The sequence below is a fragment of the Bufo bufo genome, chromosome 2, assembly GCF_905171765.1.
Source record: "Bufo bufo chromosome 2, aBufBuf1.1, whole genome shotgun sequence".
Classification (NCBI taxonomy): domain Eukaryota; kingdom Metazoa; phylum Chordata; class Amphibia; order Anura; family Bufonidae; genus Bufo; species Bufo bufo.
Window position 1 is genome coordinate 541,208,424 of NC_053390.1, and position 70,050 is coordinate 541,278,473.

Below are 70,050 nucleotides of genomic sequence, written 5' to 3' on the forward strand. Positions count from 1 at the left end.
ATCCTTTCTAAACAGACTGTAACCCTGTACATTAACTGCCCAGTCATAGCTATCATCCAGCCATGTCTCAGTATTCCCACATATCTTCACATCCTATAACATAATTACCCTCCCCATTCCCTAGTTTAAACATTTCTCCAACCTTCTAGCCATCTTCTCCCCCAGCACAGCTGCCCCTTCCCCACTGAGGTGCAGCCCATCCCTATGATAGAGCCTGTAGCCGACAGAGAAGTCGGCCCAGTTCTCCAAGAACCGAAACCCCTCCTTCCTACACCAGTTCTTGAGCCACTTGTTAAACTCCCTAATCTCTTGCTGCCTTTCTTGTGTGGCTCGTTGTACAGGCAATATTTCAGAAAATACTACCTTTGAGGTCCTTGCACTAAGCTTTTGACCTAAATCCCTAAAATCATGAAAGGACTCTCCACCTACCTCTAACTTTGTCATTGGTTCCAATATGGACCATGACTGCTGGATCTTCTCCAGCCCCTCCCAGTAATCTGTCAACCCGATCCGCGATGTGTCGAACTCGAGCGCCAGGAAGACAACACACCGTTCGACGATCCCGGTCTTTGTGACAGATCGCCCTGTCTGTACCCCTAATAATTGAGTTTCCCACTACCAGCACCTGTCTGGCCTGCCCTGTTCTCCTGGTCCCCTGCTTACTGGAGCTGACATTCCCCTGACTGGCAGAGGAAGTCTCTGGCTGCAGCAGTGCTCTTCCTGAACTGACATCCCCCTCATCTGCCAACCTTGAAAACTTGTTGGGGTGTGTCAGATCAGGGCTAGCCTCCCTGGCACTCTTCCCTCTACCCCGCTTTCTAACTGTTACCCAGCTAGCTACCTCACTTTCCTGAGCCTCCTCGCTACCACCCTCCCCCACATCTGTGCCATAGAGTGCTTGCTCAGTGAGCAGTAATACACGTCATCATGTGTATTATCTCTGTACAGCATGCACATTAACTCTAGGCTGTAACTTCCTAAACATATTATCACACTATTGTGACATTACTGTGTGCATTATGCTTGTTGTTGGGCCATCACTTTGTGCATTATTCCTATGTGTTAGAGATATAAAATAACCATTACCTTTTCATGTTCTGAACTTACTGTTGAGGGTGGCCATGATGGATTGGTTCCCCATTCCAAGTTCTGCTTGGAATGGTTTCTTGTTATGCCCCTGAGTACATGTCCACTTTTAATTGCATCATAGACTCTGCTGATGCTAACAGGTTATCTGAGAAATTATCATCAGGCGTTATCTGTGTCACTAAGTCGGCTTGTTTGCTGCTGTACATTGTGTGAATGGTTGTGGTTAGGCCCAATTTGAACTCCTGGACCATCTAGTAGTTGCTCTGGTGCTGTGGAGAGCTAGTATGAACCATAAAATTCCTGCATGCATAGTTGCATAATAGATTGAAGCTCTAAATCCCCTTCTTTGATGAGGAAAGAAGGCTCTTCAGGGTCTTGTATAGCACATAGTGTCACAGAAAAATAAACTGAATCTGCCCTCACCTACAAAGTAGAACCTAATCCTTCCACTTCACCGGTTGCCCATCCGCCACAGAATACAATTCAAACTTCTCACCTACAAACACTCCACAGTGCTGCACCTCCATACATCTCCTCCCTCATTTCTTTCTACCACCCTACTCATGCTCTCTGTTCTGCCAGTGATCTAAGATTAACATCCTCCATAATTCGTACCTCTCACTCTCTCTGAAATGCTTTGCCCTGGAATATTAGGTCAACTCCCAACTTCTCTACCTTCAAAAATTCATCTTTTCAGTAACTCCCGTGCGTGATGATGTCACACACCACGTGAGATGTCGCGTGGGATCTTCAATCATGCTCAAATGGATAAGGTGAGTGTTTTTTTAACGGATTAACCCATGAAAGCCCTCACTATTATTCTCAGATGCCGCGATAAGCGATGAACACTGCATCTGAGGGGTTCAATGACAAGGGGGGTGGCCAATCACCCTTCCCCATCATTGCACCCGTTACTTACAAAAAAAATAGATTTGTGATAAAGTAATTCATCACGTAGCGAATCAAATTGTTCAAAAATTCGCTCAACACTAATTATTATTCTGGCACAGGGCAGAACAGAACATGTAGTACTGCACTGTGCAGTAGAGAGGTTCTGCTAGACAACCAATACAGGTGTTTTACTGGAGAAGTGGTCATGTTGGTTGGTGGAATATACATTTGAGGCATTGTATGTTGAGTCTAGTTTCAACATATGATATGTAATGAAAATATTGTATCCTAAGGCCAATGTATCCTGAGGGACCACTTGTAGTAACATCTTAGCCTTGACATTTTTGCAAAATTAAAGGATAACTTGTCAAGCTTTTGGTTTCTTTATTAAATTATACCTCTCCACATAAATTAGTTTTGCATTAAGGTTAAGATTTAACAGTTAAACTTAATCTATCTCCATTTCTAATTTAAGTAGACTGATGGCAATTTAATTGAAAGATCATGAATATATAGACAAATAGATGAAATTTAAAATGTATATAACTATGCCAACCATATTGTAGCTCCAGCGCTATGACAAGTGAAGATTTCCATTCTGTTATCCATGTGATTTATGACCTGTCCTCGTTTTCTGCCTAGGGGAGAACTGATTTATAACCTTGAGTACTTATGGCTGTATATAGATAGTCAACAGTTTACTCATTTTCAGGTATTCATTAAAGGCATTGTTTCACTCCAGCAAATGCCATTTATCATGTAGAGGAAGTTAATACAAGGCACTTACTAATATATTGTGATTGTCCATATTGTCTCCTTTGTTGACTGGATTCATTTTTCACATTATATACTAATTGTTTCCAGGGAAGGGGTGATGGGAGCTTCTGCACATGCATACCTATGTGCGCTCCCATGCTCCTGGCCAGCAGAGAGGCCGTCGCTTTTTCTTATAGTTTGCAAGCACGGCCACCACTGCTGGATTGCAGGGTGGTCGTAACCCCTGGAAACGAGAAGTGTGTAATGGAATGGATAAATTAATCAAGCCAGCAAAGGAAGCAATATGGATAATAACAATACATTAGTAAGTGTCTTGTATTAACTTTATCTACATGATAAATGCCTTTTGCTGAAGAGAGACAACCCTTTCAATTGTTTTTTTTAGTACACTATAGTATAGATTCCACTGACCTGAGTATTTATTTTGCGCTGTATTTTCTTTAACTTTAAGTAGCAAGGAAGAGAGCAATGATACAGTGGATGAGTTATACATTAGCTAATGCTTGCATTATGTGGCATTAGACCATTTTGTTATTACATTTTAATGGTGTTTGTCTAATAGCTGATCATACTATAATTATGGATTTAACCATAAGTATTGTTAAAACCACTGTTGGTTTGGGGAGCGTAAAACTCCATTTTAAGACTGATCTCAGTTTCTGATTACTTCTACAATCATCCTCAGGAGCTTTGTAGCTCAAGGTGAAATGATGACTGAAATATTCAGTAAAGTTTGTGAAAAATAGATGTTTTATTTAATTTTTTTGGCACATGATTAAAATTACAGGGAAAAAAACAACCAAAACTCCCATAAACTTATATGCTACAAAAATGATCTGCTTAATCACTATATGTTCACAAGGTTTCCATATATTTTTTGCTTTATTTACCATACTTAAAAAGTATAAATCATGTTGCAAATGTCCAAATAATGGACCCCAAAGATGAATAATAAAAGTGTTCTCTTACTAATTATTTAAAGGGCTTTCATTTCACATTTCTTATGTTCTCCTTATATGGAGAACGGTGTACCCCTACTGCATGCTGTCCTTTTCAGTCAATGGTCTACACAAGGGACCTATGCATGGCTTCTTTGTTAACACTGTCACACTTAATTCGCAACCAAAACTGAATGCAAGTCAACCTTTACTATGTTTACTTCTATAAGGTTTTGTTACGAGTACTCTAATAGAACTTGGCGTAAATGTACATAGACGTAACCAAGTAAGGGCTCTTTCACACCTGCGTTATTGTCTTCCGGCATAGAGTTCCGTCGTCGGGGCTCTATGCCGGAAGAATCCTGATCAGGATTATCCTAATGCATTCTGAATGGAGAGAAATCCGTTCAGGATGCATCAGGATGTCTTCAGTTCCGGAACGGAACGTTTTTTGGCCGGAGAAAATACCGCAGCATGCTGCGCTTTTTGCTCCGGCCAAAAATCCTGAACACTTGCTGCAAGGCCGGGTCCGGAATTAATGCCCATTGGAAGTCATTGATCCGGATCCGGCCTTAAGCTAAACGTCGTTTCGGCGCATTGCCGGACCCGACATTTAGCTTTTTCTGAATGGTTACCATGGCTGCCGGGATGCTAAAGTCCTGGCAGCCATGGTAAGTGTAGTGGGGAGCGGGGGAGCAGTGTACTTACCGTCCGTGCGGCTCCCCGGGCGCTCCAGAGTGACGTCAGGGCGCCCCAAGCGCATGGATCACGTGATCGCATGGATCACGTCATCCATGCTCATGGGGCGCTCTGACGTCATTCTGGAGCGCCCGGGGAGCCGCACGGACTGTAAGTATACCGCTCCCCACTACTACTATGGCAACCAGGACTTTAATAGCGTCCTGGGTGCCATAGTAACACTGAAAGCATTTGGAAGACGGTTCCGTCTTCAAATGCTTTCAGTACACTTGCGTTTTTCCGGATCCGGCGGGCACCTCCGGATCCCAACAACGCAAGTGTGAAAGAGGCCTAAACAATATAAATGTTTTCATGGCTCCCTGTGAGAACTTCTATGTTTTATGGGAATCTATCATTGGCTGCAGAAATAACCCAGTGGTCCCTAGAACACACAGGATTATGAACACCCAGAGAAAGACTCTGTCAATGACCATAGCAACGTACTTCCAGTCATCTTCTTCCTGAAATAAAGACATAGAGGAATCATAAGTGTAGTTTTCACAAAATAATGCTGGACGTAAAAAATAACAATACTTTTTAGTAATTTTAGTGCTAATCATGACAGTATAGTGTAATTCCACATTTTGCAACCTAACCTATAAGAGCAGAATAGACACTTTACTACAACTGTTTGACATATTTGAAACTATAGAATGGAAAGGGCATGGGAATGCTATTCATAACTGATACCAACCCGATGGGATCCTTCACCTTGGTAGCCAAAACAGCCATACAAACGTATCACTGGTGACAAACTATATTGGGTCCTATAGTTTTAAAAATACTGTAGTTTGCATAGGTTTATCATGATCATCAGCCCTTACTTGTTGGCATGAAGTAACAGGGGTCGGAGTCTTAAACTTAGAGTTTTGGTGGAGTTCATTTTCAATCAGAAATGTAGCTCAAATGGTGCTTTCTATAGTATACATTAAAGGAATTCTCTACTCTAGTCCATCCCTTTGCATATTTCCTGTTAGGAAACAAAGGGGGTTATTTCCAAAACTACTTTAAATAACATCCATAATTGTAACCTTGGAAATATCTTTGGTCTCTATATTTGAAAAAGATTATCAGAATCTTATTACTATTCACCTAAATATGAATGATATAGTTGTGTTCAAAATTATTCAACCCCCACTGAAATTGAGTGTTTTGGCCAGTTTGACATTGATTTTGATCATTTCAGTCATCTTGTTTACAATTAAATCAAAGAGGCACTTGTAAGTCAGACAAATATAACATAACATTTATAATGAAATAACCACAAATGTCTTTTCTGTGCTCACATCATTATCAGTTTTATTCAACCCCCAAGTGACATTCAATCTTAGTACTTAGTACAACATCCTTTTCCAGTTATAACAGCTTTTAAACGTGAAGCATAGCTTGACACAAGTGTCTTTCAGCGATCTACGGGTATCTTCGCCCATTCTTCATGGGCAAAAGCCTCCAGTTCAGTCACATTCTTAGGCTTGCGCGCTGCAACTGCTTTCTTTAAGTCCCACCAGAGGTTCTCAATAGGATTTAAGTCTGATGACTGCGATGGCCACTTCAAAATGTTCCAGCCTTTAATCTGCAACCATGCTCTAGTGGACTTGGAGGTATGCTTGGGATCATTGTCCTGTTGAAAGGTCCTACGTCTCCCAAGCCTCAGGTTTGTGATGGACTGCATCACATTTTCATCCAATATCTCCTGGTACTGAAGAGAATTCATGGTACCTTGCACACGCTGAAGATTCCCTGTACCTGTAGAAGCAAAACAGCCCCAAAGCATGATTGACCCCCCGCCATGCTTCACAGTAGGCAAGGTGTTCTTTTCTTCATAGGCCTTGTTCTTCCTCCTCCAAACATAGCGTTGATCCATGGGCCCAAAGAGTTCTAATTTTGTTTCATCAGTCCACAGAACACTATCCCAAAACTTTTGTGGTTTGTCCACATGACTTTTGGCATACTGCAGTCGACTCTTCTTATTCTTTGGAGACAGCAAGGGGGTGCGCCTGGGAGTTCTGGCATGGAGGTCTTCATTACGCAGTGTGCGCCTTATTGTCTGAGCTGAAACTTCAGTACCCACATCTGACAAATCTTTTTTCAGTTCCTCAGCAGTCACACGGGGACTTTTCTCCACTTTGCGCTTCAGGTAGCGCACAGCAGTCGAAGTCAGCATCTTCTTTCTGCCACGACCAGGTAGCGTTTCAACAGTGCCCTTTGCCTTGAATTTGCGAATGATGCTTCCTATGGTGACTCTTGGTATGTTTATCATCTTTGCAATCTTCTTATAGCCATTGCCCTTCCTGTGAAGAGAAATCACCTCTTCTCTTGTCTTCCTGGACCATTCTCTTGACTTCACCATGTTTGTAAACACACCAGTAAATGTCTAGAAGGAGCTGAGTATCACAGTCCTTTTAAATCTGCCTAATTGGTGCTTATTATGCTTGATTGCTGCTCCTTGACATCCACAGGTGTTTTCAATACCTGATCGAAAACACTTGAATGAACCTCTGTTCTTAAGAGTGGTAGTCTTTAAGGGGTTGAATAATTGTGTCAATGAAGAAATCACAAAAAAAACATTTAATACTGTATTACAAAAACAATTGATGTCATTTTAGTTGCATTTGGTTCTTTAAAAAGTCCTTGTAAGATTTTATTCTGAACACAATTACAAATGTACACTAAATTCCCTAAAACCCTTTACAGCATTGGGGGTTGAATAATTTTGAACACAACTGTAAATGCCAAGATAAATCAAATGGCACCATGTTCCTACTAAAAAATCTTACAAGAGAATCAGAGTAAAGCACTAGGCTATGCTTAAAGAAGTTGTCCAGTTTAGTAAGGGCACATGTTCTTAAAAACTCTGTTAGGGAACTCTGAGTTAATAGAGGGAAACCCCTCATTCAAAGCCTCCATTAATTAACTGGAGTAGAGAGTAGATATAGAGAGTGTCTCCATATATGGAGTACCCAGTATGTCCGTACATTCCTTGGAGAGCCAATTGATCTCAATAAGCACCATGCAGTACTTCTTTCCGGTGTGTTAATGTTGCAGGGGGATTAAACACTTACTGACAGATTCTCCTGCAGTTTACAACAGCCAGACACCATGTGATCAGCTTATCGTAAGGAAATTCTCTAACAAACATTGGTCAACAGTTGCCAGAAAGTTGCCAACCCCTTTAAATAACTACATAGTTAATTACTGTTAACTTATTCATGAACTATACCTCTTTTCTCTCATTATGATCTTTGATGTTTTCTGCCATGAACTGAATGCTCTCAACAACATCTCTCATTTCTGCAGGAGACTGCTGAATTACATTACGGGATTCATGGTGCTGTCTTCTCCTGCTCCTGGCACTTTGTTCCTTTGATTTCATGCAATGATAACGTGTTTCATCTTCAAATACTTCTAAATCTCTGCATTGGGAGTCTACAAGTTTAGCTGTCTTGCCATATGTTCTCTTCTTTGTTCTTTTAGAGCACGGTCGATCTTTCTTCTCTATAGTCTTTCTCATCATAAGTAGTTTAGGTAGACATTTTAAAAATACATCTCTTACCCACCTGGGCATTTTGTGTGTTGTTGGGGTCCGATAATGGATATTGAGCACAAATACTGTTACCACAATAGATAAGGTTACGAATATCATGGTGAATAACAGGTACTCCCCAACAAGTGGGATTACAAGAGAAGTTGATGGTATTGTCTCAGTGATAACCAGGAGGAACACAGTCAAGGAAAGTAGCACTGAGATGCAAAGGGTGACCTTCTCCCCACAATCAGATGGAAGATAGAAGACTAACACAGTTAAAAATGAAATAAAGAGGCATGGCATAATTAAATTTATGGTGTAGAACATAGGGAGTCTTCTGATGTAAAATGAGTAAGTTATATCTGTGTAGATCTCTTCACAACAGTTATATTTGATATCATGTTTGTACCCAGCAGCATCTATTATTTCCCATTCACTGTTCTCCCAAAAATCTTTCATGTCAACTTTTGACCCAATGATAGAAAGATCAATTTTTGCCTTATCATATGACCATGACCCAAATTTCATTGAACAGTTCTGATGGTCAAATGGAAAAAAAGTTATATCCATGGGGCATGAACTCTTGAAAATTGCTGGTGGAGACCAATTTATCAAACCATTGTATTTAAGTAAAGCCTTTGTTTTTCCTTCAACCTGAAAGTCTCCGACAGCACTGTAGAGAAAGAATTACAGATAAATTAATAAATGGTCACATAATCAATAATAGACAGAGCAATACAGATTACCTACTTATTATACAAAACAATGTCAGGTTTCCAAATTTTGTCTGCGGGCACACGCATAAATTCAATCCCATCATAATCCACAGGATTCCACTTCAGCTTATAGTCATTCCAGATCTACAAAAATGATGAACACACTTTATTTACTAGAAATTTAATGAAAGGGTGAAAAAAAAGAGGACATTCTTTTAAAAATCTGATATAAAACTATACCGGTGGTTATATTATATTTGTAAACCAGCACTGGAAATAAAATACTGTACTCATTTGAGTCTGAGATGACTGGCATACAGAAGTACTTATCTCAAGTACACACATGAAAGCAAGTATGTATCCAGCGTTTGTACTGTACATGAGGCCATTATCGGGGTCACTTTCAATGTCAATGAGGCCTGTTACATATGCACCATTTGGGCTTAGGGCATGATGGCTTGTAGTTCATATCAGTGTTTTACAGCTCTTAAGTACCTTCAGTTGATAATGATATGATAATATCAAATATAGATAACAGCTGTATCAGTTACTGATCTGCTGTGAAAAAGTATAGGAATCTGGAAATCATGACTTCTTGAAGGAAACTGAGGACTAAAATAACAGGGAGGCATTTATCAAGACCAGTGTTTACACGTTGGTCTTAATCTCTCCCCTGCTTGCTTTAGATGCACCTTAATAATTAAGAGGTGCATACGTCTTAATATTTGTAGCGCATCTTTTGTGCCACAAAGAGGAGATCTACACCAGCAAGGGAGCTGGAGTAGATCTCAGCTATAATCTATTCCAGTTTCCTGGTGTAGATTTCATGCATGCGATGGACCGCCTAGTCCAGCCCTTCATCACTTGAAAAGTGACAAGCAGTGAGTAAACCCCCCCGAAGTTGCAAAATTTTGCGCAACAGCAGAGTGCGCCACAGATTTTTACTTTTTGGCTCCAGTTTACTGGCATAGAGGGGATGATAAATGTCCCCCAACAGTCTTTCTCACGAGTATTGAACTGGTTCAGTAAAAATTGGTTGAAAAACAACTGAAATACCTAGGTAAAACAATATATAATTAAAATTACTTTTTAAAGAGTTTATAATAGGTATAGAAAAGTGAGGGGGCACACACACAAGGGAAACACTGAATGAATGAATAAATGGTATTTAATATTCTAAAAACAAACCCCTAAAATATACATAAAACGTACATCTATATAATGTAACAGCCTAATACACACTATCCCAATACTGATGGCAATATCTATTGTGCAATATCTTGTGCACCGGCCTGCACACTACTGTGGGTACAATGTGGTCACACAAAGTTCATACAAACAATGTCCCAATTTTGGTTGTAATAACTATGACAACCTATAATGCTGTGTGGGAAATGTGGCAACACAAAATGTCCCAATAGTGGTAGTGGTATTGGAAATCCAGAAGATAGGCAGAAGATATCCAGAAGATAGCACCAATGAATCAATGAACTATGTCCAGGTGAGATGGAGCACTAATGGTGACTGGAAGCAAATGTCCAGTGTTCAGAGATGCGTACAGGTGAAGCACATATGAGCTAGCCTCCAAGTTACTTACAAAGTCCAGCCGCTTGTACTCTCCCGGTCTCACCCCTCCTTGCTGCCTGGCCGCAGCGCTGGTCTCCCAGGTAGCCCAGCACGGCCGGCTGTGGCGTCCCACGTGACCTGGTGATCTGGGGTTCCGGGCGGACGCTTAGATGACGTCACTGCTGTGCGGCGGTAATTTCAAATTTGGAGGTAGATCTCTTGCGCTTACAGCTTGATATCCAGTTGCTTTATTCTTGTCTTGAATCCACGCTCACTCTGTAATGCCAGACGCGTTTCAGGGTCTAACGCCCCTTCCTCAGTAACTTGGAGGCTAGCTCATATGTGCTTCACCTGTACGCATCTCTGAACACTGGACATTGGCTTCCAGTCACCATTAGTGCTCCATCTCACCTGGACATAGTTCATTGATTCATTGGTGCTATCTTCTGGATATCTTCTGCCTATCTTCTGGATATCCAATACCACTACCACTATTGGGACATTTTGTGTTGCCACATTTCCCACACAGCATTATAGGTTGTCATAGTTATTACAACCAAAATTGGGACATTGTTTGTATGAACTTTGTGTGACCACATTGTACCCACAGTAGTGTGCAGGCCGGTGCACAAGATATTGCACAATAGATATTGCCATCAGTATTGGGATAGTGTGTATTAGGCTGTTACATTATATAGATGTACGTTTTATGTATATTTTAGGGGTTTGTTTTTAGAATATTAAATACCATTTATTCATTCATTCAGTGTTTCCCTTGTGTGTGTGCCCCCTCACTCTTCTATACGCTTTACAATCCTTTTAGGTCCTGAGGGTAGGACCGGAGGGTGAGCACCTATCCATACGAGATAGGGGTGAGCCGCTGTATTTCACTTACGATTTTATAATAGGTATTTTTCATGAAAATCATGTGGGTTTTACAACTAAAGTAAGTGATGGCAAAACTCTAGAACACATCATCACTTCCTGATAAGCGATTGGTAGAATAAAGGGTCCACAGTGTAACTTGTATTGTAACACTGTGCGCCTGACTGGGGTCCACTGTGGTTTCCTGCACCTTGGGTGACCTTAAGCACCACTGTTCAGCGAAAATGTCTTCATTTGCTGCATTGACAGGGGCTCCACAGGTCAGACCATAACACTAGTGATATGCCATAGGATTAGAAGATGGAAATACCCCTTTAATGGAATTGGAACTTGTCTTTAATTTGCTGCATTAGCAGGGCGTCCAGAGGTCAGACCACAACAATTTTGGCATAAATCTAGTGATATGACTTGAGATGAGAAAATGTTTAATGTGGATATTACTGTCTCTGCTATTCTGCTATGTGTATAGATAAAAGTACATATGCAGGTAGACCAACTTAACGAAACCATAATACAACCACATTTTAGGCACCAGTATAACAGCCACAACCCCAGACCCCCCCCCCCCCTTCTCCCCCAGTTCTACTAAACCAAATGTAAAAGGTTAGGTTGAAATGAAACTTGGGAGCCCTGATATTCATGAGCTGTGGTTGCTCCCCCACCCTCCTGCACATGACTGACAGCTCTTTTCTTAAGAAAGTTGCCAATAATCAGGGGAGAGCTGGGAGCTCCTGAATATCAGGACTCCCTAGCTTTTGCAGTATATTGAGGTTACTCCAGGGCTCGACTCATGCTGGAGCTGCTCAATACTGATGTTATAAAAACAAGAGTCATCTAATGTAAGTGTCCCAGCATTTTTCTCATGGTCGCTGTCATCAGTTTAGGCTACACTCAGAAAGGTTGGGGGGGGGTTAGGAATGGTGACGGATTCTCTTTAATTTACCAAACCAGAGGCTGAACTGTTAAGATGACTTTCTCTGGAGGGCCCAATGTATCCAAGCCCAACATTGCTAATACTTACATGCCGAAGCCACAAGTTGGTCTCCAGGATTTGATTGACTTCATCCTTATTATTAAAAAAATATTTCAACGTTAGACAACAGTTTCAAGTCACCAGTAGATATTTTTATAAAATAAGAAAAAATTCTTCCAAAACCACTTTAGTTCTTAAATCTTGCATAAACCGGCTCACCTAGCTCATCATGCCCACTTTCCTATCCACTCTATTGACAGCCATGGTATGTCTAGTTTAAGGTGGTATTGTACTATACTGTTAGATATATTATTTCTGTGATTTATGAATAACATTTATAACAAAGGCAGAACATGGTTAAATCATTTTGTTATTATATTTATGCTGGAATCTTTAGCAAATTAGAATGAAACACTGATCCTGCAATTATATTCATACATAAGAAAGGATAAACTTGACCTTAGGATGAAAATCTTTAAAATAAATCATCAAGCACAGATGGTGAACACAGCCAACAATATCTTATCCTGTACATCTTACTCACTAACATCTTTTTTCTTTCTCAGGCCTACCTCATCCTCGGTTTCGGCACACCACAACCGACTGCACTCATTCCCTGCTTTCCCAGGGCTCTTCACTGTACTACCGTAAGCCCCTTACACAAGTATTAAGGCAATTTGCCTGGATTTGTGGGAGGGGCTGAGGTCCGCCTCCAGCCTATTTAGGGCACTCCCCTTACCTGGCTCCTGCATCATTTGAGGTCTGAGCTTTTGACCCTCCCACCACTCCACTCATTTACAACTCATTTCTTCCATATCTTTTCCTTGGGTAGGCCCTCTTCTTTCTCAGGCCTACCTCATCCTCGGTTTCGGCACACCACAACCGACTGCACTCATTCCCTGCTTTCCCAGGGCTCTTCACTGTACTACCGTAAGCCCCTTACACAAATAAAACATTATTAATCACAGCGATATGCCTAGCATGGCAATCATAGACATCATTATAGAAGAAATTCTACACAACATCCTAAGTACACCCCCGCGATAATATGTAATAATAACTATATCATCCCCCCCCCCCCATTGGCTGCCGTCCACTCCATTCATTGATGTATAGAATAGTATCGGTATTAATTATAGCTATGTAGTTCTGCGTGCAACTCTCCGTTTCCTTTCAATGTCCTCATATACTCTAATTTGTTGAAGATATGAACTCCACTCCCTTGTTGAGGGCGGGGAGACAGAGCCCCAATACTTTATCAATATAGCGTTAGCCACCATCAATCCCCGCATCCAAATCCATCTGACCTGGGGCGGAACTTCCACTTCTGACCCATAATCTCCAAAGATCACTATCAAAAGCCCCGGGTTATAGTTCATTGAACACTCCTTTTGTAGGGTAGAGAAAACCTCATCCCAATATTTTCTTATTTTGCTGCAGCTCCAAAGCAAATGGACATAGTTTGCATTAACATATCCACATTTAGAGCAGCAACAATCCCGGTCTTTATTTTGGGGAAATTTTCCTTGGGTTTTAGGCGTATAATACAATCTATGGAGGATCTTAAATTGAATTAACCTATGCGCACTGGAAACTGTCGCCTTTCTCACATTCCTATAAATAGTAGGCCACTGTAGTGGGGGGCAATTCAGCTCTTGCTCCCACTTGCCTGTGCTTTTGAAGGGAGTTACAGTTGCCAGTGTCATTCGGAGTTTAGCATAAAGTCTAGATAACTTCACCTTTTCATACTTCTGAGCGTCACAAAAATCAAAAAATATATTCTCTCGTGGGAAAATACGACCCCTATTCCTAGAGGCTTCAAATATATGTTTCAAACGTGAATACATAAATAAATCTAATGGTGAACTATCGGTAAAACCAAATTCCAAAAGTGATTTAAAACGACCCAGATAAAAAAGATCAGACACCCTACTCACTAACATCTTTAAGTGGCACTTCCATCATAAAGTAGTATTTTTTAAACTCAATAGGCATAGAGAAACATATTTAGGAATTTTTATTTTTTCTTTTTATTTCAGCAGTACTATGCTTTTGAAAATGAAATACAAAATTGTGTCCTTCTGCAGCAGTCAATACAGAGAGAGATGAAACTCGTATATTGTTATTTTACAACTGCTTTGAGGGTAATATGTTATCTGCTAGTCCAATAGTAGATTACTAGAATTAGGATAACAGCATGACAGCTGTATTGTACTCTTAATAGTCCTAGATAAGGATGCCCATAGAAGGGCATTGCACTTATTAGTGTAATGTGTGATTCTCTACTTGAGTCACTCATCTCCCTTCCCTCTCTGGAATGATCTGACAGAGAAAGTCAAGCAAGGCAGTTTACCATGCTAAAAGTCCAAACAAAAGAGGAAGTTAACAAGCCAGGTAGAATATATCCAGAAAATCACCCACCTGGTTTTCATAAAACAAACTACATAGAATATTTACATACACTCACCTAAAGAATTATTAGGAACACCTGTTCTATTTCTCATTAATGCAATTCTCTAGTCAACCAATCACATGGCAGTTGCTTCAATGCATTTAGGGGGGTGGTCCTGGTCAAGACAATCTCCTGAACTCCAAACTGAATGTCAGAATGGGAAAGAAAGGTGATTTAAGCCATTTTGAGCGTGGCATGGTTGTTGGTGCCAGACGGGCCGGTCTGAGTATTTTACAATCTGCTCAGTTACTGGGATTTTCACGCACAACCATTTCTAGGGTTTACAAACAATGGTGTGAAAAGGGAAAAACATCCAGTATGCGGCAGTCCTGTGGGCAAAAATACCTTGTGGATGCTAGAGGTCAGAGGAGAATGGGCCGACTGATTCAAGCTGATAGAAGAGCAACGTTGACTGAAATAACCACTCGTTACAACCGAGCTATGCAGCAAAGCATTTGTGAAGCCACAACACGCACAACCTTGAGGCGGATGGGCTACAACAGCAGAAGACCCCACCGGGTACCACTCATCTCCACTACAAATAGGAAAAAGAGGCTACAATTTGCACGAGCTCACCAAAATTGGACTGTTGAAGACTGGAAAAATGTTGCCTGGTCTGATGAGTCTCAATTTCTGTTGAGACATTCAAATGGTAGAGTCCGAATTTGGCATAAACAGAATGAGAACATATATCCATCCTCTGATGGCTACTTCCAGCAGGATAATGCACCATGTCACAAAGCTCGAATCATTTCAAATTGGTTTCTTGAACATGACAATGAGTTCACTGTACTAAAATGGCCCCCACAGTCACCAGAGCTCAACCCAATAGAGCATCTTTGGGATGTGGTGGAACGGGAGCTTCGTGCCCTGGATGTGCATCCCTCAAATTTCCATTAACTGCAAGATGCTATCCTATCAATATGGGCCAACATTTCTAAAGAATGCTATCAGCACCTTGTTGAATCAATGCCATGTAGAATTAAGGCAGTTCTGAAGGCAAAAGGGGGTCCAACACCGTATTAGTATGGTGTTCCTAATAATTCTTTAGGTGAGTGTATAATATGTGGTAAAAACATTTTGATATAGTGTCCCTTTAACTTTCTCCAATAAGAAATCAATGTTGCATTTTCATGCCAATGTGAAGTTTTGGTTTACCCATTACATGCTTTTCAGGTTTATCTAACTTCAAGTGTTTGGCTGGGGACAGACACTGACATGTACACTGGTGTGACATAATGTGATATTACTGGAGAAATGCCCAGGTATACTGTAGGAACATGGATTTGCCAATAGTACCTCTTATCCAGTTGTCCTATGAGACCGCTACTCGAAAGAGATTCACCAAGTCAAGTTTACTTCCATCATAGACGCAATAGCGTGTTTTGTCAGAAGAGTGAGCAGCAAACCACAGCTTTACAGACCCTACTTCAGCTGAGGGAATGCAGATCGGACACCTATCACCTAAGTAACATTCAGGCCAGACTAACTCCAAGCCTGCATTACACAGTGGACACCTATCTGCACAAGTGCCAACATATAGCTGTGCGCCACAATTACAAAAGACACACATTACCAAGACAGCACATATGAAGTTGCCAATTGATTGCCACATATCCAGGCACCATACTTCCCCCTCTCTGGACAGAAATCGTACTTTGTACCCACTACTGCTTGATGTACTACAAGTTATATTTTGCACTAAGTAAAGACAGACTTTTATATTTTTACTTCTGGACAGATTATGGCCAGAAACAGCCGGGATGCCGGTCTGTAGTTGGTCTTAGAAGGTACCACCGGAATCGATGAGCAGTTCGGGACAAATAAAGGTAAGCCCACGAGGTGGGTTATCAGTATCGGCATAAAAGGATTTTGCTGACCGGTGATTATATTCATCACAAAAGGACACAATATATCCAACTTGATACAAATGAATTGCTATATTTGGCTATATATCATTTTATTTCTCTATCACTGCAGTGAGACATTTTGGATTACATTGTTGCAACAAAGGACACTAAATAGCGATTTCAGATTCACATTATAATTCGAGTAGCAGATTCATTGTTGCCATGCCTCAGAACGCTTAACCAATCGATCTAGCAATCTGCTAGCTACCTATTTTGAGCCACTATACCTTTTTTATGTAATTGTGTGTAAATTGTTTTTAGCTAATATTTTATATCTTTTATATTTTAACATATTGTGTCTGTATTAAACATATTGTGGTCCAGACTTTGCCCATGTTGTCCCATATGTAAAGTGTGCCAGTCTTCCATTGCAGGGTGTGCAATAGCCTGCAAAGTCACAAAAGAAACCAAGGTAACCTCTAAGCAACTAATGGCCTTTCTCACATTCAAAGTAATCTCCTTTTAATGCTCATGAATCTAACATCAGGACGACACTGAACAAGACAGGATCGTAAGAAGAAAGGATAAGCCAGAAGGCCATTGTAACAATGGTTTGTCTACAGATGAGAGCAAAATAGAACTTTTTGGTTTAAAGGGTAACTCATATATTTTTTTATGTAATTAGATTGGTCTGACTAAGTTTACCTTAGTTCCCTAGTTAATACTTTTGTATAGGTATTGAATTACCTAGTAATTGCAGCATGTTCTTTCCTCCCCCAGGCATTTCAGTGGTGCGGCTAAAACAGTGTTGCTAGGTTTCCTCCGTCTCCTATCTTCTATATACAAAAGACGGAGGACGTAGTAGTGGGCAGTCTCGAATGCTGCGTGCACGCTCCCGTCGGACCGGGATAGTGCCAATATTCGCAAAAAAATTATCGATAAAAATTTGCAATAAAAATTACTCAGGAGGGAGAGGGCGTGTTTAAGTCTGGAGAAAGGCGATTGGTTGGAGTGAGGCTGCATGTTCCCGAGATGAGCCGAATGAATTCTGGGTAGTTAGGGCGGGAGGTCTTAACCTCAGGGTAAGGGCATCGGCGGCCATCTTGAGAAGATAGTCAGAAAGAAGTCTTGTGAGGAGCGGTTGCTATGGACGGAATCTTATTAAACAAGTGGTATGTGAACACAATAATTAGTGATAATGGATTATCAAGACAGTTATCCTTTAAATAACAAGTATTCTGTTTGGAGAAAGGAAAGCACTGCATTCCAGCATAAAAACTTCATCCCATCTTTAAACATGATGGTGGTAGTATCATGGTTTGGACCTGCTTTGCTGCAGCTGGGACATGATGGCTTGCCATTTTAATTAAATCTGAATTACACCAGCAAAGTTTTGGAATGGCCAAGTCAAAGTACTGACATTAATTCAATAGAAATGTTGTGGAAGGACAAGAAGCGAACAATTCATGGGATTGCCTCCCCACCGACATAAGCTGTTTTGTACCTGGGAATTGGCTAAAATTCCTCCAAGCCAATGTGCAGGACTAATCAACAATTACCAGAAATGTAGAGTTGCAGTTATTGATGCACAAGGGGATCACATAAGATGCTGAAAGCAAAGATTCACCAATTTTTGCCAGGTGATGTTGGACATGTGATATTGGACAGTTTTTATTAAATAAAAAATATTAAATGATGACAGAGTCTAATACTTTTGACTTATTTTTTTTAAATTGGTATTTATCTACTTTTTGGACTTGAGTGAAAATCTTTCTGATGTAGTTTAAGGTCACATGAAGGGATGCATACATTTTCAGGCACTACTGTATATACAGCATTATACAACTTTATAGTGATATAGTAGGTGAACATACAGGGCATACAAATCAAATATGAAAGCTTGACTTACCACATTAACAAGCTGAGTTATTGCCACCTCAAAGTGCACCATAACAGGATCAGACACATTTTCAACTGGCCTTATATGCTGGTTGTAATGCATGAAGAGCTTATGGAAAAGCCTCTCTTCAATGTCACTTTGTAAAGAACCTGCAAATAGTGAAGATTTATACCTGAAAACAATAGGGCAAGCATCCTAGACGCACCATACAAGCAGCATATCTTCTTTAATAAAGCTTATTGTGTGTAAGGTCTTAACACATAATGTCCAGGGTTTTAACTCCCAGAGAAAACGAAAAACAGAGTTTACCTCCTACTCCAAACATAAGCCGGATATTATGTGCCTACAGGAGACCCACTTCACCGCAACCTCCCACCCTAGATTCTTTCATCCTCAGTATACAAGGTTTTATTCCTCCACATTTCAATCCAAGAGCAGAGGGGTCATGATCATGTTAAAAAATACCTTCCCATTCCAGGTATACCACACCATTGTACTTTAGATCAAAATGGTCGTTATGTCATTTTATTGGGAGATTATGGAGGTGAAGTGTGGTGTTTGGTAAATGTATATGCTCCTACTGATGAGCCTCTTGTGTTCTTCACCCATATGCAGCAAAAGCTTGAGTCTCTTACTTATGATAAGCTAGTGTGGTGTGGAGACTTTAATTTTGTAATAGATCCTTTACTGGATCAGTCAGCACCTCTCACTACACCACGTCCAACTTCACGAAGGGTCACTATTAGGAAGGTTATAGAATCTCTCTCTGTAGCAGACTCGTGGAGGGAACACAATGGTTCACAGAGGGGCTATACCTATTATTCTCCGGCACATCGTTTATATACACGTATTGACCTTATCTTGCTTTCCACCTCTCTTCTCCCCTTTTTGTCCTATAGCAGACATATCGTGTCCTCCTGGTCCGACCACGACATGGTCATGATAGATGTAGCACCAACCGCACCCACAAGTCGACTTTTTACATGGAGACTTAATAAATCACTTCTGACACGGCCAACCATCCGTGATCGGCTTCAGGAGGACATGAAGAGCTTTTTTGCGGAGAATGTAAACCCAGATGTGGACCCTTTAATAGTATGGCTTACACATAAAGCTTTTATGCGAGGCAGGCTGATCAGATAGGCATCTCATCTAAAGAAAGAAAGGCAGGCAACTCTTCTGTCACCGCCAGCTCTGTGAGAAGATCTGGCAGATGTTCTTCTCTACCTGTTGTATGATGTTCTTTGTTTTGGTTTCACTTTCTCATCTCCTTTTCTTCTCCCAGCTGTCACCTATTTGCACTGATTGTCTCCCTTTATATTTCCACCCATACTGCCTCACTTTGCGGTTTATACTTCTTCCTGGATTGTGTTCACTGCTGGGGCTGCTGCTGCTGATTCCTCAGATAAGTCTGTTTCCTTTATTTGTGTTTCTTGCTGGCTTGATTGTAGGTGACCCTGACTCCGTCCGTATTAAGTGCAGGGAGCCGGTGGTCGTGTCCCCTCACTATTAAAGGGTTTTCAGGTGTCACATAGTATAAGGTACGAGGACATGCAATCGTCTACCACAAAGATCTTTGCATGGGCATAGCAGTCAGGGAGAGCTCTATGGGTTTTATAGGGCTCACCCATATGCTCCTTAGTTTGGGATCAAGCCAGTCGGATGTTTATTTATAAGTTCCAGCTTTCTGCAACACCACCTGTGACATTATAAACCGCCATAACCGTCTTAAGCATGGATCCGGTTTCAGCCTTGATTGACCGCATGCAAGGTCTTTCACTGGAGGTAGCAGATCTCCGTAAAACTGTGTCTCAGTTTCAGGTGACCAGTTCTGCTTGCGTTCATGGAGTTTGTTCCGAGCCTAAGATCTTGCTTCCGGATACGTTCTCCGGGGGTAGTGAGAATTTTGTTTGCTTTAGAGAGGCTTGCAAACTCCATTTTTGCCTACTTCCCCATTCTTCTGGTGATGAGGAGCAGAGGATGGGGATCATCATCTCGCTGCTCAGGACTAACACTCAGTCTTGGGCCTTTTCGCTGCCTGTCGGGGCACGGCCCCTCCGATCGGTGGAAGAATTTTTTGTAGCCCTGGGACAGATATATGATGACCCGGATCGTATTGCTCTTGCTGAATCTAAACTGCGTCTTTTATGCCAGGGTAAACAGTCCGCAGAGATATATTGTTCAGAATTTAAGAGATGGGCAGCTGATACTGGTTGGAATGATGCTGCACTCCGAAGTCAATTTTGCCATGGTCTTTCGAAAAGATTGAAAGATGCATTTGCTTTTCATGAGAGACCAGCATCGTTAGAGTCAGCCATGTCTCTAGCTGTTCGCATTGACAGGCATCTTAGAAAGAGAGAGGAGACTACTCCTTCCTGTCATATTCAGTCCAAGGACAATGGGGCTGTCTCATTCAGTGCGCAGGGGTCTCAGTCTCTCTCAATCCCCTCTGAGGAGGAGGCCATGCAGCTGGGTTTGCTTGCCTCTGATAGTAGAGGATTCAGCTCTCAGAGGAGGGTTTGTTTCTGTTGTGGGGGTATAAATCATTTGGCTAATGTTTGCCCCTCTAGGAGATTCATGGAGTTTTCTGAGGGTAATAAAAGAAAAACAAAAAGAAAAAAACCCTCTAAAAACTTTCCATTTGCTACTATTGGCAAGGTTGATGCGGAAATTGAAGGTTTGCCATTTACTTGTAGTTCCCGTTTTCTCCTACCTGCCAGGGTGGCGCTAGACAGCAAGATCATTGTTTGTGAGATTTTTGTAGATAGTGGAGCAGCTGTCAATCTCATTGATAATCAATTTGCAATAACGCATGGTTTCCAGGTATGCACTTTGGAAAAGGATATACCTGTTTTTGCTATCGATTCCGCTCCACTTTCTCAAAGATCGTTAAAGGGCATAGTTCACAATATCCGTTTGACTGTGGGTGACGCTCATGTTGAGGATATGTCATGTTTCGTCTTAAGCGGATTACCTACTCCTCTAGTGTTGGGGCTACCCTGGCTCACTAAACATAACCCCACCATTGATTGGCAAGCAAGGCAAATAAATGATTGGAGTGAGTTTTGCAGAGAGAATTGCCTCACGGCGTCTCTTTCAGAGATTTCTACTAAGACTGTGCCATCTTTTCTCTCTGAATTTTCGGATGTGTTTTCTGAGAGTGGTGTCCAGGAGTTGCCCCCGCACCGGGAGTACGACTGCCCTATTAATCTCATCCCAGGCGCCAAACTGCCAAAATCACGTTTATACAATCTCTCCCAACCTGAAAGAGTCGCTATGCGTACTTATATCTCTGAGAGCCTGAGAAAGGGACACATCCGACCCTCGAAGTCACCCGTTGCCGCTGTTTTTTTTTTTGTTAAGAAAAAAGATGGTTCTTTAAGACCTTGTCTGGATTTCAGGGAGCTGAACCGTATCACGGTTCATGACCCATATCCGCTTCCTCTGATCCCGGACCTGTTTAACCAGATTGTTGGGGCTAAGGTTTTTTCTAAGTTGGATTTAAGAGGGGCATACAACCTAGTCATGGTCAGGGAAGGGGATGAATGGAAGACGGCCTTCAATACCCCTGAGGGTCATTTCGAGAATTTGGTTATGCCCTTTGGTTTGATGAATGCTCCAGCCGTCTTCCAACATTTTGTGAACAGCATTTTTCATCATTTAATGGTGAAATTTCTACTGGTGTATCTGGATGACATTTTGATTTTTTCTCCTGATTTCAAGACTCATAGGGACCACCTTCCTCAGGTCTTGCTGATTTTGTGGGATAATAAATTGTACGTTAAACTGGAAAAATGTGTGTTTGCGGCTCCGGAGATTCAATTTCTTGGTTTTCTTCTCTCCGCTTCTGGTTTTCGCATGGACCCTGAGAAGGTCCGCACTGTGCTTGATTGGGAGCTTCCTGAGAATCAGAAGGCGCTGATGCGGTTTTTGGGATTTGCCAATTATTACAGAAAGTTCATTTTGAATTATTCCTCAGTTGTTAAACCACTCACTGATATGACTAAAAAGGGGGTAGATTTTTCTTTGTGGTCGGTAGTTGCACTTAAAGCCTTTTCTAGTATCAAAGAGAGTTTTGCTTCCGCTCCCATTTTGGTACAACCTGATGTCTCTCTACCTTTTATTGTTGAGGTGGACGCTTCTGAGGTGGGTGTGGGTGCGGTCTTATCTCAGGGTCCCTCTCCTGCCAAATGGCGACCGTGTGCCTTTTTCTCAAGGAAACTCTCCTCTGCAGAGAGAAATTACGATGTGGGAGATAGGGAGTTGTTGGCCATCAAATTAGCTTTTGAGGAATGGCGCCATTGGTTAGAGGGAGCCAGACACCCTATTACCGTGTTTACAGACCATAAGAATCTGGCCTACTTGGAATCGGCCAAGCGTCTGAACCCAAGACAGGCCAGATGGTCTTTGTTCTTTTCCAGGTTTAATTTTGTTGTTACGTTCCGTCCTGGGTTTAAAAAAAATGTGAAGGCAGATGCCCTGTGACGTTGTTTTACGGGAGGGGGGAACTTTGAAGACCCAGGTCCCATTTTGGCTGAAGGGGTGGTCGTCTCTGCTCTTTATCCTGATTTGGAGGCAGAGGTTCAGGCAGCCCAGGCAGAGGCTCCTGATCTTTGTCCCCCTGGGAGGTTGTTTGTGCCTCTCGCTTTACGACACAAGGTTTTTAAGGAGCACCACGATACTGTCCTTGCTGGGCACCCGGGGAGCAGAGCCACAGTGGATCTCATTGCTCGAAGATTCTGGTGGCTGGCTCTTCGTAAGACAGTGGAGGGTTTTGTGGCAGCCTGCGAGACCTGTGCTCGTGCCAAGGTCCCTCATTCACGGCCATCGGGTTCTCTCCTCCCGTTACCCATTCCTTCCCGTCCTTGGACGCGTCTGTCCATGGACTTCATTACGGACCTGCCTCCTTCCTCGGGGAAGACTGTGATTCTGGTAGTAGTGGACCGTTTTAGCAAAATGGCGCATTTCATTCCCTTTCCTGGGTTACCCAATGCTAAGATGCTGGCGCGAGCGTTTGTTGATCACATTGTTAAATTGCAGGGCATTCCTTCAGACATCGTTTCTGATAGGGGCACGCAATTTGTTTCCAGATTCTGGAAGGCCTTCTGTTCTCACTTGGGGGTTCGGTTGTTGTTCTCTTCTGCTTTTCACCTGCAGTCGAATGGTCAGACCAAACGCGTCAATCAGAATCTGGAGACATATCTGCGCTGTTTTGTGGCGGAGAATCAGGAGGATTGGTGTTCTTTTTTGTCCCTTTCTGAGTTTGCTTTAAATAACCGTCGCCAGGAGTCCTCTGATAAGTCACCATTTTTTGGTGAATATGGGTTTCATCCGCAGTTTGGGACATTCTCTGGAGAGGGGTCTTCTGGTTTACCTGATGAGGAGAGATTGTCCTCGTCTTTGTCATTTATTTGGCAAAAGATTCAGGATAATCTGAAGAGGATGAGTGAGAGATATAATCATGTGGCGGATAAGAGACGTGTGCCTGGTCCGGACCTCAATGTGGGGGATCTGGTGTGGTTGTCTACAAAGAATATCAAACTGAAGGTTCCCTCCTGGAAGTTGGGTCCTAGGTTTATTGGGCCTTACAAGATCTTGTCCGTCATCAATCCCGTTGCCTTCCGTCTTGATCTTCCTCAGACTTGGAAGATCCATAATGTTTTTCACAGGTCCCTATTAAAACCTTATGTCCAACCCACTGTACCCTCCTCTTTGCCTCCTCCTCCGATTGTTGTTGATGGTAATCTTGAATTTCAGGTCTCTAGGATTGTGGATTCTCGCATTATCCGCGGTTCTCTCCAGTACCTTGTTCATTGGGAGGGTTATGGTCCTGAGGAGAGGATGTGGGTCCTAGTGGCGGACATTAAGGCCACTGGTCTCATCAGGGCTGTCCATAGGTCTCATCCTGAGAAGATGGGCTCTGAGTGTCCGGAGTCCACCCGTAGAGGGAGGGGTACTGTCACCGCCAGCTCTGTGAGAAGATCTGGCAGACGTTCTTCTCTACCTGTTATATGATGTTCTTTGTTTTGGTTTCACTTTCTTATCTCCTTTTCTTCTCCAAGCTGTCACCTATTTGCACTGATTGTCTCCCTTTATATTTCCACCCATACTGCCTCACTTTGCGGTTTATACTTCTTCCTGGATTGTGTTCACTGCTGGGGCTGCTGCTGATTCCTCAGATAAGTCTGTTTCCTTTATTTGTGTTTCTTGCTGGCTTGATTGTAGGTGACCCTGACTCCGTCCGTATTAAGTGCAGGGAGCCGGTGGTCGTGTCCCCTAACTATTATAGGGTTTTCAGGTGTCACATAGTATAAGGTACGAGGACATGCAATCGTCTACCACAAAGATCTTTGCATGGGCATAGCAGTCAGGGCGAGCTCTATGGGTTTTATAGGGCTCACCCATATGCTCCTTAGTTTGGGATCAAGCCAGTCGGATGTTTATTTATAAGTTCCAGCTTTCTGCAACACCATCCGTGACATCTTCTTGCTTTGGAATCTAAGCTTGGCAGGTTAGTGCAGGCGCATCAGAGGTCACCATCCCTATATTTGCTTAAAGCAGTCAAAGACACTAAAATGCAAATAAATTTCATTATATCAAATGATACGGAAAAAGCCCTACGGTGGACAGCTTCGTATTATTATAAGTACGCAAACAAACCTGACAAAATGTTAGCACGTCAACTGAAAGCTAAACAAAAAATCAACCAAGTGTTTCAAATCCGCTCGCACTCCGGCCACATATGCTCTAATCCAAACACCATTTATGATACATTTCACGCTTTTTATCAACAGCTTTACACAGGTTCGGGAAATGGACAGGAGTTAGCAAAGGACAGCTTCCTGTCTTCAATTCCTCTCCCTCGGGTGACTTCTGATGCGCTGCATGAGCTAGGCAAACCCATTAGCTCTGAGGAGGTAGTCTTCTCGATCAATTCTTTAAAGCTAGGAAAAGCACCTGGGCCAGACGGCCTATCAGCCTTGTATTACAAAAAATTTGCCTCTCTACTGATCCCGCATATCACGCAATTCTGCAATCACTTGCTGAATGGCAACACTCCTCACCCTGACTTTCTTTTCGCTAATATTACAGTGCTCCCCAAGCCTAAAAAGGACCCCTTGTCACCTACAAACTATAGACCGATATCCTTGTTAAATTTGGACACCAAAATTTTTACGTCAATTCTAGCAAGGCGCCTTAATAATGTTGTTCCTGGCTTGATACATGAAGACCAAGTGGGATTCATTCCCAACAGAGAAGCCCCAGACAACATCAGAAAATTTCTTAATGTAATTCAGGTGGCTAACAAAAGAAACACTCCTCTAGCCATTCTAGCCCTGGATATAGAAAAGGCCTTTGATACAGTTAACTGGGATTACTTGTATAATGTTTTGCTCAACATGGGTATCAATGGCCCTTTTTTACAGGCTGTTCAGGCTATTCAGCTCCTGTTGCTTATCTTAAACCCCCTTCAACACATCCCACTTCTATCCAAATTCTCAGAGGCACTCGTCAGGGATGCCCTCTCTCCCCTGCTTTATTTGCCCTGGCCATGGAACCCCTTGCTATCTCCATTTGGAATGATCCTAATATCACAGGCCTTAAGATGGGAAGCACTGAATATAAGCTTAGCTTATTTGCTGACGATCTCCTACTATCCCTTTCCAATCCTCTTATCTCGATCCCAAATATGCTGAAACTGCTGAAAACCTTCTCCGCAGCATCCGGGCTCAAAATTAACCAAAAGAAGTCTGAACTTTTATTATGTAACACCCCTCCCTCACTCCAATCTCTCCTCTCACAAAACTTTCCTTTCTCTCAATTATCCACACATATCCAGTATCTAGGTACTCTAATACCCCCCAAACTGAACATGACATACAAACTCAATTACCTCCCACTATATCGCAGAATTAGAGAGGATTATAGAACCTGGAGTTCTCTACCGGTATCATGGATTGGACGAATACATATAGTTAGAATGGTAGTTTTACCTAGACTACTGTATTTATTCCGAACCCTTCCAGTTCACATTCCTACCAGTGATCTCCGAAGTTTACAAGCTGACACGATGAAATTTATCTGGGGTGGTAAACGTGCTAGAATCTCCAAATCCACGATGTGCAGGAGGCCTTTCAGTTCCTGATTTTATTAAGTACTATAAGGCGGCAAGCTTGGCTCAATTTTTTTTGACCCACTTGAAACCAGAGGTTCACCCCTTGTGGGTGTCTCTGGAACAATCCCTCTTTGCGCCCTGGACTTGGAGAGCCATGCTTTGGAATTCCATTCCCCTACCACCGGTCATTCACTCCAATTCACCATTGTCTCATCACTCATTGTTACTGTGGCGGTCTGTTAGGTTCAAAGCAGGTCTTCAATCTAAACATACACCGCTTTTCCACCTGTTTGGCAACCGGGCTTTTCCACCGGGACTCTACACTGGGGCATTCCATTGGTGGATCTCCAACAAGTTTACTGCTCTTCATAGATTCCTGATCAGGGGGAAACTTATTTCACTATCTGACTTTAAAGAAAAATATACCCTCCCGGATAGTGAGTCTTATAACGCTAATCAAATCTTCTCTTGCCTCCACTCCCTGAAGATTAGTAATTTGACCCTGGATTTTACTCCCTTTGAAAGATTCTCTACTTTTTTGCTGTATAAAGGGGGGTTACTGTCCAGAATTTATGGGATACTTAACACCACACCGGATGGGGTCAAACTGCCATACATGTTGGAGTGGGAGGGGGACATTCAAGAGGACCTCTCTATAACTAGATGGCATCAATGTTCCCAGACCTTGACTAAGACCTCGTGGCAAATTACTTTGGCAGAGACCTCAATTAAGGTTCTTCACAGGGCATACTTGGTACCCTATAGATTACATCGTATTTACCCAGAAGTCTCTCCCTTATGCTTCAGGGGATGTGGGGTGGACGGCACGGTCTATAACATCTGGTGGTCATGTCAAGTGGTACAGCAATTCTGGAGCAGGATTTGTAATCTGATCTCCTCTGTGCTGGACTGTGCCTACCCACTGTCACCTACCCTATGCCTTCTTGGAGACAAACCTTTGTGGCTAACATACTCTAAATTTAAATTATCTCAGCACATGCTATTAGCTGCCAGGATTCATATTGCCTGTAAGTGGAGATCGGCAGAACTTAGCTTCCAGGCAGTGGTTGATAGAATCAACAAAATATTGCTCTATGAGAGACTTACGGCTATTCGCCACGATACATACGAATCTTTTGAAAGGCTCTGGGAACCTTGGATGTCCTCCTCATACTCGATGAATCTTCAACTCTGTATGACAATATAGGCGCCAGGGACCTTAAGAAACCTTACTTAAATACATGGAACTACGGGCCCTCTAGTGCATGAAAAGTACTGAAAGCATCCAGATCACTAACCATGTCTTCTCTACATGATCTCCTTTGGATAGTTATCTCTGTACATTTTTCCTCTTTCTTTTTGTTTTTGTTTTGTTTTGTTGCTTTTTAATATGGTGATATCACTACCAAATGTACAAACTGCTTTATATAAGGTATGCTGTTGGTGTACTCTGTACATGCCGCTTTATATCTATGATTTTTTTATTCTTTGGAATAAATAAAACACATTGAAACTAATTAAGCTTATTGTCCTATGTGATAGAATGACATTGTGTATGATGAAGCTCAGCTGTCAGGCCGCTCACTAGCATATCTAAAACGATTAGCGGGATATCTCTGAGCAGCTACTTTGAGCAGTCCGAACTATGTGCAATAATAATGTTCTTAGCTTTTGCAAAGGAATTCTATATAGTTTTTCTTACATGCATGCTACTTTATTTCTTGCAGACAATCCTGATGATCTCCATCAGTCAATCATGGACCATTGTCACAATGTTCCTAGGCTGCAGCTATTGCATTTTGGTTCACTTCAGATGGCAAGTAAGTATAACAGCCAACAGGATACTGTATCTCTGTGACACAGACCCTTACTAATGCCATCCATGATTTTGTGGTAATTTGTGACTATTCTGATAAGCACTGTCTGCAGTGTTCTGCGTTTCTCAAATGGGAAACTTGACAGTAAATAAACTTATGTAGCTGGTACCTAATTATAAAAAAAAGATTCCAGCTACCGCATAAAAATATGACTCAAATATGGAAGATGGCACTTATTTTATATTTTAAAGGGTACTTCTAATGTTGCTAACATTCTTAGCTCATGCCAGAAATTTCAATTTAAAAGGTACTTCCAACGTTGCAAGCATTCTTAGCTCATGCCAGAAATTTACATTTAAGGCTACTTTCACACTTGCGTTCGGAGCGGATCCGTCTGGTGTCTGCACAGACGGATCCGCTTCTATAATGCAAACGATGGTATCCGTTCAGAACGGATCCGTCTGCATTATATTTCAGAAAAAAATCTAAGTGTGAAAGTAGTTCAGACGGATCCGTCCAGACTTTGCATTGAAAGTCAATGGGGGACGGATCCATTTGAAATTGCACCATATTGTGTCAACTTCAAACGGATCCTTCCCCATTGACTTACATCGAAAGTCTGGATGGATCCGTTTGGCTCCGCACGGCCAGGCGGACACCCGAAAGCTGCAAGCTGCGTTCGGGTGTCCGCCTGCTGAGCGGAACGGAGGCCAAGCGGAGCCAGACTGAGGCATTCTGAGTGTATCCGCATCCACTCAGAATGCATTGGGGCAGTACGGATGCGTTCAGGGCCGCTTGTAAGAGCCTTCAAGCGGAACCCCGAACGCAAGTGTGAAAGTAGCCTAAAAGGTACTTCCAACGTTGCAAGCATTCTTAGCTCATGCCAGAAATTTACATTTGAAAGGTACTTCCAACGTTGCAAGCATTCTTAGCTCATGACAGAAATTTACATTTGCCAGCAGGGGTAGCAGCTGGCAGATCAGGTGTATGATGCCTAAAGCTTCTCCTGCACCGCTCCCATGCAGGAGAAACTTCATGCACCATAGCTAAACACCAGCAACATGGAAAGTACTTTTTAAAATGATAACTTGGCATGCACATGTATTCTACATAGGTGTAAACGAATATTCAGGTTTAAAAAGATTCCCAATATACAGTTCCATAGAGAAGAAAGGAGTGGCGATGCACATCATCAGACTGCCCCTCCATTCAGTTTGGAAATCCCTGTGGGGTACAGAATCCAAGTTCTCGTTATCAGTGGGGGTGTCTGTGTTCGGACCCCTACTGATCCTATTCCTGATCCTTAGATTGTGAGCCCCATTGGGGACAGCTTGATGCTAATTTCTGTAAAGTGCTGTGGAATATGTCAGCGCTATACAAGTGTGCAAAATAAATAATATATATTTCCTGTGGATAGATTATTACATGAATGGAATATATTTGGACCACTAGAGGAAATTATTCTGGGTGCTCTTGGTCCACCTATTAGTACACTCAAAACCTGTCCAAATCACACAGCAGGACAAGGTACTTCACAACACTGAGCTAAAGAGCTTCCTCATCCTCCTCTCTGCTCTGCTTGTCAGGAATTCTGATCCTGAATACAGCTGATAAGATCTTCAGCTGAATCTCCGTAGGAATGGAGTTTATGAGGAGATATAAAGTACAGGGAGGACGGCCAGGACAGTCTGTGGTAATGTGGGGCTGTGGTAAGGGAGACTGCATACAAGTGCTACTGCTCAGTAGCCACATCCTCACCTCCTCTCTGTACTCCATGTCTCCTCATGAACTCCATTCCTACAGAGAATCAGCTGAAGATCTTATCATCTGTATTCAGGATCATAATCTCTGACAAGTAGAGCAGAGAGGAGGATGATACAAGCTCTTTAGCTCAATGTTGTGAAGTAACTTGTCCTGCTGTGTGATTAGGACAGGTTTTGTGTGCACTAATAGGACAGCGGCCATTTTATATCAACGCCGGTGTAGCACATGCAACCCTTGATAAATCAGGACCTATGTATTTTGCAATAAGTTTTGCCATTTCTCCCAGATACCTGCTTACAGTTCTCCAAGTATAAAGAAATTGCATGGGGGAGGGTTTGAGGGGCGGGCAGGGGAATTATCATTTTGCAATGCATTTGTTATAATGATAATTGTTAAATAAATAAAAAAATAGATCAAAAAAATCAATGCCTTGTCCATTTTATGTTAGGTAGAATCAACCTGAATCTGCCCTAGGTCCCTGGACAGGGATTAATTATGTGGCGTTGTCACTTTAAGTGGATGTGCCATCACAAAATGATCTATTGTTTAACCCCTTCCTGACAAAGCGATTTTCAGTTCTTTGCATTTTTGTTTTTTATTCCCTGCCTTCTTGGAGCCATAAATTTTTTATTTTTTCGTTTACATAGCCGTATTGCATAGGATGCAGTAGGAAGCTGGAAAAAAATTCCAAATGGGGTGGAATCGAAAAAAAATGCAATTCCACAGTTTTATGGGTTTTGTTTTTACGGAGTTCCCTATGCGTTATAACTGACTTATGGTCTTCATTATCCAGGTCAATACGATTACAATAATACCAAATATGTATAGTATGTATAGCATAGTATATTTTTTATCACCATATTCTGACCCCCATAATTTCTTTATAGTCACGTCTGTTACAATGGTCTCCTCCTGACCATTGTGTCTATGGACCAAGGGGCTGCTGTAAAGCAATATTTTAAATGCTTTTTAAATGCTGAGAACAACTCAGGCAAGGTGGCAGCCCCATAATTATGTTCAAGAAATAAAATAAAATCTTCAATCAGATAAAAACAGATTAAAAAAAGGACGTGTCACCATCTGGTTTTAACTGGCAGATACAAATTTTGGTGACACATTTCCTTTAAGGTGAAAGGCTCCACAATCATGAGTGAGGGAGGTTATTTTGTAACCTAGTGTCAGCCAGGCTTCTGACTATTGTGGACTCCTATAACTAGAGATGAGCGAAGTTTTGGAAAATTTGATTCGACTGCTTTGCCAAATTTGCTTAGTGACGAATTACTTTGTCACGAAGTGCATTTTTTTTGTAAGTAGCAGGTGCAATGACAGGAAGCTGCGATAGCGCAGCTCCCCATCATTGTACCCCTCAGATGCCACGTTCATACTTCATTGCGGGACAGCTGCCACCATCTTGCTTGAAGATCTACCGCAAAATGTCACTCCAGCCGGCGTGCTGATGTCATACGTCACCACGCACGGGATTTCGGCCAAGATCTTCAATCAAGATGGCGGTGGCCGGCCTGTTGCAAAGAAATGGAGGCGGTAAGTATGATTTAATTTTTTTTTTACACTATTTCAGGTTAAATAGATTTGATAGCACGAAGCATGAGGACATGCAGCTTTGCGGCGAATCGAATTTATCCTGAAATCCGGATCAAATTCCACTTCGTTGGATTCGATTCGCTCATCTCTACCTATAACCACCAGGCCTTTAGGCTCCATCTGATTTCTTGACCACTCATTCTTTCCAGCTCATACATACAGTAGTCAATTAAAAGAAGCTTGAGTATGTTTGTCTTTATGGTTGTCTCTTCGCCCTATAAATTAGGTTAAAAGCCTTGTAATGTCAAGGCAAGACTGGACATAGTGGAATCAGACCAGAAATAGTATCCAGAAAGCATTTCTGCAAAAACCATATAAACTTAATGTGACAAGTGCAGCAGATGTTATGCAAGGTACTTGTGACTGCATGTCTCCCCTAAGTCCTTATTTAATGCATGGCTTAACCATATTAAATTTTTATTGACTAAATTCTCTTGGTATTTTAACCCTGTTAGAGCCAGAGGGCATCTCCGACAACCAATGCCACAGTTAAACTGTAAACTGTCACAAAGATAAAGAATTGCTATAAATTAACGTTTTTAAAATTGATTAACAATATAAAAGTAAATACAATAAAGTTAAGAATGAAAACCATAAACCACTATAAGTGAAATTATACATAATTCGATTCTATAAACCAATAGAAATTTCTGCTATTTCACATTAGGTTATGTATTCTTACACTGGTTATCATATAAATGTTAATCCAATAAAATGGTTATTATTACATTACTATATACATAGACATATATTGGTGAAGCAGAGCTAAATTTGTCATTTAGATGGTGATTTTGTTCATTGTGACAATAATGTACTCCTCTATAAAACCAAAGATCATTATATCCTCATAAGTATTAAAAAAAAGCAATCTATCTATCTATCTCATTATCTATCTATCTACTATCTTTCTATCGATCTATCATCTATCTATATATCTCATATCTACCTCATTATCTATCTATCTAGTATCTATCTATCTATTTATCTATTCTCATATCTATCTATCTATCTATCTACATATCTATCTCATTATCTATCTATCTAGTATCTATCTATCTATCTATCTCATATCTAATATCTATCTATCTATCTATCTATCTATCTATTCTCATATCTATCTATCTATCTATCTATCTATCCACATATCTTTCTCATATCTATCTATCTATCTATCTCTCTCATATCTACCTCATTATCTATCTATCTATCTATCTATCTATCTATCTATATACATATCTACCTCATTATCTATCTATCTATCTAGCTAGCTAGCTATCTAGCTATCTACATATCTATCTACATATCTATTTAATAACACAAACAACATAGCGGTTACATTACACATTGCTAATTTTGTGTAATGCAAAATATTAATATCAAACATGCTGTAATAATTAATATTTTTATAATTAGATTAAAATGTCTTACCTTTTAAGCCAGTCAACAGAATAATTGAATAGTAGACCAATATCTGAAATTTCCTAATACTGTAAAGAATCATTTCTTGTGCTGCAGCGACCAAGTTGAAGGTGACAAACAAACGTGATTTCCTGAGCCACACAAAAACATGAATCCAATACAGAAAGAAAATCAAGGTCGTCTTAAGAAACCAGACCCAGGTGAAATGATGAATCTGAAATGTGTCTCAGACCGGATAGGTAAATGGAATGGACTCAATCTGCTCTGCTTTCATACAGGCTGCATGTGTGTTTCTTTCATGAGGAAAAGATTCACAGGGAAAAGTAACCGTTCATGTGATAGAGAATACAGCCCCAAGGGATAAACATGGGAAACAGTAAGAGGATAGTTCAAAAGAAATTGAGGCAGAGCAACAGAATGCAACCTGTATTCCTTACACAGCCGGAATTTACCATGGAGAGATGTCCAGGTGTTTGACAGATGTCCACCTACACCATGTACTTTCATGAATGATTGAAACAGGAAATTCTTTGTTTTTTTTTAAATTGTATAGATACACTGGAATAATGTCCTTGATTTATTAATGCTACAGAAGGTCCAGGATTAGAGGTCCCTCAAGCCCTATCTAATACTAGTATGTAAGTACAGTGTAACACAGGCCATAAGAGACTTAGTATGGATCTTGGGGTGCTCTTTTAAAGGTTGTATGAGATTAGAGAGCAACTTCCAGAAACAGAGACATTCCTGTCTATAAGCTGTGCTTGGCATTACTACTTAGCCTCACTCACTTGAATAGGACTGAGTTGCAATACTGCACTCAACCCATCGGCAAAAGTGGCGCTATTTTTTTGGGAACAAATAACAGAGCCCCCTTTTTCCAATGTACTAAACACAAAATCTGAATCTGCTAAAGTAATATGGAAATTATCCATTACTTTAGACATGGTTGATCAGCTTCTTTTGGAATCCCAAACTCCCAAAGCTCATTCCACTGCAAGACAAAATTGTTGGTACAACGTCCTACATGTAGAAGAACATACAACCCAGCATCACCTTCTCAGCCAGCAATGTATGTTCTAATCATACCTCATAGATATTCTTTTTAACCATACTGAGATGCATTAATCAAAAACAGATCACTGAATAGAGAAGCTTATTGGCAAAGTCAGATGAAGGTTACCCCTTCAATGGAGCTGACGCTGAAACAGCTAAAATCTGAAATTGCTTGTGTGACCTCACAAATGAATGTCTTCAAGTAAGTGGCCACCATGAAAAGAGCTAATTAAAAGGTTAAGTCTGCAATTTACAAGCTATATCTGCAAAGGAAGATTCTGGAAAATTGGAGACTGTACTAAGGATGGAGGTGGGGGTAGGCTTTGTCTCAATAGATTCATGAGGGTACATACAAATGTAGTAGAGCTGAATTTGTAATATTAGTATTATTTATGTTGCAGGACATGTTAAGGGTACTTTCACACTTGCATTGTTGGATTCCGGCAGGCAGTTCCGTAGCAATCTGTATGCAAACGGATACCATTTGTAGACGGATCAGGATGCGGATCCGTCTCACAAATGCATTGCAATACCGGATCCGTCTCTCCGGTTGTCATCCGGAAAAATGGATCCAGTATTTATCTTTTTCACAGACCACAAAACCGGATCGTTTTTCTGGAACACTTGGGGCCAGATCCGGCATTAATGCATTTCAATGGAAAATAATGCTGGATCCGGCATTCCGGCAAGTGTTCCGGAATTTTGGACGAAGAAAATATCGCAGCATGCTTCTCCGTCCAAAAAACGTACAGTGACTGAACTAAAGACATCCTGATGCATACTGAACGGATTGCTCTCCATTCAGAATTCATTAGGATAAAACTAATCATTTTTTTCCGGTATTGAGCCCCTAGGACAGAACTCAATACCGGAAAAGTTTAACGCAAGTGTGAAAGTACCCTAAGATCATTTTTTTTTGTATCCATATATGATATGATATGATGGATTACTTTTGATCCAAGTTGCAATTCATTCTATTGGATCACATTGTGAACCCCTTAATGCAAAATCACGTACATGTACATGATTGCCGTTAAGGGGTTGTATGGAGTGGGCTTACAAGCTGATCCTGCTCCATAAATGACGGGACTGGTGCCAGCTGTATGATACAGAAGACATCCTCCACCAGTGATCAAGATCAGAGATAACTCCAATCCCAATCATTTAACCCATCAGATGCCGTGGTCAATAGCAACTGCAGCAACTAAGAGGTTAGACACACGGAGCCTTGATCGGTTGCTATGACTGGTCATTGAGACGGCTCCTAGGTGTGTCATAGTAAACTGCCCATTAATCCCTGCCTGCAGGATGACTGGAGAGGCAGCCAGTAAAAATCCCATAGACCATACTGGTATTTTTTTGCAGTCTGTGGTATAAGAGATCGGAGAATCATATCTTGAATACCCTTACGGAGACTGACATTTTTTTAAAAAAAGTTTTAAAAAAAAATAAACCAAAACAATTAAAATTCTAATCATCCCTCTTTCCCAATTACATGTATAAAAAATAAGCAGTAAAAAAATACATAATTGGTATCACCACATCCAAAAATGGCTGAACTATTATACTAAAATATATTTTTTTCCTGTACAGTGAATGCTGTCACAGGAAAAAAAAAAGTGAGAATCACAATTCATTTCACCTTGCCCTTCAAAAAATGTAATAAAAAGTGATCACAAAATTGTATACAAAAAAACAAGCCCTCACATAGATCTGTAAATGGTTATGGCTGTTAGTATATGAAACGGCAAAGACATTTTTTCAAAGGTTTTATATTTTTAGAATGGTAAAACATAACAAAAACCATATAAATTTGGTATTGCTATAATCGTAATGACCTGTAGAATAAGGTCATCCTGTCATTTGTGAAGGTCATCATGTGAAACCATAAAAACAACACCCAAAGAACCATGACACAATTGTATGGTTTTTCTTTTTAAGTTTCATCCCACAAATAATTTTTCATGGTTTTCCGTAAAAATTCAATGTTGTCATTAAAAAATACAACTTGTCCTGCAACAAATAAGCTCTCATATGGCTATGTGAAGGGAAATTTTAAATAGTTATGGCTTTTGGAGGGTGAGGAGGAAAAAAAAATTAAAAAAATTAGCCCACACTGGGATTTTAATAGTTCCATCAGGCTTTCCTGGGGATTCTTTCTTTGTTTCTTTTTCTTCATCAGGTAGACTAGTGCAACAGACTACAGCAATCTGCCCATAAAAAGAGCTATAGAAAAGTAATGGAACTAAACCTAATGCCATTGTTCTCACTAAAACAAGCAAATCTTTCTGGGCAAAGTTTTGTAGGGGAAAAAACATGCACACTGACCTTCTGAATGTGTGGTTTAGGGTCCATTCACACGTCTGTAGAATGGGTCCGGATCCGTTCCACAACATTGCGGAACAAATCTGGACCCATTAATTCTCTATGGGGCCGGAAGAAATGCGGACAGCACACAGTGCACCTGCAATTCCGGAGCGCGGCCCCGATCTTCCGGTCTGCGGCTCCCCAAAAAAATAGAACATGTCCTATTCTTCTCCGCAATTGTGGAGAAGAATAGGCAGTTCTATGGGGGTGCCGGCCGAGTGTAATGCGGATCTGCAATACACTATGGACGTGTGAATGGACACTTAGTTTTATTGTTTATGTATGAAGACTAGTTTACGTCTGGAAAACCTGTTTAGTCATTCCCATAGGCTTGTATGGAAACTCTATACAAGTCTATGACAAACAGAAATTGAATTTTTTTATTTATTTTAGGCTGTGCTTCTCCACTACACCCCTCCTACTAGAAGGTTCTAGTTCAGCTAGACTCTAGTTGTCTGCAGATAGGGACCAGCGTTTAGTAGAAGAGACCTTGCCAGACTGCACTATTAAGCTAAAAAATATTATTTTATTAAGCATATAGTTAAAAACATATACAAAGAGATGACGAACAAATGCAAAAAGTGCAGTACAATCCTGGGAGAGTTTATCCAGTATGACAAAGTAATAAGGCAAGTGACCAAAGATGTAAGCGCCTATACATAGAGAAGCTCCTATACAACATATACACTAAAAAGAGTATCCACTGTTAGTAAGAGTGCAAATAATTGCATCAAATATAAAGTGCAAGTGCATGTTATCTTTTATAAATAAAAGGGGAAGAAAAAATGTCAACCCTCAAATATGGATCTTTTTAGATGTATAGTTATATCTATACAGTCAGATATAACGAGCAGTAAAATGCGTGTGCAAGCTGCAGGAGATAATAGATAAATGACATGACCAAAGTTGGTTCAAGAGGCAGAGAACCGCAACAAGAAACGTCAAACATGCGGTCCAAAACAAAACAAGGTCACATACCGTATATGAAAAGTAACAAGTCCTCAGGAAGACTGCACACCCCGACGCGCGTTTCGATTTGAAACCTTCCTCTGGGGGTACAGTCTTCCCACTGGAGAGCTCGTATTTAAATACATGTGCCACCAATCCAAAACACGCTAGTCAATCATGTGATACCCGGAAAACTGATTGTTCAAAGGCACAGGTGAACTGCGCAGTGGCCAATTGCGCCAGTGCAGCTGCGCCCTTTGACCAAAGGACCTTCCATGACGTCAAATGCGTCATGATCCCGCAAGATATTCAGAAGCCGCGTAATGGCCAGTCAAGCAAGCGGCGAAGTCAGGGGGATAGGTTATATGATCATGAATCCCGATCACATGATCTCCTATAGTTCAACCCCCAAAATCGGAGGTAAGTGTCACAGATCATAAACAAATAAGTACATTGACATTGATAGTACAATTGTATATTCAATGAAAGTGCCTTGTGCATACTACATGGGCAATAATAAATTAATAAATGGACTGGAAATGGTGAAGTGAGTCACAATCATGGTCACAGGATCACCCAATGATGCGGCAGCCAAAAATGGACACCCAACAGAGGGGGATCGCATGACAAAGGATTATAAATTAATGATTGGGCAGTGACAAGAGTGAGGTAGAGTGAGTCGCGGCCACAGGTTCTCCCAAACATGCGGGGGCCAAAAACGGACTTCCAACAGACGGAGATCATGTGACAGAGAGTCACAACCACCGAAAAAAGGGGGGTAAGTGAAGTGAATCGCGGTCGCGGTCATGGGATCTCCCAATGATACGGCGGCCAAGAATGGCCACCCAACAGAGGGAGATCGCATGACAGAGAGTTGCAAAATAATAATTGGACTTTGAGAAATGAGGTAAAGTGAGTCGCGGCCACAGGATCTCCCAAATCATGCGGTAGCCGCCAAGTGGGCATCTAACAGAGGGAGGTCGTGTGGCAGAGAGTCACAGCCGAGTGAATAGAGAAACATGATCGATGCAATTATAAAGTGATACATCAATTCATGATACATCTAAATAAGTGACAAATTGAGTAATGAGGTGAAGTGAGTCGCGGCCACAGGATCTCCCAAATCATGCGGTAGCCAACAAATGGGCATCCAACAGAGGGAGGTCGTGTGGCAGAGAGTCACAACCGAGTGAATAGAGAAACATGATTGATGCAATTATAAAATGATACATCAATTCATGATACATCTAAGTAAGTGACAAATTAAGTAATGAGTTAAAGTGAGTCGCGGCCACAGGATCTCCCAAATCATGCGGTAGCCAACCGGTGGGCATCCAACAGAGGGAGGTCGTGTGACAGAGAGTCACAACCGGGTGAATAAAGAAACATGATTGATGCAATTATAAAATGATACATCAATTCATGATACATCTAAATAAGTGACAAATTGGTGATTAAATATATAAAAAGTGAATCGAAAATGCTTAATAGAAAAAAGAGAGCACCAATTCATATTATTCATGATTAAGTGAGCAAAAATATAAACGAACCCGTAAAGGCTTAAGAAACATGAAGTGATATTTCCATCTTCAGATTAAATCTTCAATGATGCAAGTGATCTGTGTCCAAAGTTCTTATAAGAAAAGAGGAACGAATGTGTTAGCCTAAATGTGGAAAAGACAGCATTAAAATCGAGACTCTCCAATGGGAAGATACATAAAACACTATATAGACATAAAAAATTAGAAGAAACCTATAAAAAATATTACAAAAAATGTATAAGTCTACATATTCATTGTAGAAAGGGGGCATAAGACAGGGCATCATTGAAGCCTTTTGGTTGTGTGGTGTCCAGGGTCCAGATCCACTTTGTTTCTAATTGGGCCAGGCGTTTCATCAAGTTACTGCCACGCATGCCTAGGTCAATATGGTCTATCCCACAAACCTTCAAGAGGGAGGGATCGCTATCATGAAAGTTCTTAAAATGTCTCGCGATAGGTTTTAAATCGTCCACATCAGTGGAGTCTTTTGATTTCAAAATGTCCCGGACATGTTCGCGGACTCGTACCTTCAATTCCCTACTGGTCAGTCCCACATAAATTTTTGGGCATGGACAGGTGGCATGGTAAATTACCCCTTTAGTTACACACAAAATATGGTGTGTGATCTTGTATGTCTTGGTCCGCATAGAGTTCATAAACTCAGTGGTCCTCAAGATGTTATCACAGGCCACACATTTCCCACAGGGGAAGCAGCCCCATTTGGGTCCCTTTGACCCAAAAATTATGCCCTGTGTTTGAGGGACATAATAGGATCTCACCAGATGGTCTCCTAAGGTTTTCGCCCTCCTAGGTACAACCGATGGATGTGGGGGTAATATCTTTTCTAAAATTGGATCCGCCCACAGAATGGGCCAGAATCTCTCCAAAATTCCTCGCATGTGTTGCCATTGTGAGTGGTAGGGAGTAATATATCTTACCATGTCAGATGTTTCCTTCTTTATTTTAGGATAAATGAGATCTTGTCGTGCCGAGTGTTTGGCCCGATTATACGCTCTCTTTACTGATCTTTTGCTGTAACCTCTTTCCAGGAAACGTTGTCGCAAAATATCCGACTGGATCTCAAAATCCTCGTCGGTGGAACAAACTCTTCTGATCCTGATAAACTGACCAGTTGGTATAGCTTCAATTGTCTGAGGAGAGTGGGAAGATGACGCATGTAAAAGCGCGTTGACAGCAGTTTCCTTTCTATATATGTTGGTTTGTAAATAGCCTGATGGATCACATTTAATTAAAACATCCGAAAACTCGATTTGTTTCGTATTGTATTTGTAGGTCAAATGGATGTTGTACTTATTCTCGTTGAGATTGTCCATAAAGGATCCCAAAGCTTCAGAGGTGCCTTGCCATATGAAAAAGACATCGTCGATGTACCGGGCCCAAAAAATGACCCGGTCCATCGGCGTGTGCCCATCAGACATAAACAGCTCCCTCTCCCACAGCCCCAGGAAGAGGTTGGCATATGAGGGCGCACAGGCCGCCCCCATCGCCGTCCCCCGGAGCTGCAGGTAGAAGGAGCCGTTAAAAGTAAAAAAATTATGCGTGAGGGCAAATTGTAATAAATCAATCAGGCAGGCAGAAAAATATTTGTCGCTATTCATCATAGATAGGAAAAATGAAGCAGCACGTATCCCATCCTTATGATTGATGCTGGTATAAAGCGATTCAACATCGCATGTCACCAGCATCATATCGGGGTCGAGGTGAATACCATCAATTCTCTGGAGAAAATCGACAGTATCTCGTGTATATGATGGTAAACTTTCTAACATAGGTTTCAAGTTGTAATCCAAAAATTTGCACACATTCTCCAGAAGGCCCCCACATCCCGATATTATCGGCCTACCTGTTGGTTTTGTAGGACTCTTGTGGATCTTAGGCAAGAGGTATAGGGTAGGTATTGAAGGATGTCGTACAGTCAGTGCTTCACATAGTTGTCAAGATATGATTCCATTGGTTGCGGCTGTTTCCAAAAGATCTAACAGTAGTAGACTGTAAGAGGAGAGGGGATTTAAAGTTAGTTTCTACAGTGAATATGTAGACATACATTTTTAGTAATATTTTTTATAGGTTTCTTCAAATTTTTTATGTCTATATAGTGTTTTATGTATCTTCCCAATGGAGAGTCTCGATATTAATGCTGTCTTTTCCACATTTAGGCTAACACATTCGTTCCTCTTTTCTTATAAGAACTTTGGACACAGATCACTTGCATCATTGAAGATTTAATCTGAAGATGGAAATATCACTTCATGTTTCTTAAGCCTTTACGGGTTCGTTTATATTTTTGCTCACTTAATCATGAATAATATGAATTGGTGCTCTCTTTTTTCTATTAAGCATTTTCGATTCACTTTTTATATATTTAATCACCAATTTGTCACTTATTTAGATGTATCATGAATTGATGTATCATTTTATAATTGCATCAATCATGTTTCTTTATTCACCCGGTTGTGACTCTCTGCCACACGACCTCCCTCTGTTGGATGCCCACCGGTTGGCTACCGCATGATTTGGGAGATCCCGTGGCCGCGACTCACTTTACCTCATTACTTAATTTGTCACTTACTTAGATGTATCATGAATTGATGTATCATTTTATAATTGCATCAATCATGTTTCTCTATTCACTCGGTTGTGACTCTCTGCCACACGACCTCCCTCTGTTGGATGCCCATTTGTTGGCTACCGCATGATTTGGGAGATCCTGTGGCCGCGACTCACTTCACCTCATTACTCAATTTGTCACTTATTTAGATGTATCATGAATTGATGTATCACTTTATAATTGCATCGATCATGTTTCTCTATTCACTCGGCTGTGACTCTCTGCCACACGACCTCCCTCTGTTGGATGCCCACTTGGTGGCTACCGCATGATTTGGGAGATCCTGTGGCCGCGACTCACTTTACCTCATTTCTCAAAGTCCAATTATTATTTTGCAACTCTCTGTCATGCGATCTCCCTCTGTTGGGTTGCCATTCTTGGCCGCCGTATCATTGGGAGATCCCATGACCGCGACTCACTTCACTTACCCCCCTTTTTTCAGTGGTTGTGACTCTCTGTCACATGATCTCCCTCTGTTGGAAGTCCATTTTTGGCCCCCGCATGTTTGGGAGATCCTGTGGCCGCGACTCACTCTACCTCACTCTTGTCACTGCCCAATCATTAATTTATAACCCTTTGTCATGCGATTCCCCTCTGTTGGGTGTCCATTTTTGGCTGCCGCATCATTGGGTGATCCCGTGACCATGATTGTGACTCACTTCACCATTTCCAGTCCATTTATTAATTTATTATTGCCCATGTAGTATGCACAACGCATTTTCATTGAATATACAATTGTACTATCAATGTCAATGTACTTATTTGTTTATGATCTGTGACACTTACCTCTGATTTTGGGGGTTGAACTATAGGAGATCATGTGATCGAGATTCATGATCATATGACCTATCCCCCTGACTTCGCCGCTTGCGTGACTGGCCATTACGCGGCTTCTGAATATCTCGCGGGATCATGACGCATTTGACGTCATGGAAGGTCCTTTGGTCAAAGGGCGCAGCTGCACTGGCGCAATTGGCCACTGCGCAGTTTACCTGTGCCTTTGAACAATCAGTTTTCCAGGTATCACATGATTGACTAATGTGTTTTGGATTGGTGGCACATGTATTTAAATACGAGCTCTCCAGTGGGAAGACCGTACCCCCAGAGGTATGTGACCTTGTTTTGTTTTGGACCGCATGTTTGACGTTTCTTGTTGCGGTTCTCTGCCTCTTGAACCAACTTTGGTCATGTTACTTATCTATTATCTCCTGCAGCTTGCACACGCACTTTACTGCTCGTTATATCTGGCTGTATAGTTATAACTATACATCTAAAAAGATCCATATTTGAGGGTTGACATTTTTTTTCCCCCTTTTATTTATAGAAGATAACATGCACTTGCACTTTATATTTGATGCAATTATTTGCACTCTTACTAACAGTGGATACTCTTTTTAGTGTATATGTTGTATAGGAGCTTCTCTATGTATAGGCGCTTACATCTTTGGTCACTTGCCTTATTACTTTGTCATACTGGATAAACTCTCCCAGGATTGTACTGCACTTTTTGCATTTGTTCGTCATCTCTTTGTATATGTTTTTAACTATATGCTTAATAAAATAATATTTTTTAGCTTAATAGTTCTCAGTGTTTCTCTGTAGGTTATTTAGTTATCTTCTGAGTTAAGCTCCAGTCAGGGGCTTTATTGTTTTCTTACGCCATTCTTTTGTAACCTATTTCTGCACTGCACTAGTGACTAGAAGAAGACCCTGGGTCAACAGCCCTTTGACCAGATGGCCAGCCAGATGACTGAGTCACAGGTACAGGGCCACCTGCCCTTTGGCCAAGGGACCAGCATTCTGAGAGAGAGAGAGAGAGAGAGAGAGAGAGTGCAGAGAGCAGCAACATATGGTGACACCTCAACTGTGTCTTGGGTACCACTCCAAACCTATCCACTGCACATACACTGACCAATTTCATAGGAAGTCAATTGAAAGTGTTGTATGCATATTAAAACCTTATAAATGATCCAAATAATGCACTATTGGGTTGTTTATAAGGTTTTAATATGTTTATGTATAAGAATAATTTTAAAGTTTGTCTGTATACACATTCCTAGGGATTGGCAAGGGTTAACAGCTAACCAACTAACCACCCTGTATGAGGTCAGATAATTCCCTATTCACAGCATGACATAATCTAACCTATGCAGGGTATGGGAGAAGGACAGCCAAGGCTGCCACAGTTTTGAATATGCCTCCATCAGTTTGGATTGTGGTGATCTTCTCATAACTGTCCATTCTGTCCATTCTTTGTATGACTTCTGAGATATTAAGCGTATTAGTGCACCATTTTGCTGCTATGTGAATACGGGCGGCTAACAAAAAGAGTTGCGCCAATTTAAATGGAGCATGTCTCAGTCTGACAGGTCTGTCCCCAAGGAGGCAAGTAGCTGGTAATTTGTGGAAAGAGATGCCCAGAAAGCCTGTAATGATGGAACATATATTGGTCAAGAATGTGCTAACAACTGGACATGCCCACCAGATATGGTACATTGAGCCTACTGAATTGCATCCTTGAAAACAGAGGGGTGAGACCGAGGGATAGAATGGATGTAATCGCTCGGGGACCATATACATCCTATGAAGGACTTTAAGTGAGGTCTCATAAAGAGAGAACTGCCAACTTCCCCTACTTATAGTCTCACAACAAGTATGCCATTTAGACAACGGCAGTGTGCAATGGATGTCCTCCTCCCATCTGATAATAAATGGTTATTTACAGTCACTTATCGGGGTATTTAGTAAATTGTAAACCCTAGAGACTAACCCTACCCTTTCAAATAAATATAGGATGAAACACTCAAAAGGAGAGGACTGAGCGTCCTGAGTGGTTCTCGTCATGGTCGGCCGGGATTACAAGATTTGAGATTACCGATATTCCTCGGATTGTGGTGGGGAATACTTGGTTCGCACTTGTTTAGAGGACATCACCTTACCTTTAATCAGGAAGTCTTGTAGGCGCGTTAGACCTCTGGCAGACCACCAGGAGAACGCCCTGACATTCACACCTGGGGGAAAGTCTGGGTTACGTAGCAGCGGCATAAAGTGGGATGGTTTAGATTGAAGTCAAACTTAAAGCATGCTGATCTCCACAGCTGACTAGCATAGTACAGGGATCAGCAACCTCCGGCACTCCAGCTGTTCTCAAACTACAACTCCCAGAATCCTCCTTTCACTTCTATGGGAGTTAAAAGAACAGCCAACTATGTGTACATGCTGTGAGTTGTAGTTTCACAGCAGCTGGAGTGCCGACGGTTGCTGATCCCTGGCAGAGAAGGTCAGGAGGGCTCTAGTTTTGAGGTCAGTTGGGAGCGCGCTTGAACCCCATTGTAACATGGGCCAAGTGTGAGGTGCTATGAGGGTAGCCTCCACATGTACCCAGATAGGGGGTTTACAAGGACTATGAATAAGCAAGAGCTGAGCTAAACGGGCCACTCTATAGTATTTTATTAAGTTAGGAACAGAAAAACCCAACCTCTTGTGCAAGAACATAGAATGCGTGGACTTTTGCGCACCCATATAAAAGTGGAAAAAGCACGATGTACTGCCCGGAGGTCAGTTATGGGTACCGGGAAGGGAATGAATCAAAATAAAGCAAACGAGGCAATATAACCAATTTCATGGAATGAATCCGCCCTATCCAGGAGAGCAGTGGGGAATTCCATTTAACAAGGTCAGCCCGGATATCCCACATCAGGTGGGTACAGTTAGATCTGTACAATACATAGCCTCTGATTTTGCAGAGTTTGTTTGGAGACTGGACACTGTAGAAAACTCCCTCAGCAAGGTGGTTAGATTAGGGAGTGAGACCGCTGTATTGGTCATTGTCAGCAAAAGATCATCAGCAACGAGATTCACCTTTATCTCATGGCCACCTATGATGACCCCTTTGATATCTGGAGTCTGTTTTATTAGGGCAGCTAGGGGATCAATGGCAAAAAGAGCTGGAGACAGCGGGCAACCCTGCCGTGTTCCTCTGCCTATTTTAATGGGAGAGGGAGCATTTGTAGGCAATTTTAGAAATGCAGATGCGTCAGAATTTAAGGTAGTAAGGGCATGAACAAACAGGCCCCGGAGACCCATCCTCCCAAGAACAGCAAACAGGTAATCCCAGGACAGACAGCAGACAGTCAAATCCTTTTTCAATGTCCAAGGAAAGAAGGGTAAGGGGTACCAGCTGTTGATGGGACCACAAAATGATGTTGAGGATTTTGCGCACATTATCGGGGGCTTCTCGACCTGGGATAAATCCCACCTGATTGGGATGTATTAGGTGTAGGAGTAGCTGATTTAGCCTATTTGCCAATATGCATGTGAAGATCTTGGCACCTAGATTAAGGAGGTATATCGGTCTATAATTTGCTGGAAAGAGAAGGTTTCTATTGGGCTTAGGAATAACAGTGATGAGAGCATCCAAAAATTCTGCCAGCATGGCATGACCCTGAAGTAGGTAGTTGCTATAATTTTAGATGAGCTAGAATGGAGGCGTACTTCTTATAGTAGAGAGTGGAAAGGCCATCTGGGCCTGGTGCCTTCCCCAGTTTAGACGCTTGATCGCCATGTCAACTTCCATGTCAGTAATATCTCTATTAAGGTGGTCAAGAGATTCCTGGTTCACCCATAACAGGTTGGCTTTTGCAACAAACATATCCATAGAGGCCAGAGGACGGGGAGGTCTATGTATATATAGAGCCTGATAGAACCCACAAAAGGTGTCATAAATCCTATCAGGGTTGCTTGTAACCTGGTCTTCTCTAGTCTGGATTTTAGTGACCTGATTCAGGCGCTGATGGTCTTTCAGTTTTTTAACAAGGAGCTTATCTGGTTTATTGTCCCATTTATAGTATTTGGCCTGTGTCCATCTCAGGGCTTTTTCAGTCCTGTGAGAGAGTAGGGCATCTAGCTGCAACTTGGTGGCTTTGATGGCCTGATGTAGATAGAGGGAGGGGTGTTGCTGGTGGGCACAGACCAAACGGCTAAGCTTGGTTTGTAGGGTGACCTGGGCCTGCTCCCTTTTCTCTCTTTTGCTTTGAAGCAAGAGCAGTAAATCTGCCTCTGATATAGGCCTTATGTGAAAGCCAAAGCCAATGGGGGTAGTGTCACCGGTAGCATTTTCCTCAAAGAACCAGATGACATCTGCAGATATCAGGTTTCGAATAACAAGGTCCATATTTAAAGCCTTGTTTAATTTCCAAGAAAAAGAAAGGGTGCCCCCTGGATGTAAAGTCAAATGCCAAAAAGACCATATCATGATCTGACTATGCTGATACTATATGTCTATAAAATAAAAGCTGGGGCAACGAGGCAACTGTGAACACTATCATATCTACTCTAGAATGACTAAGGTGGGTTGGGGAATAGTAGGTATAACCTCTTGCCAAACCGTTATGCTCCCGCCATGTATCAGCTAAGGAAAGGTTGTGGATAGTACTGTTTATGATTTGTTTTTGATCCTGTGTGCAAGTGGAGCTAGTGACATGAGATCGGTCCAATATGGTATTCATCACGAAATTGAAATCCCCACACCATTTGAGATGGCGATAATCTAATGGGTCTATAACTGTTACCATGGTCTCAAGATATTTAACAGGGTGTTCATTTGGAAAATAAGAGTTGACCACACATATGGGAATGTCTTGCAGAGTGCCTAACAGAATTCGGTATTGACCCTTTAGGTCACTTATAGACCCTTGTACTTGGAAAGGGAATGTATTTTTGATCAGCGTTACAACTCCTCGAGTTTTAGAGGTGAAAGAGGCTGAAATAGAAAGTTGTGTATTTTCGGTGGAGGAATGCAGGGGCGGAGGTGGTGGAGAAGTGCAACTCCTGCAGGCAGATGATATCAGGAACATGTTTCACATAATCTAGGAAAGCTTTCATGTGCTTAGTGTTGGAATTACACAGGGCATTTTCAGTCCTAAATGAGTGTGGTTCAAAGATATACAGGTCGATTGGTGTTTGTTATCACATGCCCTGATGGAAACTGAATAGGGAACGAATGATTCTTACCAGAATCGTCCGACCCTCATTCAGTTTGCACTTAAAAGATGTGTTCAACGGCATGCTTACACAGGGAAAAGATCGGGAACAAATCTTTTTGTTGGCAATTATTGGCTCATGTGAAATAGCCGCAACCCACCACATGAAAAACTTATCAGGCTAAGTCTGGAGGAGTGTCTCACACCACAATTGTATGGGTACAGCCTAGTCCTTCACACCTAATAACACAGTGTGTTTAACTGCATATGTCAGGGTTTATGTAATACCCTGCCAAGATATCTGAACACTCTGTAGTAGTTGCTCAGGTGCGCTGAATACACTTATAACAACAGCTATACACTTAGTTGCAAATAGATACTTTCTTGCAACAGTGCCTCACACCAGCAACATATGTAGATAGTAAGGTGGGATGGATATTGTGCAGGCGAGAGCTATGTTTACAAAGCTCTACCTTATAACCTGTTTTTCCAATCCAGCCTGAATTGGACTTGATTGATATCTACATGAACATGGAATTCCCTCAGCAGCTCTGAAATGGACGTTTTATGCAAAGGCCTGCCTTTGTTCCTGATTGCCATTTTAACCCGTTTAATTGGGTCAAAGACCTTAATTTATTCGTGAGAAAGTTAAAATGGCGTAAATTTTTCCTTACGAATGACAAAGAACAGTGTCACAAATTGGGCATTGAACCTGAAGAATTACAGGATGTGAGGCTTCTAGCTGGCCTTCTAGATGAAGGTGAGAGAGAAATTGGTCAGGGTCCATTTACAAACCTCCGTTTACCGTCTCGCAGGCCCCCACCAATTAATGAATATTCCCCTCTGGATGCCTTCCTTACTGTGACCACAGAAAAATTGAGGTCACTCCACATGCGCAAATCTCATATGTCCAATGTCACAGAAGAGGAGAAAATTGCATTGGATATGTTAAAAAAGGACACCACCATAGTTATCAAGCCCTCAGATAAAGGGGGGCAATGTGGTCGTCCTGGATGATGACAAATACAGTCAGGTCCATAAATATTGGGACATCAACACAATTCTAACATTTGTGGCTCTATACACCACCACAATGAATTTGAAATTAAACGAACAAGATGTGCTTTAACTGCAGACTGTCAGCTTTAATTTGAGGGTATTTACATCCAAATCAGGTGAACGGTGTAGGAATTACAACAGTTTGTATATGTGCCTTCCACTTGTCAAGGGACCAAAAGTAATGGGGCAATTGGCTTCTCAGCTGTTCTATGGCCAGGTGTGTGTTATTCCCTCATTATCCTAATTACAATGAGCCGATAAAAAGTCCAGAGTTCATTTCCAGTGTGTTATTTGCATTTGGAATCTGTTGCTGTCAACTCTCAAGATGAGATCCAAAGAGCTGTCACTATCTGTGAATCAAGCCATCATTAGGCTAAAAAAACAAAACAAACCCATCATAGAGATAGCAAAAACATTAGGCGTGGTCAAAACAACTGTTTGGAACATCCTTAAAAAGAAGGAATGCACCGGTTAGCTCAGCAACACCAAAAGACCTGGAAGACCACGGAAAACAACTGTGGTAGATGACCGAAGAATTATTTCCCTGGTGAAGAAAACACCCTTCACAACAGTTGGCCAGATCAAGAACACTCTCCAGGAGGTAGGTGTATGTGTGTCAAAGTGAACAATCAAGAGAAGACTTCACCAGAGTGAATACAGAGGGTTCACCACAAGATGTAAACCATTGGTGAGCCTCAAAAACAGCGAGGCCAGATTAGAGTTTGCCAAACGACATCTAAAAAAAGCCTTCACAGTTCTGGAACAACATCCTATGGACAGATGAGACCAAGATCAACTTGTACTAGAGTGATGGGAAGAGAAGAGTATGAGGAAAGGAACTGCTCATGATCCTAAGCATACCACCTCATCAGTGAAGCATGGTGGTGGTAGTGTCATGGTGTGGGCATGTATGGCTGCCAATGGAACTGGTTGTCTTGTATTTACTGCTGAAAAAAGCAGCAGGATGAATTCTGAAGTGTTTCGGGCAATATTATCTGCTCACATTCAGCCAAATGCTTCAGAACTCATTGGACGGCGCTTCACAGTGCAGATGGACAATGACCCAAAGCATACTGCAAAAGCAACCAAAGAGTTTTTTAAGGGGAATAAGTGGAATACTATGCAATGGCCAAGTCAATCACCTGACCTGAATCTGATTGAGCATGCATTTCACTTGCTGGAGACAAAACTGAACGGAGAATGCCCCAAGAACAAGCAGGAACTGAAGACAGTTGCAGTAAAGGCCTGGCAGAGCATCACCAGGGATGAAACCTAGCGTCTGGTGATGTTTATGCGTTCCAGACTTCAGGCTGTAATTGACTGCAAAGGATTTGCAACCAAGTATTACAAAGTGAAAGTTTGATTTATGATTATTATTATTATTATTATTATTATTATTATTATTATTATTATGTCCCATTACTTTTGGTTCCTTAACAAGTGGGAGGCACATATGCAAACTGTTGTAATTCCTACACCGTTCACCTGATTTGGATGTCAATACCCTCAAATTAAAGCTGACCGTCTGCAGTTAAAGCACATCTTGTTCGTTTCATTTTAAATCCATTGTGGTGGTGTATAGAGCCAAAAATGTAAGAATTGTGTCGATGTCCCAATATTTATAGACCTGACTGTATGTCGAGATGTGCATGCGGATACTGGATGATCGGTCTTGCTATAAGCGATTAGAACACAACCCAATGGAGGTGTTTAAACGTGAACTTAGGGGCATTTTAAACAAGGCCATGCAGCAGCATCTCATAGACAGAACAAAATTTGCGTTTCTGTTACCTGAATATCCTGTAACAGCAGCATTTTATAGCCTACCAAAGATTCACAAGGGGCTGAACCCTTTGAAGGGTAGGCCCATTGTGTCAGGAATCAATGGTTTGACAGAAAAAAACAGTCTGTATGTAGATGAGGTGTTGAGAGCATTTGTCACAAACCTTCCTTCCTACGTCAGAGATTCCATGGACGTCTTGAGACGGCTTAATGATGTGTATTGTGATCCAGGTACCCTACTGGCAAGCCTCGATGTAGAGGCTCTTTATAGCTCCATGGAGTGTTGGACTCGGGTTTCTAGGTTCCACCAGAGGAAATTGTTATTGGGACTCAAGCCCTTAATCATCTATAAAGCGCAAAAGGTTTTAAATCAAAGAAATAGACCCTAGTGGTAAGTGACTATCTTCAATGAGAGCTCCAAATGTATTTTTTTCTCCTGGACCTTCAGGGCCCACTATGGCTTCAGAGACTGGGCCCTCCAGAGAAGCTTTTGGTATTCTGGTGAGCCAGTCCGACCCCCATCATGTACCTTACCTACTGGAGTCATGTAATGTATTTTTTAAAATATTTTATTTCATAGCCTGTTGACATTTTTTTTTTTTACAACTAGACATTAAAGTTCTGAAAGCTATTATAGATAGTAATGACAATGAATGCATATTGATATCTTTTCCTTCCCACATGACAGCAGATAATTAAGTCTGGGTTGTGGCATTTGGAAATTCTTGATAAAAAGTGGTCCCAAGATATGCAGGATTGTCTGGCTAATGAGATGTCAAAAAATGCTGTAACCCACCGCTAAGTAAGTGTGGACTGGTTCCATGCAAATAATGGACTATAACGAACAGTGTCAGTGGTGTCATATGGAAACCTGGGAAATTCACTCAGCTCCTTTAGGCTTTGAGTTTATAAATAGGCCTCAGGTGTGTTTGAACTTAAACAAGAAAGGAAAGTTCCAGATCTAACAAGTCTACTGTCCAGGAGAGAATGAAACTGACGATTTGCCACTTTCAATTACACGGACTGTTCAAGATGTAATTTTTCCTCCTCCTCCTGCAGCTTTCAGGCTTAACAAATGAATGCATGGCTACTTGTTCTATTTTTCACTTTGTCAAATGTTATATCTTCCAATTTACAGGGTTTTTACATAATTACACAATGTTTAGCTTACTGCTCATTAAGTGGTACCCTGCAATTCCAGTAGTCACCCATGATTAAACAAGTTCTATGAAATTAGCATTAAAAATGCTACGTTTTTCTACAAGCAGTGTCACTTATTTTTCCAAATAGTGTCTGCTGTTGGACTGAGCTGCAATACCAGTCGCAGTTGAAGGGGAAGAGAGGCGCTGTTCTATTAAAAATGTATTTTTTTTCTAATTTAATACAACCTCTTCAATATGGCTGTCTATGATGGAGCCGTAAACCTTTGGCATATTGGCAAGAAGCAGCATACAGGTGGAAGATAGAATCACTGAGGATCAGGTTGCATGGCATTTATAGTATCTAACCATGGATATGCATTGATCTTCTTAGGAGCTGGAGACACTAAGAGTATGACCAAATGGCACAGTCATGCTGTGGTTGCGACACGGTCGTGCCACAGCCAAGTACCGTTGTGTTCGTATTGGCCACAGATGCCTCTAATTAAACTAATGAGACCTAATGAGAGGTATTGAAGGTGTCACTTGGCCATTAACAAAACAGACCCACTGAACAGTATAGTCCACACGATCGCAACCGCGACACAACCGCACCTTTTGGTTTTTCTCTTAAACAACAGATGTTTTTTCTAATCAAGACCATTTATAGAGTTGCTTTATTATGAGGGACTGCAGGGTCCCAGTAGGCGCTGGTTCAGGAACTGCAGTGGATCTGTGAGGTGAATATCCCTTTTTTTATGACTTTGAGCCCTTTCTAAAGGTCCCTTTACACGGGACGATTTTACAGCAGATTGTTGGGAAGGAAGCGTTCCTTCCCGACAATCTGCTGATCGCTGGTGGAGGAGACCACTCCATTTACATGCACTGATCTCCTCCAGAGTATGGAAAGGGGCGATCGCTAATGTCATCACTCTTATCCAAAATGACTCGTTTCAACTCATTGAAACAAGGATTTTTCTGTTTGCAGAAACTATCCAATTATCCGATGAATGGGCATTTTGCACGTTCAGCGGGTACTTGGTGGTACATTTACACCGCCAGATCATCACTAATAAGCATTACTATGAACGCTCGTTAGCGATGATCTATGCGATTCTCGGCCCGTGTAAAGGGCCCTATAAGAATGTTCCCTATTGGACAACCCCTTAAATTTTTGATTTATTTGAACAAAAATTCCCATTTTTAAATGAAATTCATTTTTAGATCTTCATAATAATACATTAGGCTGCTCCATATGTAGATTTTTAGTGGCGTTTTTCTTTTTTTTTTTTTACTCGTTTTATTGAAAAAGAGTAACAAGGCACGTTCATGGTACAGACAAATGTATACAAGATAATCTCATACAGCATACAATATCATGTATTTCGACATTTTCCCTGATGGGAAAACAATAGAGCAAAATAAAGTCGGTCATGCCAAACTTCTTCACATGTGTAATGCAGACACTCAAAATAATAAATTGAGCTAAAAAAAAACATGAAAAGCGTGTGAGGTTTGTTTATTATATCACATTCAAGGATCTATGGAAACCGCAGATCCGGGCGATGTGGTCAAGTTAGAATCAAACCATAGTCCCCATACTTTCTGAAATTTATCAGGACACTTTCTGTTCACATACAGTACATTTTCAAAAGGGATGATCTGGTTCGCTATTCTTTTCCAAATTCCCATTGTAGGAAGTTCCTCCGCCATCCATTTAAGGGCAATTACTTTGCGGGCTAGAAACAGGGATTCGCTTAGGAATATTTTATTGTAGTGTGTCCACCCATCATTGTCTAAAATACCCAACAGACATATCTTGGGACATAGTGGTATTGGGCCCATACCCAATGATGATAGTACTCTAAGTATATCTCACCAATATGATTTGATATGGTTACATTCCCACATCATGTGCCAGAAGTCAGCATTATTATGAGTGCATCTAAGACAATTAGGCTGGGACATTCTCCCCATCTTATGCAGTCTGGTAGGAGTTAAGTAGCTACGGTGCAACATAAACAATTGGATGAGTCTGTTATTGACCGAGGGGGACACATGAGTGACAGCCTCCATCACATCCGTCCATTCCTCTGCAGTAAGATGGGGAATGTTCCCTTTCCATTTGGCCTCGGCTAATATGGGCTGTGATGACATCTGCAAACCTAACAGGTAGGTATAGAGAGCTGATATTATACCCCTAGGTCCTTGTGACTTTATAACCCCGATTAAGGGGTAGGAGGAGATGGCCTTATTCCGGTCCCTAAACTGTTCCTGTAAGGCGTGTCTGATCTGCAAATATAAAAAAAATTGGGTACGCTCTAGACCAAATTTCTCTTGGATTTGGGAGAAGGAACATAAAATACCGTCCTGATATAAGTCTCGCAGCGCAGTAATCCCTAAAGATAACCAGGTGTGAGTCCCCTCTATGGCTTGTAAGTGGGGGAGTAATGGATTATCCCACAAGGGTATATCATCTGCCCAGTCTTGGTATTGACGCAATTTGGTGTCTCTCCAAACCTGTTGTGCCAGCCTGTGAATCTGTAGCAATTTCCCAGAAAGAGATTCAGCCTTTTCCAACACTGGCCATAGACTGGATAACGCCAGATATTGCTGTAAATAATATTCCATGTTCATAAGGGGTTCCCCATTTACCCAACTAGCTAGGAACCTCAACTGACCTGCAAGAAAGTACAAATGGAAGTCTGGTAGTGCTGTGCCTCCTTGTATCCTGGATCGCTGCAGAGTATTTAAGGCGAGTTTATGTCTGGCTTTACCCCAGATAAATTGGACCATTAGGGAGTGAAGGCGGTCGAAAAAACTCAGAGGTATTGGAGTGCAAGCATGTTCTAACAAATATAACCCTTTGGGTAAAAGGATCATTTTTATCAGGTTGATCCTTCCCATAATGGATATAGGCAGGGTTTTCCAAACTTTGAATTTGCTAGAGAAAATATATTCTAAAGGGGCAATATTTTTGGTATAGGCCTCCCTTAGCTCTCTAGCAATAAAAATCCCTAGGTATTTAAAATGGTCTACTATCCTAAGATTATGGTAAACATTGGGCCAGTCAGAGCTCCATAATGGCATTAGGGCTGACTTGGTCCAGTTGATATGCTGCCCGGAGAATTTTCCAAATAATTCTATAATAGTGATCGCCCGTGGCAGAGAGACATCCATCCTGCTGATAAACAATATGAGGTCATCTGCATACAGGCCTACTCTGTCCTCTCCCCCCCCGCTCAACTCCTGTATATATTTGATCTTGGCGGATACGGAGGGCCAGATGTTCAATGGCAATTGCAAACAAGAGAGGGGAGAGAGGACATCCTTGCCTCGTACCCCTCTGCAGATTAAAGTAAGCAGAGGTCGTACCGTTTACTAGGATATTGGCCTTGGGGCTTTTATAAATTATCCATTGCATGAATCTAGGTCCAAAGCCAAACTTTCCCATTGTTTTCATCAGATACGGCCACTCCAGTGAGTCAAAGGCTTTGGCCGTGTCTAATGAGGCCAGAGCCCATTGCCTATCATGTTGGGTTCCAATTTGGGCTATGACTTGTGTCCTGCGAATATTATTAGAGGTCAATCGTCCAGGTATAAACCCAGTTTGGTCACTGTGTATAATGCTAGCAATTGTCTTGTTCAACCTATTGGTGAAGACCTTTGTCAGAATCTTATAATCTAAGTTTAACAAAGATATTGGCCGATAGAAGGCACAGTCTAATGGATCCTTATCCGGTTTCAGGAGTACAACTATGGTTGCTTCATATAGGGAGTCTGGTAGTCTTCCTATCCGCAATGCCTCCTGGAACATCACTTTAAGTTGAGGTCCAAGGATGTCTACATACTTGGAATATATCTCCAAAGGTAGGCCATCAGGGCCAGGGGCCTTCCCATTTGCCAGGTCACCAATAGCCTCCTGTATCTCTTCTAGGGTTATATCCTCCTCTAGCAGATTGCTGTCTTCCATTGATAAAGTTGGATGCTCTATCTCATCTAGGTAGTGCTCAAGTTCTAATTCTGAGTATTCCACTCGTGATTGATATAAAAGTCGGCGAAGTTTGATAGAATATCTGAGACAGAATCACTAATCTCACCATTTTGGGCCTGTATTCGCAGAACCGGCGGAGCTGATGAGTTCTTATGCACAATATGAGCTAGTACTCGCCCTGCCTTATCTCCCACCTCAAAGTCCTGTTGTTTGTAAAAGAATAGCTTACGATTGCTATTTTCATGTAGGTGAACTAAATACATCCTGCCTTTCTGCATCCAATCCTGTCGGTTTGCCTCAGAAGGGTCTAATACAAATCTTGCCTCAGCCTCCTTAACACAGGTATTGAGAGAATCCTCTTTCTTCCTGGCATCCCTTTTAACAAAGGAGATAGATGACTTAAGACATCCCCTAAGATAAGCCTTCAACGTATCCCATAATAGCAGGGGATTCGTATCTACGTCCTGTACCTCTAAAAACATTCGCAACTGGTCAGGGATCCTATCTTGATCTTTCAGGAGGGTGAGCCAAAATGGGTGTATTCTCATCCTCACGTTAGACCTTTTCTCCTGCGAATCATTGAACCTTACTATTAATGGCGCATGATCGGAGACACTCTGGGGGCCATTTGAGATATCTGACAGTTCCAGGTATACATCAGGGGAGCCCAATACATAGTCAATCCTGGACATTGCACCAGAAGAGGTAGTAAAGCAAGAATACTCTATAGATTCTGGATGTTTCTCCCTCCATAGGTCCAGCCATCCCATCTCCTCGATCCAGGCCACCAGTAACCTGGGCGGGCCATGACTCGAGGATACCGGACCAGCGTGGAAGCGGTCCATCCGCGTATTCATGACCATATTCAAATCTCCTACACATAACAGCCTAGCATGCGGATATTGAGCTGCAAAGGTGGCTGCGGTCTGTAAAATTGACATGTTGGCAGGAGGGGGACAATAAATATTTAAAATCACAAACGGGATATTATTCACATGTGCATGTACAAAAATATATCTGCCGTCCGTGTCAGTCTCAACTGCGTGTGGTTCCCATCTAATGGAGCGGTTAACTACCAGAGACACTCCTTTAGAGTGTGAGGTGCCAAACAAATGACTAGACCATTGTACCCAAGGTTTCTGTAGTCTAGCTGCCGTTTCGGACGTGAGATGGGTCTCTTGTAAGCTAAGTATGTGTGGGTTGTATCTACGAACATGTGCAAAAACAGATATTCTCTTGCCCGGATCCCCCAAGCTCCTCACATTCCATGACATTAACAATAGGGCAGCCATTTTATCTGTGTCAAAAAGCTATGAATGGAGCTGTCCTCTTTCTGGGTTCTCAGGCGTCTGTACCTCCTCATCACTCCTAATACATATATACTGCTGCCTATAAACAGTGTTATACCATTTAGTGCCCAAACATAGTACAAAAACATAAATCTGAACCAACTATGCTGTAAATTAGCATTGAAAAACAGTGTATGATGCCAGATATCGGGTAATAATTTCCCTGTGACTGAGTAATCAGGGACCAGCATATTACTAGATGTAAAAAGAATATGCCGGTATCTGACCAGCTCCCTCTGCACGATATATGTCTGCAGCATGCCAGACCTGCAGGGGATTGTGAAGTGAGGTCACGGTTATGGGCAATCGAGGGTTGCTCACTATATTGAAGAACCCTGGGCAGGCATGCGGCAGTGAAGGAGAGGTAGACACAAGTTCCTCTGGGGCACACTCCGTATGTAGGGACCAGGCCTGATGGTGGATGAGGTGCCCTGGATGTTACAGGTATTTTGAGTGCCTGGGGCAAGGTCCCTTTTGGATTCGTGACGCCAGTGCCTGTAACGGTGGCACACCGATTTATAGTAGTAATAAGTGAGGTACACAGGTGGTATAGTGAACCAAACGTTGCTTTACTTAAACAGTCCAACTTTGTACATCAAGATGGTAATGCAGTCCCTTATATCAAGTGCTTCACAAGCAGGCTTCAATACAAATACTGGCAGGTATAATTCTGTGCAAGATACTCAGAGGGTAATCCACAACACACTCAGAATCAGGTTGTACCTTTCCTCAGAAATAGTGTACGCTGTTCTTTAGAACTCCTGTCTGGTTTCTATCCCAAGGCCCGGATGCCTAAATGCTGGCTTAAATCCTTGGTAAAATATATCTTCCTCCCGTATGGATTCTTGCTCTCACTTTATAGTTCCTCTGCCCATTAGCTTACTTTTCTGAGCTGATGACACTGTCTCTGCTTGACTTGAGGGTAACTGCAGGTTTTCTCCCAGGAGGTCCTGTCCTTCTACTGGGGTATCTCAACTGAGCTAATCCTAGCCTCAGGAGCTTCAGGTAGACGAAGTGACTCCTCTAGTCCCCTGGAATGCACTCACTCTCCCCTGTCTGGGCCTACCTATATATAACCAGGGCTCTCTGGCTCCCTCTAACGTCTGGGAGGCTAAACTGCACCCTGACAGGCCTGACACCCAGTTAACACAGGGAAATGCATACACATGACATTGAATGTAAGAAGGCACATTAACCCTTGTGTAGTGCCCACCTTTACCTAGTGGGACACTACATACCACCACGCTATAACGTTGCCCGTCCTCGGCGCAACATGGAGGGGCCCTGCCCGGCTGGATACTGCAGCCTGAAAGACAAAATAGAGAACAGGCATACACAGCAATTATCACAGCAACAATATAAAGATTAACAAACAGTGTCACTGAAAGGAATGGTGAAACGGGGCGTCGTTCTCTTCTCTCAGGATAATGTAAGGGAACAGGGGCGCTGACCTGGTGCAGCGTATCAACAATACCAGGATAGTCCATTATAAACTTTAAATGCAAATTGTCCATAATAACGCAAACAACCATAAGTCCTTGGAGGCTCACAGGATCACATGAGTCCGTACCCAGGCTTGCAAAGGGTTAAACAGGGGTTTCCCGTGAGGGGCTACCTGGGCCCATAATGTAGTCCCCAAACCTCACAGGTGGGTGTCCCCTGGTAGAACGAGTGGACCTCCTTAGTGGCAGGGATTCTTCCTGCCTGGACTCAGGAAGGTCAGGGGAGCTCACCGCCTCTGGAGCCACTTCAGGAGCTCTCTGGGGTAAGATGTCCTGAGACGGAGGACTAACAGGAACAGGAGCAGGAACCAGTAAATTCAACCAAGGCGTGAGGGCCCAGTGGAGCGGCTCTTTATCATGGATCAAGTTCTCCACAGCCTGCATAGGGTCCATAGGTGGAGCCGGCAACTCTTCCTCAGAAGGCTCAGGCTCCATCTCCTCTGCCACTGGTTCTCCTTCTACACAGGGCTTGAGGCGGTTCCTGTGAACAACTTGGGGACCTTTTCCTTCTCTGGAGACCTGGTAAATGTGGGCTGCAGCATTGGGTATGGCAGTAATAATGTAGGGAATCCTTTCCCATTTGCTGTCCAACTTGCTGGTCCGGTTGTTGTTTTTCAACCATACCTTGTCTCCAAGAGCCAGGGGACCCGCATGGGCAGTCTGGTCATAGTCTTTTTGCTGGCGTTCCCGGACATTTTCCATGCGTTCCTGGACGATCTCCTTGGCATTAAGAAGACGCCTTTGGTGCTCCACTACCCAATCAGTCCTGGGCAGTGGGTTGATCACATCCGGCACTTGTACCCCCAGGGAGTGATCCTCAGGTAATCTCCCTTGTCGCCCAAACAGATAGAACGGGGTGTAACCGGTGGAACAATGGATGGTGTTGTTATAAGTGTACATAAGTTGTGGCAACAGAGTAGGCCAATCACCCCTCGTATCAGGGGGTACTGCTCTCAGCATTTCAATGAGAGTCTTATTCATTTTTTCACAGAGTCCGTTACCTTGCGGATGATAGGCGGTGGTCCGGACTTTCTGGCAGTTGTGCAGCAGGCACATCTCATGGAACAGCTGCGACTCAAACGCAGACCCTTGGTCGGTGAGGATCCTTTCTGGGCAGCCGTAGGGCAGCAGGAAATGCTTCCAGAACACCTCCGCTGTAGTCTTAGCTGTCAGGTCTTTCACAGGCACTGCTACAACTAGAGGTGGGACGAATCCAAATTTTTTCGAATCCAAATCCGAATCCGAATCCGAAAAGGTTCTCGAATATATCGAATCTTTCGAATCTCGAATCCTACGAATCCTGTACATAATTGTGTGAATGCACGGTGTAAGAAACAAAGTCAGACCACGTCAGTTTGTCTGAACCTCCACCTCCCAGTCACGGTCGCACCCTATATGACCGCGATGACCCCTGCTCCTATCACTACAAAACATACAGGGTAATACAGTCACATACCTCTTACATCCAGTGACGTCTCTTGTAGATGTTCTCTTTCCAAATCTTCTCCTTTCAGACCTTCAGACCAGACACCAGTTTTCAGCCATTTTTCGTCTCTGCAGCTTGACAAAAAAAAAAAATCTTAGTTTACTACTTTTCCATCATCCTCCCATCTTCTAGACAAATCATCCTAACACCCCCAATACTGTGCCGCTGTGCTCCCCAATACTATACTGCAGAAACTACCCCTGATAATACTAGTACCACACAGAGCCCCCCATATAAAATACCCCTTCTTTGTGGCCTCAGTAGATGCCCCCACAGTGCCACCCAATAATGTGCCAGTAAGTGTCCCCATAGATGCCCCCCTAATCATGTGCCAGTATCAAGTGCGGAGTGCCTCTCTCCTCCCCCCATGTGCCGGTATCATAGTGCCATCTCCCCCCCAATGTGCCCGTATCATAGTGCCACCTCCCCCCATAATGTGCCCGTATCATAGTGCCATCTCCCCCCATAATGTGCCCGTATCATAGTGCCATCTCCCCCCATAATGTGCCCGTATCATAGTGCCATCTCCCCCCATAATGTGCCTGTATCATAGTGCCACCTCCCCCCATAATGTGCCCATATCATAGTGCCATCTCCCCCCATAATGTGCCCGTATCATAGTGCCTCCCCCCAATGTGCCAGTAGTATCATAGTGCCTCTCACCTCTCCCCCTGGCATTCACAGACCTCCCCACCCCATAACGGTGCCATCCACAGACCCCCCCCCCACCCCATAACAGTGCCATCCACAGACCCCCCCCCCCACACCATAACAGTGCCATCCACAGACCCCCCCACCCCATAACAGTGCCATCCACAGACCCCCCCACCCCATAAAAGTGCCATCCACAGACCCCCCCACCCCATAACAGTGCCATCCACAGACCCCCCCACCCCATAACAGTGCCATCCACAGACCCCCCATCCTATAACAGTGCCATCCACACCCCATAACAGTGCCATCCACACCCCATAACAGTGCCATCCACAGACCCCCCCACCCCATAACAGTGCCATCCACAGACCCCCCCACCCCATAACAGTGCCATCCACAGACCCCCCCACCCCATAACAGTGCCATCCACAGACCCCCCCACCCCATAACAGTGCCATCCACAGACCCCCCATCCTATAACAGTGCCATCCACACCCCATAACAGTGCCATCCCCACCCCATAACAGTGCCATCCACAGACCCCCCCACCCCATAACAGTGCCATCCACAGACACCCCCCCCCACCCCATAACAGTGCCATCCACAGACACCCCCACCCCATAACAGTGCCATCCACAGACCCCCCCCACCCCATAACAGTGCCATCCACAGACCCCCCCACCCCATAACAGTGCCATCCACAGACCCCCCCACCCCATAACAGTGCCATCCACAGACCCCCCCCCACCCCATAACAGTGCCATCCACAGACCCCCCCACCCCATAACAGTGCCATCCACAGACCCCCCCATCCTATAACAGTGCCATCCACAGACCCCCCCATCCTATAACAGTGCCATCCACAGACCCCCCCATCCTATAACAGTGCCATCCACAGACCCCCCCACCCTATAACAGTGCCATCCACAGACCCACCACCCACCCCTTAACAGTGTCATCCACAGACCCCCCCATTGCCGCTTCAGTAGTTATATAATGTGTAATTGTGATTAATAATCATGCTGCCCCCTCTGTGTGTAGTATTACATTCAATAAATCTTACTTACAGCCGGCTACTGCTATCGTAACAGGCCGGCCGGGCAGACGAGCGGCAGCGTCACTGACTGACGTCACCTGCCTGAGCCGCCTGCTTTATAAATGAAGCGGCGCAAGCAGGTGACGTCAGTCAGTGACGCTGCCGCTCGTCTGCCCGGCCGGCCTGTTACGATAGCAGTACTAGCCCTGTAAGTAAGATTTATTGAATGTAATACTACACACAGAGGGGGCAGCATGATTATTAATCACAATTACACATTATATAACTACTGGAGCGGAGGGGCCGGAGCACAGTGAACGCACCGGCCCCCAGCTCCGCCTCCCAGTCCCTCCCACCAGATTCGTCGGATTCGTTTCAGGCAAATTACGTCTGGATTCGAGTCCACGAATCCAGCAAGATTCGAGGGATTCGTGGATTCGACGAATCCCCCGTCCCATCTCTAGCTACAACAAACTTGGTGAAGTGATCAATTATAGTCATGGCATACGTATACCCAGAGCGGCTCGGCTCCAACTTCACATGATCAATAGCGACAAGTTCTAAAGGAGCTGTACTTACAATAGGATGGAGAGGCGCCCTCTGGTCATGGCGTTCAGTTCGCCCGACAGCACAGGCAGTGCATTCTCGGCACCATTTCTCGATATCTTCTCTCATCCCAATCCAATAGAATCTTCTACGTATGGTGGCCTCAGTCTTTTGCACACCGAAGTGTCCGGACTGGTTGTGGTATATCCAGTACCAGGCTGGCATCCCGATGTGGCAGGAGAATTTGGTAAACTCTATCACAGGACACTGGATCCAGACTCCTTCTGAGCAACAGGCCTCTTTGAAGGAATAGTTGGTGGCGATGTCTCCACAGTCTCACTAGTTCTGGGTCTGCACTCTTCCTGCGGATTCTCTCAGGGATTTTCCCACTGGTAAGGAAGTCGAGCAGTTCACCGAGGACTCTACTTTCGGACTGGAGCTTAATCCATCTTTCTTGATCGCCTCTGGACTCAGGATCATCTGATGAGGGAGGATCAGCAGCAGGGAGACTTTCAGTACGGATATTATCCTGCTGGGCAAATTTATTGTAGAACGCGGGCATTTCCACTTCTTCCCAGGCATCTGAGAAAGGTTCTCACCTCTTTCACGGTCGTAGGAGTAGGCCAGTTGCGGACAGCAGCAAGCTTATCAGGATCAGGCTGTACTCCTTCGGCACTGACAACGTGCCCAAGGTATTTGACCGCTGGTTTCAGCAGGTGGCACTTGGATGGCTTGATTTTGAGGCCATATTTAGCAAGAACTTGAAACACCTCACCCAGGTGCTTTAAATGGTCCTCATACGTCTTGGAGTATACAATGACGTCATCCAGATATAGGAGTACAGTCTCAAAATTCCTATGGCCTAAACAACGTTCCATCAGCCTCTGGAACGTTCCTGGAGCGTTACACAGTCCAAACGGCATATAATTGAATTCAAACAGGCCCATAGGTGTAGTGAAAGCAGTCTTTTCTCGATCTTCTGGGGCCATGGGTACTTGCCAGTACCCACTGGTTAAGTCCAAGGTGGAGAAATAGGCTGATGACCCCAGGGCAGTCAAGGACTCTTCAATGCGTGGCAATGGATATGCATCTTTGTGGGTGATTTGATTAATTTTTCTGTAATCCACGCAGAACCTTATGCTGCCATCTTTTTTTCGGACAAGTACTAGGGGCGCAGCCCAGGGACTATGACTGTCCCGGATTATATTAGAGTCTTTCATCTCTTGTATCATCTCTTTCACAGACTGATAGGTAGTAGGCGGTATGGGTCTGTGCCTCTCCTTAATAGGAGGATGAGAGCCAGTGGGTATGGTGTGTTTGATTACACTGACCTCTCCGTAGTCTGTGGAGTGTTTGCTGAAAGCCTGGTGGTGCTCCTTCACCAGCTTCAGGACTCCCTCTATTTGTTCCTTTGGGGTGGATTCGCTCCCCACATGTAGTTCTTCCCACCAGGATGTCGTAGGGGTGCTGCTGCTCTGTGTGGTCTGGAATGCCTCCGTGGCAGGCAGACGGATCACATCCTGGAAAGACACTTGAAAAAGCTGAGCAACGGGGCAGTGTTTAAGGAAAGTAACGGGATGATCACCAAAGTTAATTAAACAGACAGGCACTTTACCTTGAGACACAGTCACCAGGCTCTTGGCTGTCCGTATGAAGGGATGATTTTCAAAGGGAATAGGTTCCACTAGGGCCTGATAGTCCTGGCCCTGGATCCCTAACACAGCACGGCACCACAGGATGATCTGGGAATTTGGAGGCAGAATTACCGGCCGGTTATCCCGGATCCAGACAGTGCAAATTTCTCCTTTCTTGTTGGCGAACCTTTGTTGAGCACACAGCACACTAATAGTCTTTTGAATAACTCTTCTGGAAGCAGGTGAGGCTGAAGATATAGTTTGATTCAATGCTTCAAGCACTTCGGAGTAGCAATTTTTTAGGACGTTAGTCCCTAAGATCACAGGGTGTCCTCCTTTATTCCCTGCTTGTACCACAATTACGCCTTGCTGTGTCAGGGTGGTGTCTCCCACCTGAAGGGTAGGTTCCCAATACCCATGCACTTTCACTGGCTTACCGTTGCTGGCAATGATATCTAGCCAGGACTCTGGTGGCTGGGTGAGGAGACTTGGATCCCAGAATTTGTCAAAGGCAGGCCATTGAATGGTGGTGACCTGTGACCCAGTGTCCAACAGGGCTTCAAAGAGTATCCCGTTGATACATATATTAATTTTTGGACGGGATCCTACATACTTAGGCATCCAGCTTGGATCCTTTGGACCTACTGTTCTACCTCCCGAGGGGCGGTCCTCTGCCTCAGGGGTTGCCCGGTTTAACTGCCACCACATGGATTCAGTATGTCCATACTTCTTACAATGATGGCAGACAGGCTGCTTTCTACTTCTGGACTGGTAACTCGGTCGCCCATCAGGTTCTTTTGGATATACATCCCTATAGGCAGGTGGGAGCCTTGGAGGAAAAGGGCCTTCATCCTCCAGTAACAATGGTCTCTCCCACTCTTCTATCTTCTTACACACCTTCTCTAAGCTTAGAGTAAGATGGTTCACTTGCTCCATTAATGCTGCCACTACATCTGTGACTGGAGCTTGGGTGGCCTGACTGACTCCTGCAGGTCCCACATTAACAGTCTTTGGCTGGCAAGCCTAAGGTTCTGGGAAGACTGCTGGCCCTGGAGCAGGGTTCTGGCCAAGTATGCTGATGGCCAATTCTTTAAAATCCAAAAATGTACAGTGAGGGTGTTGAGCTGACAACATCCGTAGCTGGCCCTTTAAATTCTCAGTACTTATGCCCGCAATGAATTGCTCTCTAAGAGTCCGGTCCTGGTCCTCAGCTTCTTTAGGATCCACTTGGACTACAGCTCTCAGTGTCTCTTGTAAGGACAGGGCAAAATCGCGGAGCGACTCTCCAGGTTGCTGCTTTCTGCTGAAGAAACGCATTTTAACTTCTGACACCGTTCTGGCCTCAAATGTGGTGCCCAAGCGATCAAAGCTCTGTTCCAGGCTACTTTTCTCAGAGTGGGGCCACGACATGACTTCCCTGCGGGCGGCCCCTTCCAACTGAGCTAGGAGGATCTCCATTTGTTGTTCAGCAGTTATGGGATAAAGCCGGAACAAGGCCAGTATCTGCTCCCTAAAGTCCTTTAACTTATGGGCTTCCCCTGAATAACGTGGGAACCAGGGGGCCCCAAAATAGTACGGCATAGTAAGTGGCATCAGGCTTGGCAGTGCCGCGGCGGCAGGGGCCCTAGGGTCGGCTGGGGATACTTCAGAAGGCACGACGGGGGCCACCTGTCCGATTTCCTCAGGTGTAGACATGGCGTTGCTAGGTGGGTATGGCCCTTTAAATGTAGCGGAGCGGACTGGAGCGGCAATGGTAATAACTTTCTTTTTTTTTTTCACAGAAAAGTCTTTGGTTACTAACGGGGATCCCTCCGGTGCCCTGGCAGGGGTCGGGAAGATTCCGGTAAGGTGATCGGCGGAGCCGGCAAAAGTTTTAAGTCTGTACTGGTGGTGCTCGCTCCAGGTCTCGCGAGATGCGTGGCTACGGGCGTTGAGCGTCCTGCGTACAGCGTCAGCAGGTGGGCGCGGCCTCTCGTAGCTCCGGGACTCAGGTAGGCGGCACCTTTTCTTCCAGACAGGGCGGCGTTCTTCCTCCTTGCTGGCCGGGCGATGACCCCGCCTGGTTCTTTTCGCGCCAAAGTCCTCTTTTTCGCGCCAAACGGTTCACCAGGCGCACTTGTAATCCACCTCAGGTTTAAGTGGCAAAATCGCTGTCTATTCACTGACAGCAAGCGGTGGCTCAAATAAGCAGCAAACAGTCCAGAAAATATTATCTTCACACCGCAAATTATTACAGTTCTTTTTGGCCCAGAAATTTTCAATAAAACAATTAGGGCTTGGCCACTTTAAGGCAATTTTCAGCACACAGTTTTATATCCGCAATGGCGCAGGAATGTTCGTTATCCTGTTTGTGACGCCAATTTATGCAGCACACCAGACCTGCAGGGGATTGCGAAGTGAGGTCACGGTTATGGGCAATCGAGGGTTGCTCACTATATTGAAGAACCCTGGGCAGGCATGCGGCAGTGAAGGAGAGGTAGACACAAGTTCCTCTGGGACACACTCCGTATGTAGGGACCAGGCCTGATGGTGGATGAGGTGCCCTGGATGTTACAGGTATTTTGAGTGCCTGGGGCAAGGTCCCTTTTGGATTCGTGACGCCAGTGCCTGTAACGGTGGCACACCGATTTATAGTAGTAATAAGTGAGGTACACAGGTGGTATAGTGAACCAAACGTTGCTTTACTTAAACAGTCCAACTTTGTACATCAAGATGGTAATGCAGTCCCTTATATCAAGTGCTTCACAAGCAGGCTTCAATACAAATACTGGCAGGTATAATTCTGTGCAAGATACTCAGAGGGTAATCCACAACACACTCAGAATCAGGTTGTACCTTTCCTCAGAAATAGTGTACGCTGTTCTTTAGAACTCCTGTCTGGTTTCTATCCCAAGGCCCGGATGCCTAAATGCTGGCTTAAATCCTTGGTAAAATATATCTTCCTCCCGTATGGATTCTTGCTCTCACTTTATAGTTCCTCTGCCCATTAGCTTACTTATCTGAGCTGATGACACTGTCTCTGCTTGACTTGAGGGTAACTGCAGGTTTTCTCCCAGGAGGTCCTGTCCTTCTACTGGGGTATCTCAACTGAGCTAATCCTAGCCTCAGGAGCTTCAGGTAGACGAAGTGACTCCTCTAGTCCCCTGGAATGCACTCACACTCCCCTGTCTGGGCCTACCTATATATAACCAGGGCTCTCTGGCTCCCTCTAACGTCTGGGAGGCTAAACTGCACCCTGACAGGCCTGACACCCAGTTAACACAGGGAAATGCATACACATGACATTGAATGTAAGAAGGCACATCAACCCTTGTGTAGTGCCCACCTTTACCTAGTGGGACACTACATGTCGTGCCTGCAGCTAACTTTCAGTATGCATTTTAAACAGCAAAACTCATGCTGAGAGCACAGTGTTATAACGGTGACCGGTGCAGATTATGGAGCAACACCGATGTGATCAACAATGCGTCCTGACCATTAAGGCCCCTTGAAAAAAAAATGGACTGCTGACGCAATAATATATTTTCAAGGAGGTGGCAATCTTCGTGACTTTCTTACGATCCATTCATCCGCCTCCTTGGGATCAGTGAAAAAGTGTGATCTCTCTCCATCCACCACTCGCAGCCTGGCGGGGTATGCCATGGAATATGGTAAATTCATGTCCCGGAGTCTCTTTTTTACAGCAACAAAAGTCGCCCGTTTCTTCTGAAGCTCGGCGGAGAAATCGGGAAATAAGGATATTTTGGCATTTTCATGCATGATGGTTTGCAACCTCCTTGCTTGAATGAGGATTAGGTCGCGGTCCTTCCAATTTAGCATGCGAGCTAGAAGCGGCCTAGGTGGGGCTCCCGGAGGTGGTGGTCGAGCCGGGACCCTGTGGGCCCGCTCCACTGCATATGCCATAGAGAAAGACACCTCTGGAAAGATTGACTTAAACCAGGTCTCGAGGAATGCTGCAGGATCCCGTCCCTCTGTTCTCTCAGATAGGCCCAGTATGCGCACGTTATTCCTTCTGGCCCTGTTCCAGGGCATGTATCTTAGCAGGTATGGAGGCGTGTGAGGTCCTCCAGCTCAGAGATCCTCTCCTCAGTTCCCCGCACTCTGTCTCTAAGTTGTTGAACATCGTGCCTGAGGAGGCCCACATCCACACGTACCTCCTCTATCTTTGTGGTGAGGGAAGTTTGGCAAATCAGTATCGCTGACATCAGCTGCTCGTGTGCCTCTTTCGGGGTAAGTTCAGCCTCCTCAGGTTCGTCTATAGCTGCTTGCTGTGCCGCTTGACCACGGGTATGCTGTGTACGAGGTGTGCCGGCTGCCGCAGCACCATGTTGGTTTTCTTGGCGCGCAAATTCCTTCAGCCGTTCTGCAGCGGCTTGAGCTTTGCTGGGTCCCATCGCCGGTTATCGTGAAGGTTCGTGCTGCTGCAATAGCACTCAGGATTGCTCAGGATTATATTCGGGAGCCGGAGCTCAGATCAGATGCGACCGTTCATTCAAAAATTTAACCTGTCTATGGGAAATATGAAGCACAGGACACACAATCACTTTTATTTCCTCTTAGGCTTATTGCACACGAACGTGTGCGCTCCGTGGCCGTATTGCGGACCGCATTTGCGGATCCGCAATACACAGGCACCGTTCCGTGGGCATTCTGCATCACGGATGCGAACCCATTCACTTCAATGGGTCTGCAAATCCAGAGATGCGGAATTGTGCGGAACGGAAGCACAGAACAGAACCCTACGGAAGCACTATGGAGTGCTTCCATGGGGTTTCGTCCCATACTTCCGTTCCGCAAAAAGATAGAACATGTCCTATCTTTTTGCGGAACGGCCAGATCGCGGATCCATTAAAGTGAATGGGTCCGTGATCCGCTGCGGCTGCCTCACGGTTGGTGTTCGTGCATTGCGGCCCGCAATTTGCGGGCCGCAGCACAGCCACGAAGTGCACACGGACATTTTTTTTCCCGCTTATGGTCCGTTTTTTGCATTCCCCTGTACGGACCGTATACGGAACCATTCATTTCAATGGATCCGCAAATAAAATGGAAGGTACTCCGTATGCCTTCCGTTTCCGTATTTCCGTTTCTCTGTTCCGTTCAAAGATAGAACATGTCCTATTATTGTCCGCATAACAGACAAGGATAGTACTGTTCTATCAGGGGCCAGCTGTTCCGTTCCGCAAGGCACATGGACGTCATCCATATTTTTAGCGGATCCATTTTTTGCAGACCGCAAAATACTGAAAAAATTTTCTTTTCAAAAATGCAGCATGCTGGAGCTATTGCTTTTTTCAGGTGTTTTTAAATCACCTTCCCTATAGGGAAAAAACCATAGGGCCTCTTGCACACAAACATTGTGTGCCCGTGGCCGTATTGAGGCCCGCATATGGTGGGTCCGCAATACACGGGCACCAGCCCATGTGCACTCCGCATCACGCATGCGGGCCCATTCACTTGAATGGGTCCGCAATTATGGAGATGCAGAACGGAAGCACGGATCGGAACCCCATGGAAGCACTACGGAGTGCTTCCATGGTGTTTTTGTCCGTGCCTCCGCACCACAAAAAAATAGAACCCATTCAAGTTGAATGGGTCTCAATCCATCCCGGCCGCCGCACAGCATTGCCCGTGCATTGGGAACCGCAAATTGCGGTCCCCAATGCATGGAATGGATGCACAACGTTCGTGTGCAAGAGGCCTAAAGTAAATGCTAGGCACACTGGGGCAGATTTACTATAAAAAATTAGCATTTTGTGCTAAAAAAAAATGCGTGTATGCATGCTTTGCATCACATTTACCAACTGGGTACGTGGCTTTGAGGGGAAAGGGGCGTGACTTAAGTGCACAACAGTGAACCAAAAACTGAACCAAAATTTTATTTTAAGTTTTTTTACCCTTTTCTTGGTGCACAGATAGATTTCTGGTGCACAGACAGAATTCTAGTGTAAATCTAGCACAGGATTTACGATACTCCAAATTTATAAAAGTCCCTGCTCCAGAATAGTAAACTTGTCTAATATTAAGACTTGGGGGGGGAGATTTATCAAACTGGTGTAAAGTAGAACTGGCTTAGTTGCCCATAGCATCCAATCAGATTCCACCTTTCATTTTTCACAGCTCCTTTGGAAAATGAAAGGTGGAAGTCTGATAAATCTCCCCCTTGATTCGTATTCTTAGACAGTGTAATGTGGGACTATTAGTAAATCTCCCCACTGTATGCAAAAAAAAAAAGCCATAAAAACTGCAAAAAAAAAAACACTCGCTCACTCTGGCATTTTGTTAACTGGTAAAAAAAAAAAAAAAAACATCAGAGCCAAATTCATGTGTTTAA

The 70,050-nt window shown here is 43.2% G+C and overlaps 1 protein-coding gene across 1 annotated transcript; it reads right to left on the minus strand.

The window, feature by feature from the left end:
* Positions 1 to 4,765: 4,765 nt before the first annotated feature.
* On the minus strand, positions 4,766 to 40,346 carry LOC120990965 (neuronal acetylcholine receptor subunit alpha-6-like). The gene is made up of 9 exons (XM_040419856.1): positions 39,867 to 40,346; positions 36,190 to 36,282; positions 33,955 to 34,010; positions 33,029 to 33,150; positions 18,311 to 18,450; positions 12,148 to 12,192; positions 8,710 to 8,819; positions 7,654 to 8,632; positions 4,766 to 4,894 (listed from the first exon to the last, which is right to left on the minus strand). Exons 1-9 carry the CDS (start codon positions 40,344 to 40,346, stop codon positions 4,766 to 4,768), a joined length of 2,154 nt encoding a protein of 717 aa, XP_040275790.1.
* Between the last annotated feature and the right edge of the window lie 29,704 nt (positions 40,347 to 70,050).

Coding starts and splice junctions, on each gene's coding strand:
- LOC120990965 (XM_040419856.1), bottom strand. CDS start 40,346: ATGGACCGGGTCATTTTTTGGGCCCGGTACATCGACGATGTCTTTTTC. Junction 36,283..39,866: donor AGAAGGAAACATCTGACATG/GTAAGATATATT, acceptor TTTTATGGGCAG/ATTGCTGTAGTCTGTTGCAC. Junction 8,633..8,709: donor GACATTGTTTTGTATAATAA/GTAGGTAATCTG, acceptor CTTTCTCTACAG/TGCTGTCGGAGACTTTCAGG.